The 52,023-nt window shown below is 32.8% G+C and overlaps 4 protein-coding genes and 1 long non-coding RNA gene across 6 annotated transcripts; 2 read left to right on the top strand and 3 right to left on the bottom strand.

Moving 5' to 3' along the window:
* Positions 1 to 3,045: 3,045 nt before the first annotated feature.
* On the bottom strand, positions 3,046 to 10,097 carry LOC110697308 (galactokinase-like). The gene is made up of 13 exons (XM_021874682.1): positions 9,859 to 10,097; positions 9,596 to 9,780; positions 8,792 to 8,838; positions 8,526 to 8,620; positions 8,305 to 8,387; positions 7,604 to 7,672; positions 6,756 to 6,941; positions 6,327 to 6,461; positions 5,873 to 6,007; positions 5,004 to 5,074; positions 4,661 to 4,738; positions 3,534 to 3,675; positions 3,046 to 3,433 (listed from the first exon to the last, which is right to left on the bottom strand). Exons 1-13 carry the CDS (start codon positions 10,019 to 10,021, stop codon positions 3,323 to 3,325), a joined length of 1,500 nt encoding a protein of 499 aa, XP_021730374.1. The 5' UTR covers positions 10,022 to 10,097; the 3' UTR covers positions 3,046 to 3,322.
* Positions 10,098 to 10,489: 392 nt separating this feature from the next.
* On the bottom strand, positions 10,490 to 14,020 carry LOC110697433. The gene is made up of 2 exons (XM_021874808.1): positions 13,901 to 14,020; positions 10,490 to 11,299 (listed from the first exon to the last, which is right to left on the bottom strand). Exon 2 carries the CDS (start codon positions 11,294 to 11,296, stop codon positions 10,985 to 10,987), a length of 312 nt encoding a protein of 103 aa, XP_021730500.1. The 5' UTR covers positions 11,297 to 11,299; positions 13,901 to 14,020; the 3' UTR covers positions 10,490 to 10,984.
* Positions 14,021 to 22,990: 8,970 nt separating this feature from the next.
* LOC110697306 (CSC1-like protein RXW8) lies at positions 22,991 to 37,231 on the top strand. 2 transcript variants are annotated; one of them, XM_021874680.1, is made up of 13 exons: positions 22,991 to 23,217; positions 25,599 to 26,002; positions 26,727 to 26,873; positions 27,463 to 27,526; positions 28,871 to 29,080; positions 30,194 to 30,364; positions 32,009 to 32,056; positions 32,375 to 32,673; positions 33,267 to 33,546; positions 34,942 to 35,220; positions 36,164 to 36,397; positions 36,500 to 36,674; positions 36,778 to 37,231. In XM_021874680.1, the coding sequence occupies exons 2-13, from the start codon at positions 25,722 to 25,724 to the stop codon at positions 36,873 to 36,875; spliced, it is 2,286 nt and encodes a 761-aa protein (XP_021730372.1). In that variant the 5' UTR covers positions 22,991 to 23,217; positions 25,599 to 25,721; the 3' UTR covers positions 36,876 to 37,231. The 2 variants fall into 2 exon arrangements, with proteins under 2 accessions (XP_021730372.1, XP_021730373.1); XM_021874681.1 differs by lacking the exon at positions 32,009 to 32,056.
* A 1,118-nt stretch (positions 37,232 to 38,349) lies between these two features.
* LOC110697398 lies at positions 38,350 to 39,009 on the top strand. The gene has a single exon (XM_021874776.1). It carries the CDS (start codon positions 38,350 to 38,352, stop codon positions 39,007 to 39,009), a length of 660 nt encoding a protein of 219 aa, XP_021730468.1.
* Positions 39,010 to 46,866: 7,857 nt separating this feature from the next.
* On the bottom strand, positions 46,867 to 47,860 carry LOC110697432. The gene is made up of 2 exons (XR_002506484.1): positions 47,558 to 47,860; positions 46,867 to 47,310 (listed from the first exon to the last, which is right to left on the bottom strand). It is a non-coding gene; the product is annotated as an uncharacterized LOC110697432 (long non-coding RNA).
* Positions 47,861 to 52,023: the final 4,163 nt, after the last annotated feature.

Genomic DNA, 52,023 nt, shown 5'->3' with positions numbered 1-52,023 from the left:
TAATATCAACCTTTATTATTGAGCACGAGCACATTAAGCCTCGTGCCACCACCACTCATCGTATATATCTTAATCCCTCAACAAACAGCAACTAGAATTAATAGAGTAGCTGAGTGGGGTATGGTGATGCTAAGAAACAAATTGACCCAAGATTGACGTTAATTTCACAAAATCATTAACTAAATTTGTATTTCAACTTGGACATTGCATTTAATTCATAACTCAGTATGACATGCATTATTAGAAAAAAATAAAAAAAAAAATCTTGCTTGTTTGATCCTTTGTCCATTTGTCCTATTGTGTATTGTCTTATAAAGTTGATAATCAAACGCTTTGATGAGTTTCGGGTCATCTACTCATATAGAGACAAAGTTGTTGTGGGTTCGGATATTTTCGAATTACTATGTACTCGTAATTTGGAATGCATCAAGTCAAAGTATTATGTATCGAGTTAAGTGAGGTTTAGCTTGTTTACATTATTAGAGTACTATATTAGAGTAAGATTATTATATATGGGTTTGAGTTAGTTTACTGTCTATATACTATGTTTGGATAAGATCATAAGATGATATACTAGTTATAATTTAGGATGTTATATGAATTATAAGTTTGGTTATATTCTAATTAATTAAATAGTTATACGAGTATTATATTAATTAAAAGCATTATATTAATTGGGAGATTTATGTCATACATATAAATTGAATTATATTAAAAAAAAATGAAAAAAAAATTGTATGTATTTCCTCATGTAACAACAAATTAAATTATTGATACCTATTTACTGTATTTGTTATCTTTTCGTCATACTAGGTGAGACCAAACCTATCTAGAAGCATATCTTTGACAGTTAGTATCGTTTCATTTTCTATTGTCTGTCATCTCTAGTCTCTATCTGTGTGCCAATTTGGTTAGAGCAAGATTATTGGAGAGGATATATGTCCTCTTGTGTGGGGTTTTTGCTGATTTGGAGTAGTCCTCTTTGATGTTGGGTAATGTAGAGGATCCTCAAGGGGAAGAGGATTCTCAACAATCCTCTTCTGGTGAAGGATTGAGCACCTTGTCCTTTGTGCCAAAAGGATGAAGTATCAACCTTTTATTTGTTTTTTTGTTACATAATTTTACTAACTCAAAAAAATTATAATGGTAACATATTTTTAAAAACTAATTTTACCAACGGTTGTATTTTTTTTTCTCTATAAAATGAACCTAATTTTGGCCATTTTTTATGCACTTCAATTTTACATCTTTTTCACTCCTTCCTCTCTTTCCTCTCTTTTTATAATTTTCTTTTGTAATAGATGAAAATAATCATAGTTATGGAAGAAATATGAATTTGGCAGAATATTTGTGGGCAAGATTTGAGCATACTAGTAATCGGTAAGGAAAAAAGAGGATAATTAGTTATTTGTCTTTAATTTCTTGTATTTGTTGTACTTTAGTGTATCAATTAGTGTTTTTATTCCTAATTTCATGTGTTATTGTATCAAAATATTGGTAAAGTATGGTAATTTTTATTAGACCTTATGATTAAAGAAATCAATAAAAAAATAATCTTTCACAAAGATAAAATTTGAAGGTGGGGCCATATTTATAGTATAAAATGTATCAAGAGGATACCCTTTAATGTGGGAAAAATAAATGGAAGATGATGGAAGAGAAGAAAGAGATAGTGGAAAATGAGGTGGATGAAAGAGGGTATGAGGTGTCAAAATAGGATAAGGAGAGAGAATGTTTGAGAGGACAAAACCATCCTCACCAATATTTATACTCTTAGAGAAAAACTCAATTTATATGTATGACATAAATCTCCCAATTTAAAAAAAAAAAAAAAAAAGAAAAAAAAAGACTCTGTAATATTCACACCGTGTTAGACCTATTACTTTTTAACTCGATTATTGGAGTATGTAACTACACACTTTTAGAGGAAGCTTTATTATTATTATTACTCGGAATACCGAAACAAAATGAGTATACCATCTCATACAATAAAAAGGATGTTGTGCATAATAAAAAAAATATTATAATCATATCTCCAACTAATGTGCTAAGTACATTCATGAAATCATAATTAATAGTATATAAAATTTGATTGAGAGAATCATAATGATCTTGTGTCCATTATACCAACTTGCCAAATACTACGTACATTATAGTTATATAAGTGATGTTCATAATCATAACCCTCTTAAAATTTTCACCCAACTCTTTGAAACACCTTTTTTTTTTCCATCCATTCTCAAAAAGCTCAAATAAATAATCATAACCGTTACAAACTCAACAATACTTGTATAGATATTACGGCGTGGTCCAATGCTCTAAACCCATGCTATATGTGGAGCCAAGCTCCTCGGCTAAAGGAAAAAAAAAAAAACATTTGGTGGTTATTGGAATTATCAAGAACAGGAGCAGGTGCAGCAGGGGTGAGGAGCCAATATCAGACAAAAAACAGAGGAATGAATCCCCAAATAATTTGCTCTCATTTATGCATGCCCATAACGCCAGACTTTTGCCAGCCAAAGCCAAAGGTCACAACGCTCTTCTTAATTTCTATATGCTCTTCATTTATGAGCTTTAATGTTCACAGAATCACAGGATACAGTATACATATTCTGCAACAATTCAAGCACAGACTAGCATTTACCTTCTCAGAAGGTTTTTCATGAATCTTACTAGTACAGTTTAAAGCTTCGTATCTATTTTTAGTACGAGGAGATTTTCTTTTCTTTTTTTTTTCTTTTTAGAAGGATTGTATAGAACTGAAACCTCTCACAAACCTTCATCCCCAAAAAGCACCTAGCGAGGTGTAATACCATAATCTTTAAGTCACGAAGCCAAACCTTTACCATTAAACCAAGTGTTACTTGATGGGGGATTATTATAGATAGACCTGCCTACCAATTCTTTGTCTATTTCAAACTAGTTCTTGTACAAAAAACTAGTTTAGAGGGGGTGGGTATGTACAATAATAAAGACCCTATCCATCTTCACTTAATTTTGTTCTGAATTAAAAGTATCATTTAGTCGAGGGTGAAATTTGTTTGATTGCATCGAGATGATCTTCTGAAGTTTATATATCTGAAGATGATACAAAAATCAGTTCATACGACATAAAGTTGCTCACGCCTTAATTTTTTTTTTTTTTTTTATTGTCATTAAATTATACATTTCCTGTAACAGAACAGGTGTGGAGGTTTGCTCCACAGATATAACTGGTTCATTTGCTTACATAAAAAAAAACAGGGACAGAAGAAGCAACAGTTACTGTGGTAGACGAAACTAAACTTGGCTGTGCAAAGATGAATAGGCAGCAATGGACAATCTAAAACTTAAAGATGGCCGCACCACTAGATGGCTTTGAGGCAAAAACATAGAGACCAAGGTCATTGTTACCGATCACCCCCTTGTCAATCCTTGATTGGTAGAAGTGCTCCTGATAGAGACACACACAAAATGGGTCAAATAATTCTTCTTATATTCGGGCTGCACACTTCAAAACTCTATTAAAACCTGGAGTGTTTAGTTGAACTTACTTTCAAATCAAGGATAAAATGTGGCACTGTACTTTCCTTTACCAAAGAAACTGTGCAGCCACCCCATCCGGCACCTGTTAGCCTTGAACCAAGAGCACCTTTATCACGAGCAACTTTCACAAGTTCTTCTAACTCAGGACAGCTATATTAAAAGTCACCCATTCACCACCAAGAAACAAAATCTTAATTAATCAAGAAGCACCAAAGAAAAAGCGATATAATAAAGTATGTTCCAATTTCTAACTTCTGCATTACATTTCCACCCTAAGCAAAGGATCCTACATACTGCTACGCTACAGAAAGAAACTGAAAAGTGAAGGGCATTTCTTCCACTCCTCCTGCAGCTAGAAATCAAAGGACCTATATATTGCTACAGGAAAAACTGAAGGCGAAATAAACACCCAAGCGCAAATCAAGTGGCAAGTAACAGCAAACAAATCCAACTGTAATCCAATTTCTAACTTCTGCATTACATTTCCACCCTGTCTGCAACCAGGGCTCCACTTTAAAGCACAATTGCTGTCAAAACATCAAAATGGCCAAGGGAAGTACTCATTCCCATCGCCTTAAGCAGTCAAAGTTGCAATTCAGGCTTGTGTATCTTGTTTGTAAAGCATAGAACGGTGGATAGCCCCCCATGTAAGATGGACCTATATGATAAGTATTCCTTATGCCCTACCACTCCCTTACTCTAAATCTTGTTTTGTACTACTTAGTAGTTTTTAGGTTTCGGCAACCTCAGTTTCTCAACTAGACTTAAACTGCCGGCAAACTCATACTTTCTCTTAGACCATTTAAAATTAATGGTACAGTTAATGTGTTCTATTGATCAACTTAACGGAAGATGTGAAGCAGGATTGCAGGAGACCAGGAGCAAGTGATATAACATTATGCTATAGTTAGTGACAATACAGGTTTTGCTACAATTCTCCTTCATTCCTCACAAATCTCATCATATTCAGGTCACTAACAAGTCTCGATAAATATTGCTAAAATTCATAAATAAAAGTTAAAGCACTCGGTCAACCTAAAACAGCCACACACATGTAGTTTAGTACAAAGGAAGACTTCATCGAATAATTAAATTGAACTCAAATTAGCATCACTAGTGGTTAATGCCTCGATACCTGCATTCATAGAGAACACTGCAGCTATAATGACTCTCATTCATAAGGTCACCAAGCTTCTTAAGCATATCCTCCTCACTGCAAAGACAAGTTGTAGAATGTAAGTATCCAAAAGACTATTTATACACATTACGTAAAATTCTAATCTTAGCTACTACAGATATTTGTTTCAAACTACTGGGTACAACAGCTATGGGACTCTTCATGTTTTTAGACAATAACTCACTGCATATAACAGTCTCCAGCAGAATGAAAGGATAGTAAGCTCCAGCATGATATTTAAAAGATACACGACAGGGGAAGAGGATCCAAATGCTCAGCCAAAAGCTAAAATTTAACTTACCTCAAATCTGAGGACACTGTATCCTTGAAAGCATGTACCCTCTTAGCTTCAGAATACACATGAGCAGCCCTCTGGAGAAAGGCGATTTGGCGTTAGGCATAATTTGGAAAGGGAAAATGACTAATTTACTACCACAGTGGTGACTGGTGTGCAAGCATACGACACAGCAGATGGATCAAAGAATCATAAAATAATCCATCAGTGAAACACTCTAGCCTAAACATCAATGTAAGGTTTATCTAAAACCATCCTAACAGGGAAAAAAAATGGTCGGAGCTAAAATAGCAAAAGAGAGATTCACAATTTAGAAATATTACCATGATGACTTGAAAAAGATCCAGGAAGGAAAAAAAAAGGTGGGGGGGGGGAGAAGGAAAGAAAAGAAAAGAGAAGAGAATGTTCCAAGAACTAATGAAAAAAAAAGCAGCAGGGACATAAAGACAAGAAATTCCACTCTTTCATCATAAATTGGCAGCTAGAGCAGATTGCACAATACAATTGAATTGTGGTGTATGTAGTGGATGAGATTAAAGTATCAAATTTCCAAAATGAGAAGACACCCTTGATGAAAATTGAAACATTTTGAAAAAAGAAAAGGAGAGTATACTAAATAATGACATTGTCAAACACCCATTCCTAGCATCTGATAACATGCAGCAACTACAGAGTTACATCTTATATGTTTGTGAGTAAATAACAACCAACTGCATACAAATAGGATCTACAATAACCAAAGATAAAATCAAACAGATGCCTGGTAACTAACAATCACGATTCATGAATGCAAACATAGTTGCAAGGGTCTAAATTAAATTAACAATCACCAAACAGTCAAGTACTGCAAATAAGATCCATCTGTAGTATTATACCTGATGCAGCTTATAGTGTCTGGCTGCCTTCAAAACATCCAAAGAAGTAGGGGAGTCGCTAAAGATTGATTGCAGACTCTCATTAGTGATCTTCTCAATATCGTCAGCAGTATATGGTTCCTCTTTAAGATTCTCCTGGAAAAACAGAGAAGGTTTGCATCGTCAAACTGGTGGTAAAAAAGGATTGATTATGCCTAGTCAAATTTCAGAATTAACTAAACAGTTGGTGATTCATAGTGCAGCACAATATGAGCACTCTGTTAAATAATACCATCATATAACGCGAGACCAACTTTGCACTATATGAAATTCTCTCTACACCCAACACATTCTAATTAAAGGTAATATAGCATAATCCATTACTCGGTTCCTAAAATAACAGCAAATAACTAAACCATGGGTAATGCTATAGGTACAAAGAGACAACTACTATTAAAAAGGTATGCATGGGTACCTGGACAGCTAGTACAGGATCAGTAGAGCCACGAGTGCCAGCGAAGGACATACAGAGGCCCTCAACATCAGAAAGTGTTTTGACATTGGATGCTGCCTCTTTTGGGTTCATTCCAAGCTTAATACCCAACACAATCTGCAGAAGTCAAACAAGCAAACTTTTATGCAAAACTCAAACATCAACAGTACTGCATCAAACACTCATATCAACCCTAAATTTTTAATCAAGAAGCTATTTAACACATTCCTTAATAATCTTCAGCTTAGTCGGCAGCAAAATAATCAGAAGAAAAACAATGTCATAAAATTTTGGTTTTCTTTTGTGTCATCATAACTGCCTAATAGAACTTAGAACTCATGTAGAATGAATAATTTTGTAACCATCAAAATTTTTATTCAGAGCGTTAAGTCAAGTTGAAAATAAACTCACTGCAGCAAGTCTGCATTCAACCACACGATTGTTGTAATTTGTGGCAGCAGTGACAGCTTTCTGAGACTCTGCCAATGAATGTGCTATTACAAATGATCCCCCAGCTGGAAGTTTTACGTCAGTTGCACGAATAGGATTGAAATCTATCAACTCCGCGAATCCAGTCTGGGCCATGACAGAAATTGCCTAACAAAAACACGCTTAAATCAATTGATACATAGAATACTCTCAACATTGATTGATATATTTACATTCAGAATTCCAAATGTATTGACATAGAGCTACATTTTATCTTCTCAACAGAAGTTAGGCAGGGTCTTTTCATATTATGCAGTAATATTTTTATAGGGAGCTCTTTATAGATCCAAAAATGAGCAATCAGATGTCAAATCAGGTCAAGAGCAAATTGCTCTAAAGCCTTGAATCAGTATGGAACTCTAATAGTTGAGTATCAAGAGAAGTTCAGGTAAACGCCTGGAACGATACTAGAGTTGAGAAGAAAACAGAGAATGTGAACTGTAGTATAGTTTAGACAGAGACATAAAAATCTATGAAAGCAATGAGAGGGTAAGATAATAATATATAATTTCCAACATGAAGAAAAAACGAAAGTATATTCGTAAGTCTTGAGCCTACAAAGTTCAACACTTGAATATTAGGAGTAGTTATTTAGCAAGAAGTGGTCTCAAAGATAACTCCACAGAAAAATAATTCAACAACATTGACAAACTGCATGTAGTTAGTGAATTTTTCAGTAAATATTCGTATAACTTCAGAACTTAATGTTCCCAGTACAGTCTTTCATTTTACTCAAATTCCTTTAAATATATAACAATATGCTGTCTAACCTGATCCATTCCACCAGACTGCGTCCCTATGTGCCGCTCACATTCACAAGTGAGTTGTGCAATTTCTTTCTGCAAAAAAGGGAATAAAATTTGAAAAAAGAAATTATATTACGGAGTAGAATTTAAAATCTAGATTGCAACCAAGACAAATATTGACAGTAAACTACATATGACAATAGAATATAAGCTGTTACTGTACAGTCTGTTACAGCCTTTTGTTCCATCCGATACAAATTGTGCAAGACCAGCCCAATATATATTGCTTTCCTCATGCAGAAGGAAGTTCAAGTAGCATAACAGAATTTTGAATTCAAAAAAATACTTTTTTTTATATATATAAAAAAAAAAGGTCCTATTGTTAAAAGCTTTTCCCAAATCAGTAACAATTAATAAAATAATAGCAGCGTTATAAGATAGGCCTAAATGTTATCTCAGAGAGCTCTAAGACATAGATACAGTCTGACTTGAGAAGAGGATATAGCCCTTAAAATCTCCACTCAACAGATCATCCATATGGAAAGATAAGCAATCAGTCCTCTTGGATCATTTCAAGCAAGTTTGTGATAAACTATTTTCCGAAGCTTAGAACACTAATAGAAAATGCAATTATTTTCTTCCAATTAATGACATGGATTGTGAAAAGCAACTGAGGTGAAAATCAGCGAGCAGTAGAATTAACTACTACAAAGAGTTATAAATACCTTAGGGAAGTTCACCCCAAAAGCAGCCATTATAGCGATTGTAGAAGAGCAAACAAAAGCTGCCGAACTTGACAATCCAGAACCTAAGTGAAAAAGAAATCGCAAATACAACTCAGAATGAGCACTGCCATAATCAGATCATTATTAAAATATTTGTTCTTTCCTATGCTAATCAGAACCATTGTGACAAGTTTAGTGAAAAAGAAAGAAAGAAAATATACCAGTTGGCACTGTTCCATCTACAATGATATCCAGGCCTACAGGTTCACCAACATTTACACCTTTTGATTTGGCATATTCATGGTAGCCTTTATATCTGCATATCATATATAAAATATTACAGAAAACTTTAATAAAAAAAATAAAAAATTATAGCAGCGTAAACTTTGGAAGACTAAAAATCCGTTCTGAGCTGATTGATTGATTAAAAAATAAATCAAAATGCATCAGCAGTTAACAATATAATCTAAAAAACTACGAATCTTACCCACAGATGAAATAATGACCCCATTTGAGATTCTTCAAGTCAAGTTCCTGCTTAAAATAATAGATTTAAATTAATTATAACATCTGCCACTTATAACCAAGAACAAGTCTTAATATATTCTGGTCATAGCAGTATACTATAGAAAAACAGGTTATAAGAGAAACAGAAACAATCAAACATCTCAGCTTAATATTGTGTCCTGAAATAACTTAATATTAGTATGCACAATTGCTAACTCATGTAGTCATGTGTCCATAATAGTCCTTCTGTTCGGGGATAAAAGACACATTGTCCCAACCCCGTATTATTGCACAACCACCATGAATTCACCGAAGTAACCTATCAATAATTATACCCCTTATTTTCTCTCCATTGCTCCATCTAAATAGAATTATGCTAAAATCTCATAATTTATCCCTTTTTCCAATACCAGACGAAGGGAGTACTCGTATTCCCTCATGCTATCCCTAAATTATCCAATTAAGCAAGCAAGTTTCTCAGACTTGATTCCGCCATGAATACTACCACAAAAACACAATGCCAATTTATCATGAGAGCACAGATCACAACACAACTCCCTAAAAAAAAAAAAAGTAGTATTGCTCTAAGTCAAACCCAATTCCTCTTCCACTCTTACTTCAACCAAATCGAACCCAACTCTCTTCAATTACATTTGAGTGAAGTGAACCAGCATTGACTTTTCAGCTTCCACATAAAGCAATAACTAATAAAAACACTATTCTTATACTCTATATAATCAGCAAAATCGACAAAAAAAAAATACGAGAGATGATTAAAATTAACCTGATTGGGATCAGCAGGATATGTACACATTGAATATTTATTATCATCGAGATTCGCAATTCTAAGCACTTTCTCTTCATCTTCGCCTCTCCTTCGAATCGCAACAATAGTATCTTGTCTAATCGCCATCGGTAACACCGAATACCCCTCATAATCTATATGCTCTCCGATCAAATTGACTCTCCCTAATCCACAAAAAAAAAACCATCAAATTAGCATAAATTGAGGAGAGAGAAAATTGAAAAAATAAAAAATTATAAAACCTGGAGATCGCGCGAAGATTTCAGGAGGATGAGAGAAGAATTGTTGGAATTTTGATTTGATTTTGTCGAAACGAAGTCTTGCTTCTTCGAGAAGCGAGCCATCGCCATAGACGGGTTCTAGAGAGGTGTAGATTGGTACTGGTTGATCTTCGTGTTTCGCCATTGTTTTTGAATTGATTGATGGAAAAGGGTAGGATAATAAAAAAAGGCCTGGGAAAAGGGAGGTTATTGATCAATCTGGTAAATAAGTCAGAGAAAATTAAGTGTAAATTAAAAAAAGCCGTTAAAGGACACTGTGATGTGACTCAGCTAATAATTTTATGGTTTATCCACTTTTAGTGTAACTCCGTATCGATTTATCCACTATTTATAGTCTATAAAAATAACTTAAATTAATATTTAATGGTATGTAAACTTTTCAAATTCTGTACAATATCAAATTATCATAGATTTATCTTATGCTATAATTTAAAATTTTCATTAACTTATCAACAATAAATTTTTTTTAGAAAAAACAATATCAATATGGAAATTATCTAATTCATATATTTTCCAATATTGATTACACTCTGATAGAATTAGAATTGACTCAATTCACATGACCACATTAGCCAAAATAATGGAGGGGTCATCCACTTTACATAAAAGTTCACCTCCCCTTTGCCAATAAATACAGGAGCCTTTTTAGTTTTAAATTTATTTTTTTACCGATGAGCAAGAACTAGTAGAAGGGAGGTTGAGGTGTACATCTAAAAAGACTTTAATACCATCCTTGCTTAAATACCATCGAAGTTTGCATCAAAATCTAATCATATCATAGAAACAACAGGCAGCCAGAAAGCTTAATGCAAACCATAAGCTTTAAACATTTAACTTCCCACCTCCATTGCTTTTAACAAACCAGAAGAGCCAATCCTAGTTACACTTGAGAGTTAAAACTGCATAATAACATCAATATCAACCATTGCTAGAAGTAGAACAAAGTATTTGGATCAACTACATTAGAGCATCAAATTCCTAAATTGATTTCTTTTCAGACGAGGAACCTAAAGAGTGCCATCAGTAAAGATACTTCTTGCCACCGCCACCATAGTTGCCCTTGCTACCTCCAGAGTTGCTGCCACTGTCAATAGTTCACCCTAGTCACCTTCTCCTGCTTGTAGTACTCAGTGTAACCTCCTTTGTCGCCAACCTTCACAGTTGAGCTAGTCTTGTACTCAGCCTTGTATCCAGTTTTCCCCCTGTTAGAGTAATCCCCACTTGAGTACGACTCCTTAGCAGTTTGACGTAAGTAGCTGCCACTCTGCTTGTCGTAGTTGTTGCTCCTGGTTGTCATCTCATAGTTTCCAGTACTAGCTCCGCTCTGTTTTGTGCTGACAGTGGTGTCGTTCGGCACAACCACAGCATAGCCACAGTAGTGAGTCTTCTGGTTCGACATTTCCTGCAAGAGCGCAACATGATTATTAGTGTTGAGTCCCTTAGGTTTTGATTGATAGTTTTGAATGATGACAAACAGCTAAGGGAAACAGGTCTTTGAAAGTGTTCAATACAGTTGGGGGAACCAACTAAAATAGAACACTGTTTTCCTAGATAAGTTATTGATTATATGAGTTATCTATTGAACTAACTTATCTATATACAGGAAACAGTTAGATGATAAATGTGCTATGTACTGGTGGGGAACCAGTATGAACCGTTTCCTTGACTGCTATGCGGAAAAGCAGTCACATACTCTTTATTGTGCATTAACCATGTTACATGTGCAGTAGTTGAGTTGATTCCAAGACTTGGAGCATAGAAGCCTTTCGAAGATATTTCGAAGAAAGATTGTTTGCTCATAATAGAAGTATTCAAGGAAGATTCAAGTCTTGAAGATTACATGAAGAAAAGACGATTTATGCTTTAATATGTTATCTAGGTTTTCATGTAATATGCTCCGTAGTATGCTTGCATGTTTGGGTTATATAAGTGCTTAAAAGTATATTGAAGTATGATATGAAATCTGGTACAAAGTTGGAACAGGTTTCATAACATGTTTCAATTCAGGGAACCAGGTCGGGGAACCAGGTTCACTGTACGAAATATTCGAGCTGCCGTTTTGGAAAAAGATTTTACAAAAAGATTTTTTCGAAAAGATTATTTTGAAAATATTTTGTGCAGCTGGAAATAAGATGAAATATTCTTGGTTACCTAAAAACTAGGAGTATTTATCTTAATTGATTCTATCTTTGTGATTAAATCAAATAAGATAAATACTTTCCTAAAATTACAATATATCTTATTCTCTAAGATTGTGTGATTTAAGGAAACTAGGTTTTAGGAATCTAAGCTTATATAAACTCATCTTATTTCACATATTTCGGGTGCCTCTCCAGAAATTAAAAAGAGCAATTATTTGAGAGCATATACTTAAGCACTAATCCCATTCATCAAGTCATATACAAGAGCATTCTAGTACAAAAACATTTTCTCTTAATTAGCTTCGTAGAAGTGAGATCAAAGGAGAGTTCTTGATTCTTGTATTGAGTCTTTAACAAAGGGGTTAAAGGCTGGGTGAGTGTTTGTGAGTTCAAACACATTGGGCTTACGAGTGTAAGTCGAGAGCACACTCGGAGTAGAGTGTGGGGTAGACTGGTTCCCGGAGTAGGGAAACAGTAGAGTGTTCTTTGTCTTTGTTTTTCGGAGTAGATTAATAAAGGACTTAGGATAGGAGGACGTAGGCCTGAGTTGGCTGAACCTCGTTAAATTTGTTGTGTTCTTTATTGCTTTGTTTTATTCCGCTGCATAAGGGAACCAGCACAACTGGTTCCTTACACATAATCCGAAAAGAAGCAAAAATCGCTAACGATTACTTAACACTCAATTCACCCCCCCCTCTTGAGTGCCCATTGAACCTTCAATTAGAATAAGTGAAATTTAAAATTCAAAGAAAGCATCACACGCTCTATGACTCTATGATATGAGTGCGGAATACGGAGTACTAAGATAAAAACCCTTGTGCCAAACATTCAACAAGAACTCGATCGAATGAACGATTAAACCACTAGCAAACAGGAAGATTTGTTAACAATGATCAAATTTGACAATTGCATGGTCTATGACTCTATGATCTGAGTACGTACTATTGGTCTATGGAAAGTATTTTAGGGCAACCGAACATAAAATATAAACACAATGAGTAAGAATTGGAGTATAACATGCTCTATGACTCTATGAGTGCCATGACTAACAATAATCGAACAAAAATAAGATCAATTCTATATGGAGTACTTCTATTATCAAATATTTACCAACATTGCTTCAAAAAATCAATGTGACAATTTATTCTGGTCGAGCCGAGACAACATCGAATTCGACTAGAAAGCACAAAATATGAACTATTCAGATCCTTAATTTCATTAACTGATTCACACATTTTAGAAACAAACAATTACCAGATGAAACAGCACTATTCACCCATATTTACATCAATACAACAAAATTTAAACGAGTAATGTAAAATTTAAACGAGTAATGTGACATCTATATAGATGCAAAGATCATTTATAAAAATAAACATCCAAAAATACGCTAAATAAATGGAGCATAAGTGACAAGTTAATTGCATTGCACCAGTAAATCGGATAAAATACCGTTATATTTAATTTTTCGGTTCATTAACATGCATTACAACATATAAAATTGAAGAAAAATCTCATAATAGCATCATTATACAAATCCTTAACCATATGAACCATCGATAAAGGTGATTACACAAATGCATCATAAACACACTTCAAAACAGACGAAAATGATTATTTATAATGGCGAAAAACATGTACAATAATCTCCAACACCCAGAAAAACATCAAAAACAATGGCATCATAAACATGCATCAAAACAGAAGAAATTGATTAAAAAAAAAATAAAAAATCGGCAATAACTTACAATAACATTTACGTAATCGTAGAAAAAAGACGCAAATTATTAATAAAACAGTATTTAACATAAAATCCATAAGCAAAATTCCTAAAAGATGGAGAGAGAGAAAATGAAGGAAACCTGATCGGCGAAGGTTGGAGAGAGAAGCTAGGCTTTGGAAACGAAATGGTGGAGCGAGGTTGAAGAAAAGAAGACTGAAAAGTTGCTTTTTATAGACGGTTATTTGACTATAGAGTGAGTAATTCAGTGTGAACGGTTTCACTTGCTTATGATAGACCGTAGTAAATTTATGGCCGTTGATTTTTTGTGAAGAAAGGTTAACGGTGAATGATGTGGGGAGAAATAATTGGAGCGAAATATTGTGTTAGTTGAAATTGGAAAAGATAAAGGAGATTGAGGCTTTTTGGTCTTATCTGCTCCGTACAGTCTACGTACTGGTGAATTGGTGATGGTCTGGTCTGCTGTAGACCTGTAGTCTGCACTCTGCAGTTGAGGAAGTTTTTGACATGTATTTGCAAATACATATCAAACCTTAAAATATTAAAAAGTATTGTAAGCACATGGGAGTGAGAGAAAGGAGGAGAGAGATTGGCAAGTGGGACCAATTTTTAAATGTACCACTAAAATCTTATATAATATCATTGATTATGTAGTGATATTATTTCTATACGTAGTTGGTACCACTAAATGAATATACATTACCATTGAATGAATATATAGTACCACTGAATGTTCAGTGATACTATTTGATCATCTAGTGATACTATTAATCACCCAGTGGTACATTTAAATCCAGCACGTGGGTGTGAGAGAAAAGGAGGAGAAAGATAGGTAAATTTCATGCGAAATGTCTCAAATGCCCCTTGATATGTATATACAAGTACCTATCAAACCTCCCTTTGGAAGGCCTCCTTATCTGCAGTGTGCACCAACACGCCCCTCCAACCTACCTCATCAACATTAATCAATTAATGTGGTTAACATCTTTTTTTTTTTTTACTCCGTAGTATAGAAACAAACAGACTTTTATTTTTTGTAATAATTATACAGGTTAGCCCGTTGGTATAATTTTGTGATTTCGCATTATAATTTGTCCGTGAAGAAAATTAGTACTCCTTAATCAATAATTGTTTCGTACACCCGGGTGTACCATGCGCATGGTACACCCGGAAGAATATCACCCTATGAATAAAAGAACATTACCTATAAATAAAAGAACATTATTTATAAATAAAAAAATCGTAGTTATAATAATTTATTATACATTACAAACTAACATAGAGTACATAACAAAAAACGTTACATATAAAATACAGAACATTACATACAATAAAAGAACAAAACTTAAAAATAAGATTATATTACACACATATATAAAAGAACATTATCTTTCTGAAAAAGAACGTCAAATATAAATAATGGAAAAATGCTACTACCCAAACCCTTGAAGAAGATGAACAACAATGATAGTGCCAAAAATTCAAACAATCAAGTAATTTCATGATAATAAAGTTTTATATGAACAATAAACATTATCACAAAATACAAAATATAGGTAAAAATAACAAGCAAAGAGAGAGTTCACTATTGAAGCACAACCTAGGGTTTCATATTCATGAAATAGAACAAAGATGAACAAAGAAAGAGAAGTCATACCTCAAATGAGTAGAAAACCCTTGTAAAGTGAATTAATAGTGGAAATCAAGCAAGTTGAACACTCAATTGCAAGTTTTTTAGCCAAAATAAAAAATACCCAAAATTCTCAAATCATGAAAAATCCGAAAATTTGGTTGTGAAATTCAGATTTTGGAGTGTAAAATCTAGTAAAAATGTGTTTGTGAGTGATGAATTAAACACATAAAAACTATAAAAATCAAGAAATAAAATGGAAGAAGTTAGAGGGAGTAGAGAGAGAGTATCGAAGAGAGAGAAAATGACTGGGTGAAATGAACATTACATATAAAACAAAGAACATTACATATAAATAAAAGAACATTAAATTTGTCCCAATATTATTTTATTTATATGTAATGTACTTCCGAGTGTACCATGCACATGGTACACCCCCTTTTACCATACTATTTTCACTCCTTAATATCTTATTCTGTATTAATTTGACTAATTTTATTTTGTTGCATACGAAATATTTCGACATATGTTGTATATAATTTTATCTGTGATAATAACTCGTGCAAGATCAATAGATATTTAAAAATTTGATGGTAACTTTTTATACAAAATCACAATACATTATGCAAAAAATTTAACTTGATCTGTTATTAGGGGTAGCACTGGTGGGTATGAGGCTATCGGTAAGAATATGGTTGATATTGAATTTTCGAATTGTAGGAGTGTCAAAATTCATACTATGACTAAAGACTTGAGGAAGCCCACTTTCTAACGTTGATAAGAAAATTTCGTTTTATCAAGGGGCAAAAGTGTAAGGTTTTGTGTAAAAGAGGGTAAAACAACACCAATAGCATGGACTATCTCCTTAAGATTTAAGGATGGGAAAAAATTGTATATCAAACCTAGACCCAGCATAAGAGAGATGCTTTGGTAAGTGCTATGTGCATAACCCAAAGTATAATCCGACACAAGAAGAAGTTAACCTTGGACACCGCAATCCCAAGGGAAAATATTCCTCTATCAAAAAGGATATTCCACTGCGATTACCAGCAGAGCGTCAAGATTATTAAGTAAATTCCTAACATCAAGCTAAGATCGTATTATACTAACAACATAGCAAGTCGTCGCGATATATATCTCCATTACAAGGATTTACAACTAGCATTGCGACCATCGCCACGATTGATGCCACTAGACGAGCCAAATGACGACAAAGAGTTGAGGAACAAAGCCACAGTTGATATTAGTGCTTTCTAGAAACAAGAAACCATTATAAATGGAACTGCGGAACAAAAACAATAAGAACAATGTTATCGGTTATAAGGCTAAGTCACGGACTATGTCGCTCTCTTTAGAATATTCATGGTACTGCCTCTAATTTGTGCAAGCAGATCGAACCACAACCGGATGTCCTCCAGGATAAAACAGTCTCTCAAAAGTATAATGTACCAATGGATTTGCACAGAAACACCGGGCAACTAAACACCAAAACTAAAGAAAAACTGCTAGATCGATTTTTATTTATTTTTAATACAAAAAAGAATAATATTTTCTATATATATAAAATCGGTGAGCAAAGTGTTATTTTATAGCTGAAAATTAAACGTTGCAATTAAGTCGTTTAATCCCTAATTAAAACGGTTACCGTAATAATGGACAGAAACAGTTACCATAAAATCAGTTAAAAATTAATTAACATAAGTAATGGGAATTAAAACGGTAGTGGGTTTGAAAAGGCATTAATTACATAACTAAACCTTGTTCAAAAAATTTAAATCTGTTTTGATCATCCAACCCGAGTCGACAACGCATGCGTGTGTGTTAGGTTGGCTCGGTAGGTAAGTCTTCCCGCTCCACAAAATGTGGGTTGCCCTTGAGCCACACCCAAGTATACCACACTCTACATTACAAAATTCACACCCAAAACACACTTTGTTTCAACAAAAACAATACTTAACAGCCCAAAATGAATTAAATAAAGCTGTTTATACAAATACACAGCTTAAATTAGTCCATATTCAGTAGAGGATCAAGTTAAAGAGTCAATCTCCACATCCTAAATTCAAGAAATTTCTGCATATCTTTCTTTAACCGATTATTACATACCATTCGAACTTACTCTCACAAGGGGAGACCAATAAATAGAGGGTTTAAAAAACAAAACACACACACACACGCATAATAGAATAGATTTAAACATAGGTAATATGATAATACCCTAAGAGGGTGTTTGTTTAGAGGATAAAAGGGGTGGGACAAGGATAAAAAATAGGGATAGAAAAAATGTAGTGTTTGTTTAGAGGGATGGGGATTAGAAGGGGGTTAGAGATAAAAATAAAAACACTCACCTATCCCTCCATTTCTATAACTAAGGGGGGTGGTATAAGGGGAAAGAATAAGAAATGGGTTTTATAAGACCAAACTAGTATTTAGCTCGTGTGATGCATGGGTTAATCTTGTTGGTTAAATAAAAAGTATATATTTTTCAATTAAAGAATTTTACTATTGTGTGTTTAAATTGTTCTTAGGTTTTTTTTTAAATCAAAACATATGTAAATATAAATTATATTGTATTTTGTTAGTAGCATAAAATACTACGTAAATGTAATGCGGTATATTCTAATCCAAAAAAAAATTAATTACATCATATCATATGTAAGAAATACAAATTGCATCAAGCAAAAAAACTATCTACTAATACATACATGTTTTACCCAAACCCAACGTACATGTGATGGAAAACATTAGCTAGCTTACCTACATATGGATGCATTAAATAATAAATTGATAAAAACAAAATAATTTATAATAAAATCATTAAACATTAATCAAACACTAATACTTCTGATTAAAAATTTTATTATTTATGTTATTTTAGTTAATGTCAAGAAACACTATTCTTTCAAAAAAAAAAAAAAAAAAACAGTATGAGAGTACAATGACAATAAAATTATTTGTACAAAACTAATCATATGAAATTCTTATTAAATGCTTCCAATTGTCTCTTCACAAAATTGATATATTGTAGTTTCCATCCAAATATATTATTCCTTTGTTGAATATTGAATTTTTCACCTACAAACACATAAAATCACCAAATAAATCAAATCAACATTACTTAAAAGAAATCGAAAACTGAAAATAGAAAAGAAAATCAAAATCGATTATTAAAGAGAAAATATATAGTAGAGCAGAATGTACAATTTAGAAAAAGATTTTACAAAAAAAAACAAAACTCAATATAGAGTCTAGCTTATGTGCAACTGGACATTTTGAACATTAAAAACAGGCACTCGTAATTTTATTATATAATGAAAGTACAATGTAGCATCAAGGAAAGAATACAAATAACTACTTTGCCACATGAAAAACATCATGTTAGCAATAAGTGAAAATAACAATTTAAAAACGTAATTAAAATTAGATCAAATAAATAATTTGTTTTGCAAATCTAGTTCAAATTTACAAAAATAGTACTAAAAACACAATAAACGAAAATCATAGACAAAAATGAAGTTAAAAATAAATAAATTTAAATTGAGATCTTAAAAAATGAAAAGGAAATATACAGCAAAATAAAAAATATTGAAAATAGAATTATAAAAACTCGATCTTTAGACATTGTAAAAGAAAATTAATTATGAAAATCTTTTTAAAAAATCCAAAAAAAATATTGATACACAATTCTTCTTAAAAAAATGATTAAACACCAATCACCCAAGAATTATTCAAAAACAAATTCAGAAAAAAAAAATTTGAAAAATATTAAAATCCTACAAAAACTTAATAAAAATCAAGATCTGAAAAAAAATGTGACACATGATAAAATTTAAAAAATATTAAAATTCATAAAAAAAAAAATTATCTTTGAACATTGAAAAAGGAAAAAAAAATAGAAAGTTTTATAAAAACCTAGACAAAACTCTAAAGCGCAATTTGTTAAAAAATGATTAAATACCAAAGCAACAAAAAAGTGAAAAGAAATTTTAAAAAAAAAAACGAATTATAAATAAAGTTGAGAAAACATACGTTTGATTGCTCCCTTAAATTCAATATCGCTATTATTTTTTGAAGTTTGTATACATCTTGACAATAATTTTTTTTAATTACTTAATATAAATATAGATTTAGGATGAAAGAGAGAAATGGTAGAGTTAGGGTAAATAGAGAAAGCGTAAAAAGTTAGAGAGGGGGAAGATAAACTATTATTAATATTTTAGTGTGATTGAATATTTATATATATAATGCAATTTAGTGAAACCCAAGTGACACAAATGAAAATTGATATCTTTTTTTTAGGGGACTGAATAATTTAGGAGTTTTTTTTTTTTATTATTATTATTATTATATTTTTTTTACACTTTAGTTGAAACCAAAAAAAAAAAACAAAAATCATAAATGCAAGATGAGGACAAGTGTCCTTTAAATTTCCTGTTTTAAAATATTAGTATAGATTATATTTTTTTTGGATTTAATAAATTATTTTCTTGAATAGGCATGATTAGGGGGTTGGGATGGAAGAGATGTAGAAGAATTGTTTGATGTGATTTTCTGTTTTAATAATTTTTTTTGGATGAAAAAAACTATTTTCTTAATTTTTTTGGATGAAAAAAACTATTTTTTTTTTAAAAAAAAATTATTTTTAAAACAGGAAGAGGACAAGTGTCCTTCCAACTTCCTGTTTTAAAATAATAGTATTGATTACCCTTAAATGAATTGAAATGGTAGAAGTTAGTAAGGGTATTTTTATATATAAAATTATTACTTATCTCTAATTTGTTTTCCATACTTATCAAACATGGGATAATAATTATATATCCTTGTCTCACCTATCAATTCCCTATCTTTATCCTCCCTTCTTATCCCTCTTATTTCCATCCCTCCAACCAAACGCCCCGTAATAGTTTTATATATGTGGTTGACCACACTGTGTGGTCGAGGTTACTTATTCAGGGATTACTCGGTCAGTCGGGGATTACTCGGTCGGTCAGGTGTTACTCACATGGAAAATGCGTTAACTGACTAAGTAACCCCAAAATAAGTAACCCTTGACCGACTGAGTAACCCCTGAATAAGTAACCCTTGAATAAGTAACCTCGGCAAAAACGCGCTAACCAACTGAATAACCGTACCCCAGAATAAGTAACTCTTGAGGCCTTAATCGACTAAGTAACCCCTGAATAAATAACCCTAACCATACTGTATGGCTAGCCACCCAGAAAAAACATTTTTGTAGCCTATAACCAATTATACTACTTTTATTTTTCATTATTATGTCCTCAACTATATTTAACAATTATGTAAAACAGAATTAAAACAATTTTAATCTCATTTTTCAAGCAATAACATACTTAGTATATAATGGCATAACTTGACCCAAGAAGATACTAATGCTTACTTGTATAAGGGTTGTAGTATCGTTGATGTGTGCTGCTTGAATTACCAATTCTAGTGGGGTCTACTGAGTCGTTTAGGGCTTAAGGCCGGTGTACGTCCCTAATCCACAATCTACAATGCTTAAGCCATTAACAAAGCATAGTTCAATGAAGGAAGTTACTAACTTTAAGTCTCCTTAAGTAATAATTAAGAGGGAAAGATTAAATCATTCAAATAATATTATGAAAATGTCATTAAGGTCCTGTTTGGCGGTAGTGTTTAAGGTAACGATTAGTGTTTAGACTTTAGACTTTAGACCATGTCAAAACACTAGTAGGAAAAAATAAGTGTGTTTGGTAAGGTAGCGTTTCATGTAGCGGTTAGTGGTAAATGTAGCGTTTGGTCCTATTTGGCAAAAGTAGCGGTAGCGGGTAGCTTTCAGTGGTCGAATAGCGGGTAGCTGTTAAGGTAGCGAGTAGTTGTCAATTAGTAACGTAGTGGGTAGAGGTTATTTGTCAAAGTAACGGTCGATAGTATGAGTGTTTGGCAAAAGTAGCGCTTGCAATACTAAAATATATCAAATTCATATAAATATTGCTTAAAAAGTGATAAAAATTTACCAAACGCTACTCACTACTTCTAAACGCTACTGTTTTTAACGTTTGAGAAAAGCTACCCAAACGCTATCTCTATTATTAACCGCTATTAGAACCACTACCTTGCCAAACACTCTCAATTTATTTCTAGTAGTATTTTGACTAGTTAAAACGCTAACCGCTACCTCAAACGCCACCACCAAACAGGGTGCTTTGTCAAATGTTAAAAATATTAGCATTTATTTGAAAGGTAGTGGGTAGCTTTTGACAAATTTTGTTTACATTTTAATATTATGCATGGATTATGGTTGTATTTTAACATTTTAACCGCTACTTTTACCAAAACACTCATACTATTAATCGCTATATTGACAGCTAACCTCTACCCACCACTAATTGACAGCTACTCGGAACTCTAACAGCTATCCGCTACTTAACCGCTAAAAATAACCCGCTACCGCTATTTTTGCCAAACAGGATCTACATGTGAAATAAAACTATACGAAGTAGATGAAAACTACTTCGTAATTCTTATTTTCAGCCAAACAAGTTTCTCATCAAAAATCCATTTATATTGGAATTCCACTGATCAATAGTATATAGAAAGTTAATATTTCTTTTGTTAATTTTTAGTTGACATGAACCATTTCGATTCAGATTAGTGGATAAAACACTTCTTTATAAATGGGGAGAAAAGTTAAAAGACTCACAACCCCCCAAAAAATATCATAGAAGAGATATACATGAGTGAGCTGAACAAGCACAACATGAAAATGACTCGATCTAGTACGAGCCTACGACAAGCTTGACCGACAAGAAGCTAAACATGAAAATGGGCAAGAGCAATGCATGTACATCATCATTTAGAATTTGGTTTGAGCATGACTGGTCGACTTGCGAATCGTCTCGCTTTTTATTTCTAATTTATCAAAAATATAGAATCAATAAGGGGTTCATGAGGCCGGTATATGGCCCAAATCATGCATGGGCTCTATTTTTTAATGATTGGCATGAGCTCGACATGATACTACTTTTTTTTTTAACCCTATTTCAAGCAGGATCCTATTATGCTGATATAACACGTGGGCCTCCAAGATCTACTCCGTATCTAGCTTTACCTCCCATCAAATATTCCCGACATGCTAAGCTTCGTTTGGTAACATAAACATCACCATCCCAAGCATTCAACGCAAGAATCTTAAACCGCGTAAAAAATCACACCCATAAAACAGAATTAAAATCGTACACTCCATTCCCACGTTTATCCCAAAATCACAGGGCACCAAATTTCCTAATGAAGAATATCAAAAACTTCAAATTCCTAAATAGTTTCCATTTCAAGGCCGTAAATCACCCACTATTACCCCACGTGACGTAATCATTCAATCAATAAAAATAAAAAAATGCTGCGCTGGAACACTTAATACCTTCCACGTTGACCTTTTGCGATATCATCTTTCCAACAGTCCAAAACGGTCTGACAACTACCCAATCACGCCGTCCCACGTGGCCAACCCCGTTACTTTCTCATTAATTTGTTTTATTCTTCCCTTTTAATTCACCACATAATTAATTAATTATACTCCGTAATTAATTTCAGATATTTTTTTTTTGCATTATTCCAAAATAATCTCCGCCATCGCTCCAAAAATCCAAATTTTGATTCGGTTTTTCGTCGTTTTTTTTTCGAAATTATCCCCTAATTCTGTTTATAATTGCTTCTAGGGTTTCATTGCTTTCTCTCTCCTGTTATTTGTGAAGTATAAGCAAAGCATTTCAGTCTATTTTTTTTTTGTTGCAATTTGGTTCGAATTCTTCAATTTCGCCGGAATTCAGGTATTTTTCTTTGCATTTTTACAATTTTAATTTTGGATGTTTATTTTGTAATTCTTGAATTTGATATTGAGTAATTGTTTTAAAATTAAATTATTAATTTAAGATTAGTGAAAAATGTATAATTGCAGTATTATAGCTACATAGCTATTAGTTTAAAGTAATTTATGTGGTTTTTTGTTATTATAAAATGTTAAAGTGTTTATAAAGTGATACAGAAAGTTTTATTTCTTTGCCGTAAAGAATTTCTGTTCAGAATTTTGCAGATTTTAGTATTGTGAAATTTAGTCTTTTGTTTGTCAATTTTGTTGGCAAGAGTGATTTTCAAAATTCTGATAGGTGTAATGCAATATAGATGTTCAATAAGTTAGTGTTACGAAATTTGAGCAGTTAATTTTGATGAAGTATGTTGTAGGTGACGGTTTAGGGGGCAGAGGTTGGCTGGTTATTTTGTGTTGGTGATTTGATGAATGAAATTTTAGCAAAATACTTGTTTTGTAGTCAATCGTTAACGAATCACCTTAACACCTTAACGGAGCGTTGGTCGAAAGTACTTGTACTATTCATACATCAGGTTCCATTGTTGGATTAATGATTGGGAAAAAAATGACGAGGTTGCTGGTTCTTGTATTGGCATTCGTCTGTCTGAAAAGTCTAGAAAAAGTTGAGAATATGTTTCATGGAGAATTAAATCCCTATAAACTGTGATGCAGCGTCCACAATGATCAATATATTATCTACAGCCTTGAATTTTTGTCACTTGATAGATTCAGTTGAATTAGTGAGAGGATAACTGGATAAGTTTGACAGATTGCAATCTGCAATCTTTGTGCATAGGGGAGCTGTTTAGCAGACCAAGTTGTTCGAGTTCTAATCAATGTCTTCTAAATTATTGGCTCCAGCCAAAGTGAATTGTATGAAGGATCTAATTGTAGAGATATCGCCATTCATTTCCTTTGGCGAACATAAGAAGCAAAGATAAGGTGTGAATGTTGGGTTGCTCACTTACTGTGAGAAAAGTAAAGTCTGGATTTTAAAATAAACGCTTTATACAATTAGACAGGTACCTCATTCCTATTGCCAATATGAAAAGGAACATTGGATCCCCTTGTCTTCTCCATTCCTGAGCTTGAAATGGTACTGTAGGCTCCATGAGTAAGAATAAGATGCAAGACAACACTAGCCATCCCTAGAAAGACCATTCAGTGGAGTGAAGAGATTTTTTGAGATATTTTTTTCAACACACTAAGGTAACATATGGGTTTAGACCCTAGAGTCTATAGTACCCTTACATTAATTCAGTGGCAGCATAACATTCTGAAATTCATTAGACTCCTCCCCCATTACTGTGGAAGTAACAGTTTACTGAGATTAACTTATTACCATGGGGTAACACGCTATTGGATGAAGTTCTTCTACAATTTTCTGAGAGATTGCTAATTTTAGGAATTAAAGTTATGGGTTTCAATATACTTGATTGAGAAGAGTAGAGGAATGAACTATTTTACAACTACATTTTGATATTATCCCAAACTCTTGAATAAAAGAGAATTGAAGCCATCTATACCTGGGGAATCTGCATTTCATTTATTATTATACGCAAAGTCTGATTGATAATCCCTCTGCTCTAGACAGGAGTTATGCTCTAGACAGGCCCTTTTGATTAGTAGAAAAATCAACATAGGAAGAGAAGATGTTTTAGATAGTAAAAGCTTCTTATAAAGTCCGATAATGTCTTCTGGAAATCTTTGCGATCTTCTAATCACTCCCCTTAATCAGTATATAAAAAGAAGCAATCCTGTTCCTGCAGCCCAGCTTAAGCCATTGCACTGTTGGTTTGAATTCCCCAGCAGCCCAGCTTAAGCCATTGCACTGTGGGTTTTTGCTGCCTGTACTCTCTTCCCCATAAAGCTTCTAACATTCCAACTGCAGATATTCACTAAGTAAAGGATTAGTCTCTTTATGAAATACATGCACCAGTGTTTTTTTTTTTTTTTTTTTTTTTTTTTTTTTTTTTTTTGTTTTGTTTTGTTTTATTAATATATATATATTTTTAAAATATGAGATTTGGGGTTTGATTCTCATAGACAGGTAGATTATAATAGTTCTAACTTGACATAAATACTATAGGAGATTAGGAGGAAATCATTAATAAATTTTTGTAATACTCAATTTCTATATAGTGCTTATACCTCAATGTTCCTACCATTGGTTGATGTGTTTTTATTGGAAAATAGCTCTAATAGAGTATGACTTTTGATAAATAGAATTGATTTGAATCCACTTAGCTGTTCATATACTAGTAATGTACTTTTTGGATAATGTGCTAATTAGCTCTCCTGTTATTATCTCCTGATGCAATTCTTATACATTTTTTTTGGCAGCACCTGCAAATTGTAAGCTTTTGAATTCTGCACAGAACGGTCTTTCACAATGGCTCTATGATGTAAAAATATTTCTGATTTTCTCATTACCATGGTAAAATCTTCCTGATTAAGTGGTTTAAAATGGAGATATCTGCTCTGTTGACCTCGGCCGGGATCAATATAGGCATTTGTTGTGTGCTTTTTTCATTATATTCCATATTGAGAAAACAGCCAAGCAATAGAAATGTGTACTTTGGACGTAAATTGGCACAGATGCGATCAAAGCGAAGTGATCCTCATTGGTTTGAGAGATTTGTGCCTTCTCCTAGTTGGATTGTAAAGGCCTGGGAGACATCTGAAGATGTAATATTGGCTGCTGGGGGATTGGATGCTGTTGTATTTATGAGAATGCTTGTATTCAGGTGATTAATCTTGACTTTCATACTGATTTAAAGTTTTATAATATGTATATCAGACTGTCAGTATATGCTTCGTCTTTATTTGATCTACATTTTAACCATAGTTTTTTTTTTTTTAAAAAAAACTTTGTAGATTATATTAGGTGATTTCTATTGTACAATCGGTTGTAATTGTGCATGGTCCAACCAGGCTTTTTTTTTTTTTTTTGCATTGTATGCTAGTGATGGTTGAGCTGTAATATGAGCTGATAATTGGAGGGAGCATGAAAGACAAATTTGGAAAGAAGCTTTAGTTGAATTGTAAAATGTGGCCATGTTTATCAGCTATTAATAACTTCTTGATTGTTTGGTCCAACTTCGAAATGTGAAGTATGAAAAAATAGAGCAAATATGTAAATATGTAATGTAGTCTATTTTCTTGCCATTTTAGATAGATTACTGTTGTTTTCTCAAATGCCACAGGCTCTTTTTGATATGGTTTAGTATAACCTTTGAAACTAGACAAGTAAGGCATTCCAAGGGGAATTAGTGTTTTAATAATCACGCAGTTGCTGTAGTAGTGCTGTACTATATGTAACACGTCATTATTTTTGGTCTTGTACTTTTGTTCCCTGTTTATGCTCTCTGTTTTTACCCTTGTGTTTGAATCCTTCCCTTTTCTGATAAATGCTCCTATATATATAACCTATCTCTTCAATCTGATGCTGTTTAATTATTTATTGTGCAGTATTAGAATTTTCTCAATTGCAGCTATTGTGTGCACTGCTATTGTGCTTCCCTTAAATTATTATGGTCAAGAAATGCAGCACAAGTTCATCCCTTCTGAGTCGCTGGAAGTGTTTACCACTCAGAATGTTAAAGAAGGTTCTAGATGGTATGGTTGCATCTTCCTATCTAGTGTAGTTGCATCTCTTTTTTGCCTTTTTCTGGGTATGCAAAACAAGATTTATGATTCCTTTAATCTAACGTTTATAAAAGTTTTATAAAAAAACATCTATATAGTGTTTTTTCCCGGTTTTTGATACAAGCACATACACGCATATGCATCAAATGGTATTAGTTAAAAATTTTATGACAAAATGACGCATTGGTCAATTTTCTTAATGCTTAGTTGGTGCGTAATGTTTCTACTTTTAACTTCTTATACTCGATCCTTTGGGATACATTAATCATTTTCCATATATTTTTTCTGTTGAGGCCCTTGGGGATTTAGGGGTTTCTTTTTAACTTTACTTTTGGGGTCGGGGGTTATTGTTGATGTTGATAATTTGGGATGAGGTGGTGTTGAGATCCTCTCTTACCCACTTTTGTGAGTAGATAATTCATTTTCACATATTATTTTTGGTTGAATAATGGCAAAAAAAGTTTTATATTTAGGCTGATTTTTCCAACAAAAAAAGATTATAGTATTTATCTTATATGCTGCTATTTAGTGTAACTGTTACTATTGTTTTCTTTTTCAGGCTTTGGGCTCATTGTCTTGCACTTTATATCATTTCGTGCTCTGCGTGCATTCTTCTCTACTTTGTAAGTATAAATAATCTTGGGTATTTCAAAATTATAGGCCACTTGCCCTTAATTCTTAATTATATTCTCTTAAAATATTAAAACATTAATTATATTCTTCTCTACCTTATGATTCATCCCAGTGTATTTTGCAACTTTAGTTTATACAAATTTGAGGAGTTCTTGTTCAAACTTGCTATTTTAACGCATCATATGAAGACATGATGCATCACATAAAGATGTTGATCCTTTAGACTGCAAAAAGATGACTACAAATGGCTTACAACAATAACAAAACCATTGCCCAAAAAATAATGAGGTTGGCTGCATGAATTATGACCTATCTCCTATGGTCATCCACATGGATCCATTTTTCCATTCACATGATTTATGAATCTATCTAGTGCTCCATGCTTTTGCAAACCCTTTATTGGTATTTTAAGCTTTTTAATTCCCACTATTCAAGGTTTTTTTTAATTTTTTTCTTTTATCTTTGTTTCTTTTAAAATCTTTATTATCCCAATCCTCCATCTTCAATACCAGTGCATCCTGATTGATGTTTTACATTCTCATACCAATGTAGATTTTCTCTTTATCTTATTTTCAATGTCCGCAACTTGAATTTTTTTGTTGAATATCTACATTCCAAACTTTATCTGTCAAGGTGTTCTCACACACCCATCTTAACATACAACACCTCTGCTACACTCATCCTCTTACTATGCTCCTTAAATGCCTAACACTTTAACTTGTATAATAATGTGGTCTAATTGCTTTGCAGTCTTATGTAAATTTTCTTTTAACATAAAAGACATGCTACAATTGCTCAATAACCCCATTGTTGTTCTCTATTTGGGCCACCTAGTCTACGAGTTACATCTTGATCGATATCTCCACTTCTGTGTGAAATTGATTCGAAGCTTTTAAAACATTCAATAATGGGTAACTTTTTTGTCATCAAATGTCACACCACACTTTTATTTGGTTATACTTCAACTTAGCGCAAATTTGTTTTTTTCTTTTTCTCTAGCTTTTGTCTAAGTACTTAAAGCATATCTTTGTTGTAATTAATTTGTAATAAGGTAATCCTCTGTTACTCCTCCACAAGATATTTGTTTTACTTGTATACACATACCCTTAACCAGGTCAATATAAAGTTAAAAAACTTAGTAGAAAATTCTTTTAGTAAAACATATTAATTATTGGGCTATAGTTTGGATTGTACAATATAACAATTGTGGCCTACTATTATGATATAGAGTTTGTACCAAAAATTCATTGGCTACTCTCTAAATCTGAATGTTTATTTGTGTATGTACAATTTTGAAAGGGTTTTTCTCACTAGTAGCTGCTAATTTCCTTCAGGAGAATAAAAGTATTATTAAGAGGCGCCTTGCATACATTAAGGGATCTTCTCAAGATTTAAGTCAATTTGCTGTACTTGTTCGCGGGATACCTTGGTCTGCAGAAGAGTCATATAGTGCTTCATTGAAGAATTATTTTACGAAGCATTATCCATCTTCTTATCTTTCACACCAGATGGTATATCATTGTGGAAAAATTGAGAAGCTGATGGTATGTTGACTTATAAGTAATACTGTAAATAGTATCTGGCTATACAAATCCTTTTTCATTCTTTACAAGTTTTAAATGCGTGATCTTGATAAAAAGCGTGATCTTGATGCTTGCATGCCGTTAAGTAGCCTTTTATGTACATATAAATGTTTTTTCTTGCAAGTGATTTCTATACAACCCTTCCTCCTTTATCTTAGTAGCTATCATTTCTTTTCCTTTTGTCTTAATTTTCTTATTTGATCTTCTTTTTTGGAATACCTTGTGTTTGTTGGAGGTGTGCATGTGATTATGATGGCATATTTTGGGGACTTGTTCTTAGAGAAGTTGTATATCCTGAAGATTTTACCTGGTGGGGTACATGGCTACACATTTGGAGGGTGTAAGAGATAGATAAGATGATTTTAACGGAATTTAGGGAGAACATAGGCATTTGGTACTTTGATGGAAATGAAGTTCCTGATCATAATTGGTTTCCAGTACAGCCGACCCAAGATTCATCAAAATGTCTTTAATTGTGCCCAATTATACTAATACCATCAACTTCAGTACTTGGACCATCCTTATTATATTTGAGGATGACTATGCAAGCTATTTTCCTTTTTTAGACTTCAGTGATTGCACAGCACACTTATTAGGACATAGTAGGAAAATTGCTTTAAAATTGGTAATGGTGTGCGGGGGTTGGACACTTGGACTGTAATTGAAAAAATTATTATGACTGTCAAATTTTAATTTTCCTGTATATGACCAATTTTTTCCATCCTTGATGTGTTTGATACTTTGATATAGTTAATGTAACAGATCCTACGGAGAAAAGTGCAATCATAGAATAGATAATTATCCACTTTATAGCGTATTCTGGATCTGCTGTCCTTATCAGTTGACTGTTGTATCATACTATGTGAATTTGGTTTCTTCTCGACAAAATTATGAAGTCTTTAAGGGTTCAGATAGGTTCTGGTCTTATTGTGCAACTTTTGAAGCATTTCATTTTCTTGAAAGTGTTTATGTTAGTTTGCTTTATTTTTTTTATCTTTATCATTTGCTGGCTGTCCTTGCAGTTTCCTACCAAAATGTAACCTATTTGACTGGTATTTAACATATTTGATGCAGAAAAATGTCAGGGAGATGTACGATGTTCTCTATCATGATAGCATTCCTTCCTGTCACTCATGTGGTCTTCCAGGTGGAGGGCGTCCTAATGTATTCAACATTCTTGTTAATGAACCAGAAGTCATTGAAAAAGGGAAGCTTGATTTGCAAGACTTGCGTGATAGAGGAAAGGTTAGAAATGATAATGTCACCTGTTATGCTACTTTAGTACAGCTGTGAATGTGTTTGATTTCTACTTTCATCCTGCTCACTTTCTATTTAGCAATAATTATTGCTGAAACAGTTTTTCTTAATTATATTCTTGGTCCTATGCTTATTGATGCCTAACTTTATATTGGTAGAAGACGACTTGTTCTCTCTTGAGATTGGTGGTGGGGTGGGAGGTGTGTTTCTTGACCTGTAGCAGAGTATCCTGAATTGATGAAAAGGAAGGCTTTATGCTCTATATTTTTTTTGATAAACACTAAGATAGTTGATTAAAATTTGGTAGATGTACCATTGGTTAAATGAACATTTGAGTTAGGGCGTGATAAATGTCCTTGGGGGTTGGGTACACCATGTTCACTTCATCACATGTCGACTTGAGATAAAGGTAAAATTAGTTTGACATTACCTGTATAGTAGGTAAGATAGGATCCAAATTTCTATCAGCTGTTGATATGGTGGGTTATAGGGTATAACCTTAATCCTGCCCCATCAGGCTGGGCCAATTGGTCTCTCTCCTAGTATAACAAGTCTTTTCTGTCTCCTATCTCTCCATCACTATGTTGTACGTAAGCTATCAAATAGTTGCGAATGTAATCCATTTGATGGAGCAAAGTAAATGTCATAATATCACAATATCAAGTATTATTCTTGGTAGAAAATTATGGTGATATTAGATGGGTATAGGGTCATTTTTGTCAAAACTAATGAAGTAATGTATATTGTTTGATATTGTATCAGGCAATCGTAACAGCTGTCATTATTATCACCATAGCAAGAAGGTTGCTTTACCCTCATAGTAAGGACAATTGATTGTAAAGATATACTCTTATTTGGATGGGAAATTCTAGCTCTTGATGGCTTCATCATTCCTCAATGAGTATGGACTTAGACTCAGCCATTTTCCTGCCAAAGTAATGACCATATCACTAGAAAATAAACAAAAATCCACTTGGAGTTTGGGATTTTTAAAAGATTTTGAGCTGTAGTGATAATACAAATGCGAAAACGAATGTCATTGTCTGGTTGTAAGAAGCTTTATGTGAAGCCTACTCATTCCAATGCAGGATTTTTTACATAATCTATGCTTGTCCAACTTTCATAAAACTAATGTTTTTAACTTTTTATAGATGAAGGAAGAACTCAGTCTTTTTATAGGTCTTATAAGAATTTATGCTGTAATAGGATTCTTTTGACCCCAAACCTTTTGAATTCTTAGCTATCTCTTTAAGTAATTAATTAGCTTTTTTTTTTTTTTTTTTTTTTTTTTTTTTTTTCCTTTCTGAATTTAGCAATTTTTTCTAGTGGCCTGCAAAGCATAGCAAGTAGCAACCTACTTAACAATGTGTTGTTCTTATTATTTAGGATTTCTCTTTTTGTTTATTCATGACTTCTGCTTAATTGTTGTGTAATTGTGGGTTTGGGGAAAAGAATAGTTTAATTTTATTGGAGTTTTAGAAAAAATTTCTGGTGATATTATGGACTGGACCAGTGAAAGAAAAGTCAGCAGCCACTGCAGTTAGTCAATGAAGGGCTGTATTTATTAGTTGATATCTGATGCTAGTGTTAAATGTTAAAAGGTTTATTAAAATTCCCTTGCTTGAATTCCAGCCAATGCTGGACTATGAAGAGCTATTTTCACTGGGAATTTTGTCCAAGGTAACCCTGAGGTGTTTTATATGCTTCCTTTTATTATTATAATAATTATTAGTCACAGAATTTCCATCTAATGACTATTATCTGCTGTTTGTCAGTCTTACCACCCCTCGCATCCACACAAATAAAAAACAGCATTTTTAAAAAAAAAAAATTATTGTGTTATCAGGAAATTCTGGGTGAAGAACATCATTGATTATATTTGATGCAATTCTTGGATTAAGTATTTTGTTGAATTTCCTTCATTTTTAGATAATCATGTGGTACTTTTTGAAGTAGTTATCACTTCTTTTTACAGTTTATCTGCTTCTATTGTTCCAGGAGTGTCCATCTGCTTTTGTATTCTTTAAAACCCGCTATGCAGCTGCTTGTGCTGCACAGGCTCTTCAGTCATCGAATCCTATGTTGTGGGTCACGAATCTGGCCCCAGAGCCACGTGATGTATATTGGCCAAACCTAGCTATTCCATATAGGCAATTCTGGTTGCGAAGGACAGCAACTCTTCTGGCTACTGCGGCTTTTCTGGTCTTTTTTATCGCTCCAGTTACTCTTGTACAAAGTTTGGCTAATTTAACGCAGCTCCAGCAGGCGTTTCCCTTTTTGAAAGGACTGCTAAAGAAGTAAGTGACATGATTTTATAAAAAGATGTTTTTAAGTTCAGGTTGAATGTTAAATTGAATAATGTAATTCATTGATGATAAAACAAAACAGTAGACGAAGAGATTTAGCATCACTATGTTTTGTCAGGCAATGCTTAATTTAGGGGCTTGCGCTAAATTGGCCCTGCGTATGTGCAACGCTGCTAATAGTTTGAATAGTGAAAATTCTTTAGTATGCTCGTTGGACAACAGTGGAAGATTTCTCTTCTCCAGCATTCTGTGTTTGTATGGAGATGAACTCTGAAAGCTGAATTTTGTCTTCTTATTTTTGAAGGCCAGAAAGGCATAACATTTTTTAAGTGTTAATTCCTGTGATCTCCATAAAAAATGCTACACATGACATAATAGAATATGGCATCATTTGAAGTAATATATGTTTTTGGCTTGTAGCTGTTTGCAGTTGTGGATCTGGCACCCATTTGTCACCCTTTTGTCCATCAAAAGGGCTGCTGAAGGCTGCATTGCTTGATCAAATAATTTTTGGTAGTGAATCATTGATAATTTGATAGTACATCATTTAGTACTTATTTTTTCTTTTTGTTTCCTTTCCTCAGGCCGTATGTAAGCCAGCTGGTTACAGGGTACCTACCCAGTGTCATACTGGTGTTGTTTTTTTACACCGTCCCACCATTGATGATACTCTTTTCAACAATTGAGGGGTCAATTTCTCGTAGTGGGAGGAAAAGGGGTGCATGCTGCAAAGTCTTGTTTTTCACCATCTGGAATGTTTTCTTTGTTAACATTGCATCTGGAACTGTGCTCAACAAATTGAATGTCTTTTCCCAACCAAAAGACATTCCTCTACAACTAGCAGCTGGAGCAGTGCCTGCAGCGGTAAGTATGTGTTGTTTTCGTTTTATAGTTCTTTTTAGTTGCAGATCCCTCCTTGCTATCACTTTTTTCTATTATCATTGTATTCTTCTAAGTATCTCCTGTGTCTCATATTGTAGCATATCTCAGTATAGCTAACAAGCTTTACACAGCCTTAAAAAGTTTTTTTTTTTTTTTTTTAAATATATACTTGTATATTTTTAATTTTTTCTGAGAATCTAAGTACCGATGTTTGGTCTGAGTTTGTGTCATTGGTTGTGCATTTAAAGAGTAATAGCTCTGTTACATGGACTCAGGTACTCTTGCGTGACTTGGCCTTTTTATAAAATTTTCATGATTTTGGCTGGAGATGAAGTGTCAAAATGTTCTACCATACCAGAGTTTCAAGAATGTAACACTAGTACTTGAGTCCAAGTAACATAGATAGAAACAACCATTTTGGGTAGGGGTGAGGGATGGACCTGAGTTTCATTATTCTGACCAGAAATGATCAAAGATTAGTTTCTAAAGTTTATTTAGGATGAAAATTGAATAAGGATTTGAGAGTTTCGAATCTGGTATTAATCATGAGGGCTGTTTATTAAGAAAACATTTCCTCATATGACATTTGATATCTCCTTAGAATCTAGGTTACTTATGTGAAGGGACTGAAGGGTGTGTTCTTGTCATCTAATTGCTCTTCTTTCCTCTGTTAAATTTCTTATCTTACAAGAAAATAATCTTAAATTGAGGCGTATGACATGAGTTTGAGGGAAATATGCAAGGCACAGGGTGAGATTTGCTAATACAAGTATATGGTTGCTCATTGAGTTTTGGAGGTTTCAGGCTCAACTTGTGGAATTATGCTGCACATTTGTTGTTTGATTTCCTGGACTTGCTTTGGCAAAACCCTCTTGTGCAGGGTTACTATGAGTTGGCTATCACAGGCATACATTTTTATATGTTTTTTTTAAAGCCCCTTAGCAATCTGCATGGCTGCTCAGCTTGTGTAACTGTTCATATTTTGTTTCATAGGAAAAAAGGTTTCATTTAGATGACACTGTACAGATTTAGTTATCGGTTTTAGGCTGCTCATTTGGAATTTAGGGTGCTCATTTGGAAGCTGTTGGTTCGACATTTGTAAATAGGCTGCATATACCTTGCATGCCTTTCTTGACTGGCATTGGTTGGACCCTCCTGCATAGGGTTCTATATTTATAACTCTTTATTATTTACTCTATCAAATGCTATGAATTGCATATGTTTAGCATACTAGTTTATTAAATGCCTTAAATATAAGTCCTGTCAGCATGCATGCTCTACAAATTTTACTGATTTTTTTCTCTCACGTTGTTCTAAAGTTTATTAAAGATGATGTAGCAAGGGTTTGTCTTATTTTTACTCACTAAAACTATGCAGGTCAAGTTCTTTATGACTTATGTCTTGACATCAGGTTGGACCAGTTTGGCATGCGAAGTTGTGCAACTCTGGCCTCTTCTCTGTAACTTCATCTATAAGTTCATCCTCAGAAAGGATCATGGCCCATTTGATGGAGAGTACACCTTTCCGTATCATTCTGAAGTACCTAGAGTCCTTTTATTTGGACTTCTTGGTTTAAATTTTGCAATCTTGGCTCCTTTGATGCTGCCATTATTGCTGATTTATTTCTGTCTTGCTTACCTCGTGTACAAAAATCAGGTATGCTTTCTTTTTCCTTTTTTTTCCCTCTAAAGTCACATTTATTTTTCCTTTTTTTTAGTAATTAGTTCATGGAGTTTTTCCTCATGATGCAAAATGCTTCCCTATTGTTATTGGTGTAAATCCTTTTTCTTTCATCTGCATTCAGAACTGATTTAAAAGTTTATAGGAAGCAAATGATAAAGAATTAAAGATAAACCTCTAGGAAAATTGTTCTCTCGCATTAATTATTGTATGCAAGATATTGGAAGAATGAAAGTATAGAAATAAGGAAGAAGAGAATTCAGAGAAAAATGGATAATTGATTGTAACTTGGTGCAATTAAATCATCAAATGATGTTTACAAGCCCAGGTCTTAGAGTTGCTGGACAGTCCCAATATCCCAACTACAAGCTAAGCTAAATTAAAAACACTTCACAATTTTTTTGATTCATTTGGTCCCTCATCGATCTCCTTCTTATATAGATATTCATTCTGCTTTATTCTCCCTCTACTCTGGTAATTTGAATCAATTAACTCATCTAGATATCACATGGGATCTTGCTGTATTCGTGTTGATCTGTATTATCGAAATATCAATTTTATTTATTTTTTATTAATATGTAATCAATGATAATAATAGCCAAAGATTTTCATTAAAGACCATGTAAAAGGCATATGAGTAGGACTTAGGAAAACAGAGGGAGTGCCTCTCAGCTTATTCCCCAAGCTGCCACATAATAGAATTCTGTTGTGCTTCCCTTATTATCCTTCCCCTTTGGACAAGTTCATTACATATCATGTTATTTCTTTTCTGCTGGTTTCTTTTGGGTTGGAATATGTGGTTTGTCTTATGAATTGGCATTTGAACATGATCATATATGCTGATATGCATCATAATTCATAACAACTTGCTTTAATTTGAACTGATGTATCCTTTTGCACATTAATTTTTTTTTTTCAGATTCTCAATGTTTATATCACGGATTATGACAGTGGTGGTAAATATTGGCCAATTGTCCAGACCTCAACAATATTCTCTTTGGTGATGGCACAAATCATAGCTATGGGAGTCTTTGTGTTGAAGAAGTCGACAGTATGCTTAGGATTCACTATTCCATTGGCTATATGTACACTCTTATTCAATGAATATTGTAGGCGGAGATTTCTCCCTGTGTTCAAAAACATTGCTTCTGAGGTAACATATTTGATGTTTGTGGTGCTTATCTGTACCCCTTTATTATTGTAATCACAAGGTGTAAACAAGAAAATATGAATTTGATGGATTGCATAATTGCAGGTTCTTATTGATTTGGATCAGCAAGATGAGGAAAATGGGAGGATGGAGGCTATATATCAACGGCTTCAATCTGCCTATTGTCAATTGGAATGGCTTGCATATGGTGGTTCCAGACCAAAAACAAAGTACTTGTGTAACGATGAAGACATTAGGCACACTCAAGAACTTAAGCCAGGTCTGTCCTGTTATTCCTTTTTTTTTGGCATTGAGAATTTTATTGTACTTGTATCGATTCTTTAGCAACTAATGCATGAATCTGACATGTTTTGTTATTGCAGAAATTGAATTTAGTCGAGAAATTACATCAGATGAATCTGTAGATAGACCAAGGCCTACAAATCACAAGACGGAAGTCGAATCCAGTCCAATTAGATAGTACATCATTAGGCTATATTGATTATTTGATTGCTTTTATATTCTTCTTCCATTTTTGATCTTCTGGAAGTGTATAGTGGTATAGACGTATAGTGGTCATATCTGCTTGAATCAAGGCTTGTAAGAGCAAGTTGATTCACAATATATTTGTATAGACTTTGTATAGGATTTGAGGCAATACTTTTGTTCTCTGCTTCTTTTGTTCAATTATACAAACAAAACTGTGCATTCCTCCACATTACTAGGTTGCAATTTTCTTTTCTGGTTTATAGAGATCCTTATATGTTATATACAAAGAAAAAAGGAAAACAGAAAAAGAGTTTACAGATTATAATTTACTTTTGCAATTTGGTGGCTCTTCGGCTTTTGTTTTTTTTATGCGGTGCTAGTGTTGTATTTTTCAATTTTTTTAGTGTGATTTGCTGCTTATTGTCTTTTATTATATGTGATACATCAGCATGGACATTGCTTTACTGCTTCATTAGTAAAATTTCCTATGTGAATTAAACACAATAAAGCTTAACCCAATACAGTATAAGTAGTTTTTAACACAACCAAACAATACTTGGTCAACTCTAAAATAAGTAGTACTTGATTTAAAGGTAAGAAAATGTATCTTACAACCATAAGATAGGATTAATATCCACTAGGGATAACATGGAGAGTCACATCCAAAGAGCTTTTAAGACAAATTTGTTTCTCGTTGAAAATGAGATATTGTGCTAATAAATATATGTAGTATATACATCCAAAGAGCTTATAAGACAAATGTGTTTCTATATACATCCAACATATTACCTTCCTCGAATCTATTTAGTTGCCTCAATTTGATTTGCCATTGTGTACACTCTTTCAACCATCTTTATAATTTATGCATAGAAATTGTACTTATTTCTTAGGTTCATTTCAATTCTCAGATATAATATAAAAATATCAACTTCTTCTATTAAAAAGGAAGAAAAAAAAAACCTTTCTTGTGCAATTTATAACTATAAGTATTACAGAGTAATAGTTAATTAACACATGTAAGTAACGTGTCAACTAAAATTCAGATCACCTGCATTATTAAGAAAACAAGCACAATATTTTAGTAATCACACACATTTCTTTTTATGAGAATTTATTATATTATTACAATGTATAACAATCTAACATCAAAACACAAACGACCCTTAAAAAAAAAAAAATACAAACGACCCCATCTAATGACTTGACGTGACGATCTTCCGTGCATGGCGTCGTGATCATCCGTCTTCGTCTTGGTCGTCAGTCGTCAACAAATAATCCTCATTTATTAACCAATTTCTCCTTTTTTTTTTTTTTTTTTTTTTTTAAAAAAAATCCAAAAACCCACAAATAAATTAATTTCACCTATAAATACCCTAAACCTTTCACCACTCGTCAGTTCTCACCCCACAACCCCATTTCAGAGGAGAGAGAAACTTGACAAAAAAAAAACCTCCATTCTCCCAACAATGGCGGTTACCATCCATGAAAACCCACCTCCATCCCACAAAGTCCGGCACTACACCATCACCATCTCCTCCGCCCACACCATCTCCACCACCGTCACCTCCCACCCCGGCGCCGCGCGCGACTGGATCCACCGCACTCTTTACCACCACCGCCGTAACCGGCACCGTCTCATCATCGGCCTCGGCGTCCAATGGACTCCAAACACAATCTCCCTCATCAACAGCCCCGCTTCCACCATCCAGCTCTGCATCGGCTCTCGCTGCCTCATCTTCCAGCTCCACCACTCTCTCTCCTCCCCCCGCATCCTTCGCCGCATCCTCTTCGACCCTCGTAACACCTTCGTTGGTTTATGGAGTCACTCCGATGCTGCGAAGCTTCTGGAGTGTGATCATAAGCTTGAGATGATGAAGGGTATGCCGATTGATCTCAGGAATCATGTGTTTGACCAACACGGAAGGTCGCTTCAAGGTGGTTCGATTGTTGAAATTGCTGCTCAAGTTCTGAAAGTTGAGATTGAATGGGATCGTGAAACTTCTATGAGTGATTGGGAGGTTCATCAGCTTAGTCGCTGTCAAGTTCGCCAAGCTACTGTGGATGCTTTTGTTGCTTTCGCCATTGGTATGGATGTTCAAGCTTGGAAACTTAACGATTATATCTGATTTTTAAATGTCATATATAACCCCACTTTTTTTTGTTTTTTTGTTTGGTAATTAAGTAGTAATTAATTATTAATTAATGTGTTGGATGTTTTTATGTTATCCTAATTTTTAGCCTTCTAGGGTTTGTTTGGATGACGGGGTTTTTTATCTTGGTTTGATGTAATTTTTGGTTTAGGTGAAAACTGCCATTTTGATGGAATTGTGCGTAGCACCAAAATCCGACATGTTAATTTGTAATTACGAATCTAACTTTTATCCATCCGTTTTCCTCGTACAGTAATTGATTAATTGTAGCTTAGATATTTCATGTGGGATTTTTTTTTTTTTTTTTTTTTTTTAAAATGTAATGTTTCTAAAATCAAAATGTAAGAACAAGTGAAATAAATAAGCGTTGTGATTATTTAAGGATAATCTTGTGGAATTGTGTTGAATATAGTACAATTTGTGTAAACCCTTAAAAAATTTAAAGGGATGAATGGACTAATAGTTAAAAGCATGATTCAAAAGTCTTCAATAAACAAAAAATAAAAGGAGTAAAAAATATTTCTTATAAAAAAATCCTTTCATTATCTTGGTTTGATTCCTCCCAACATGAATTACTCCCATGATCCGTCTAGTTTCCAAATCAGGCTCAAATTGTCCAGTGTCCACAGCCAATTTTGGTATACTGGACAAAGTTATGCATCCTTCAAAGTCTACTCAATATATGGCCTTAGACTGTCATTCAACAAATCAAATAGTAGATCCTTTTATTCACTTTTGGCCAAAATGTTCCCAACATCTGTTGTGGAAAACATGAGAATTGTCCTAAAGTTCTACTTGTATATATGTTGATCTCATCCATTAATGCCGAATATCTCACCATATCAGCTTTTGAACCTATAAAACCAATTTATTATGTTTATGTGCTTACAAGTTTATTACAAGAATTGAAATATTCATACATGATTACACACTTACAATATACACAATGTGTGTGTGTATGAAAAAAATGCATTTTTGCCTCCTTAGTAAACCAAGTTAGAGTTCATCATTTAAGATTGTTTATAGCTTATGATAGAACATACTAGTTTTAGGCTCTATTCTTATAAGGGCGCTGGATATCCAAGCTCAAGTTACAACAAAGAGTGCATTATGTTCACTTATTAAAAATTATCTTAAGTTTTTGAATTTAATAGAACTTATTTCAAATTAAATTGAATATAGTTAGCCGCCCTTATTAACTTGAATTTCAATTATCTGAATTTATCTATTTGAACTGGTTTTAGTCATAAATTTAACTTAGTTATCCCTCACTAACCTTTGTAGAGGTGTAGGTATTATCGAAGCTTTTTAAAAAAAAATATATATATTATGGTGAGTTCTACTCATCTACTTTTCACTTTTAAATCTATCTTATCTTAAACTATACACAAGGGCCTAATCCACAAACTTCAATTAATTTTATAAAAATGAAAATTAGGAAATCACCCTAATTAAATGAATACTCAACTCCACTCCACTCCACTCTTTTCTCCCTTCCTTCTGTTTCTCTTTGCGTACTTGACAAGCTTTTATTTTACATTATTTAACCAACCATTTTCTCTTTAAAAAAAAAGAAAAATGAGTCACCATTACAAACCGTTCTCTCTCTCTAAAACCTAACCCACAACACAAACAATGAACCCAGACTCCATAACCATAAACCCCAACCGCCAAGCTTACACCGTCCAATTCTTTTCCACACCGTCGTCACCTCCACCCCCACTGTCGCACGGCAGTAATGGGTCTACACAACCACCGCCGTGCACTCTACACTTCTTCCCTCACCATCGGCCTCGGCGTTTAATGTTAAGTTCTGGCTGCAACATACAACTTACAACCATATTAGATTTATGCTCCGTACAACACTACATATCTATCAGTTAAATATTGTTGACATATTGCTATCTAAATTTGCGGAGACTTAACAATTTCCCAACTATATAATGATGTTGATTTCCTTGATTGAGTATTAAAACTAAACTTAATGTCATATCTTAAATTGCCTACATATAACCAAAATAATGCTATACAACATTGTATAAGTCCAATACTATTTAATGGACCTACAAAAATACTACACAAAACCTAAAACAAGTCTAACAAACAACAAAGAGGTAAGGTCGGATGGAGATATGTATATTACCACACATAACATATTGGAGTAGAAAGTATTACACAAGTAATTTTGTAGATTTCCTTAATTATAAAATTATAATGGATAAAATGAAAATAAAAATCAAAAGAAATTTGTCATATCTTTTTTTTTTTTTTTTTTTTTTGGTCAAAACATCCATACAAAAATAATATCTTTCATTCACTTTTATGATTAGTAGAATTGATAACCTTGTTTATAAGGTATTAATATTAGATAAAAATTTCCATACCGTGTTAATAATCACTTCTTTTTTAAAAAATAAAAAAATAAAAAAATTTCTCGCGCATTAACACAAGCTTATACTAGTTTATTTATTTATTTAAAAGATACTCGTAACTTGGTAAGTAACATTTGGAATAGGTTTCCAGTATTCTCCTTAACATCCACATTGATGACAACAGGCCTTTCCAGTCGGCCAACATGATCCGATACCACAGCAATAACATGTGCCCAGACCTGGGCAGCCCTTTGGTTGCGGATTACATTCTTGTACAACTATTAATTTTCTGCTCATCATCTTCAATCCCTCTCCATTTTCAGCATCACTAATTATTCTATTCCTTTCGCCGTCATTAACATCACCTACATACATTCACAAGAAAATTATTCAATTATTTAGACAGTTTTATAAGTGTATAAGAAGTTAAATTAACTTAAATTACAAAAAGTATATACACGTATGTGACAAATAAACCCTTTTCTTTTAGTTCTTTGAAAAAGATTAGATTTTAATACTTCATGTAAAGTAGGAATTGAAGAACACCTTTATAGTGCGCCATGATTAGGAGAGAAAAAAAGATGAAAAAAGCCAAAAGGGTGATTCTTGATCTGCTTCCATTGCTCTTAAGGAGTATTATTAACGAATTAATTAAACAATCTGATTTAAGGATGAATGATTTAAGTGAGTACAATACATTGTGTGCTAAGCCAGTTTTCAATTTATAGCCTGAGTACTTTGTACTTTTGAAATGTCAAGATTTTCCTAGCTATGAAATTAAAGAAACTATAAAAAAAAAAAAAAAAATAATGAAAAGAGATATATAGGAAACAACATTATACTAGTAAATAAGGAGGGATTCTCAAAATAATATTGATATTGATTTTGAAAAGGCCGGAGTCGTACTAGGAAGGAAGATCACTAAGATTAACATATATATTTAATAATGTATCATAGAATATCAACTAGTATAGCACCCGTTAAACATCAAATGCACATAAAATATAAAGTATAACCAATTTAATATAGTAACAAACTAACAATGGATACCTTTTACGTTAACATAGTTCTTATTAATATGAAATAATATTTATTGTCAAAATAGTCAAATTGAATATCAACCCATCTAATGATGTTATATCAATCAATCAATAATCAATAACTATATACTAAAAGACACATCATCAATGACACATGTCATCTTCTGGTGTGTCCTTTGTATTTTCTTCCAAAAAATTGATAGTGAATATACGCAATATATTTTCTTCCAAAATTTAGGAAAAAAATCGTACAAAAATATATTTACCAATTTAGATATCTTATCATATATTTATATAAATTCCTATATAAGTAATTACTTTTTAATGTATAATGATTATTTATAGTAAAAAAATCATGAATATATATCTTTCAACCTAACATAATTAGTGAATGAAAAATTATCAAATGTGAAAAAAAAAAAATACCGTCAAGGTTCAAAATAGAAGAAAGCTTGCAATAATAAATATATATTTTAAGTTGCTTGATTTGGGATAAAACAAGAAATAGATTTTGGACCAAATAAATTATTTTATATATTTAAATACAGTTTTAAATTAATACTCTGTAACAAAGAGTGAAAAACCGTGCATAACCGTGAAATACCTAGTTACATATATTATCTAGTAGTGGATAAAATGAAAAGTAAAAAGGGAGATTTAATTGGAATAAGATTTCACCCCCTTTATATTTTGTTTGTTACATCCTTTTGCAATTCACATTCATTGGTTCTACTTTTCTATTCTATACATATATTTTTTTAAAGAAGACCAAAATAAAGAGATAATATAAGTTATTAACTTTTCCCCCGTTAAATAGTGTAAATTAAAAATTAAGCAATAATATAACTTTTCCCCCATTAAATACTAATAGAGGTTAAATTGTGTAAATTAAAATATATGCAAACTAATGATAAATAGTGAAAATTATCGTGCATGAACGATTTGTCAATGTGGTGTTGAAAAATAAAGAAATTACTAGAATAGTGTTCACCTAAAAATATTTCTCAATTTAGTGTCCATGTAGGTTTGGAAATTACGAACCTAGGTTATAAATTAAAAATTATTGAAGAGAAATTTTTTTTAATAAAATCCTAATAAATTTGTATACCATCAAATTTATTTATTTATATTTTTTTTTCTTTTTTTTTATTTTTAACACGAAGAGGGTTCCTTTTATTAATTACTCAAACCTTAATCAAGGAGAACATGAGGTTACAGTTGGTGGGATTTCTTCAGGCCAAACTTTCATTTATGCATAAGATATATCTTTATCAAGTCAAACATCATCTTTATCTTAAATAATGCTTACGATGTCTTAATTTTTTTTTTTTAGCATTGAGCCTCATCAATTCATCATTAATGCTTTTGTATATTATTAATAGTAAAAATGGATATAAGCACTATGGAATATATGAATATGATGTACTAATATAAATGTTTAAATAATTTCTTGCATTTTTTTTTATAGCAAGTAACCAAGAATATTAGAGCAACTCCAATGGTTGTAAACTTGTAGCTAGGGACTTGCTTGCAATATTAAATAATCCCTAGCTAGTACATTGGAGCTAGAAAATGCAATTAGCTTGGTTAAGCAAATTAGCTTTGGAGAAAAACTTACCTATTTATATATGTGTGTGTGTGTGTGTGTGTAAGGAATCAATAAAATGAAATATAAAGAGTTAATTAAGGAGGTGGGATTCATTTAAATTGTAAGCTAATTGCTAGCCATCGGAGCTCAAAGTAACTACAATGACAATTAACTTAAAAGTTTATGTGGCATGCCAAGCTACACGTCAAATTAATTTCATGTCAAATTAGCTTGTCATTGGAGTTACTCTTATTAAGCTAAGCTAGAAATATCTAGCAAAATAGCAAAGCTAATACAAGAAGGATACTCTTCCACCCAAACTCTCAAATCCTCATAGTTTCTACTATTTTGAGCAAGTTTGTGGGCAGCCACATTCCCACATCTTCTGAGTTGCGAGTAATCAATAAAGGAGCACAAAGCAAGTAGCTTAAGGATGTCCCTAACAATGATACGGCCAAAGCTAGACATTTCCTGCTTCCCCTGTTTCAAATTAGTGAATAGATTGCTGCAGTCCGTTTCTAGTATATTTGTTATGGACATAAGTTGTCAAAAAAATATATAACATGAAACATCAACGTTTGGAACAATGGTGAATTAAAACCCTTAGAGAATAGTTTTGAGACTCCAATGATTTTTTTATTGAGACTTTAGATACGAAGCAATAAAAATTAGGTTTAGAGTTTTTCAATCCTAAGTGAACACCACTTTGAGAAATATTTTAAAGTAAACACTATATTAATAATTTCTTTATTTTTAAATACCAATATAGCAAATCATTCTGTCGTGCATGGCACGGAACCTAATATTGATTTCAATATAAAATCCAAGTATTACCAATTTACCAAGCATACTCAGCTCGTTTCAATCACTATTGACCACAATTCCCGCAGTCATCTAATATCCACTCAAAGATTCACCTTGCTTAGCATTTTTTACATTTGAATTAAAATAGCTAATTAAGTGTACGTATTAACTCACTTTTGAACATACTAAAATAAAATTAAAAAAGAATAATTTAGAATAGAGAGCAAGTAGTATGCTAGTGCTCATTAGCGGATCCAGAAAAAATATTTTTCAGGGGTCAAAACACATTTGATAATGGGTCATTTGATAAAAATATAAGTAATTTTTAAAGAGAAAATAATTATTTAATTTTATAGGAATTTTTTTTCATGTTTAAGTGGGCTGAAGGGACCCCACTTTATTAGATGTGCATCAGCCACAGCTAATACTTGTTTATTCATCTTACTCAAGTAATGATGTTTAAGTTAGTATTAGTTCTTATATGAAGTAGAAATATCATTATAATAAAATAATTTTAACCAAGAAATGCACTCCATACTCCATAGACAAATAAATATGAAAACATTTATATATTAATTAAATAATATGTAATTTACTACGAAGTATATTATTTGGCAAGAAATAAAGAGCGACAAAATAATGAATGATATGTTTTATAATCGAATTAAAGTTCGTAAGATAATGATTAAAATTAAAGATTGTCGACAATATATATAGGATTCATATATTTTTTCCTATATACAGAGTATGAAAAAGATACACAAAATATAAATTAACAATAATAATTCATTCTTATGTACACTAAATAAAATAAAAATATTAAAGAATCAATGGAGAACTATTTTACCAAAAGTAATATTATAAAAGATATTCTTAACTTATACAATACATATAAGATAAGCAAATTATAGAGGGACATGTGTCGGCCTCACATTGATTTGCTTGTTTTTTAGTATAATATATTGACGGTTGATGATGATATTATTATTTAGAGATAGGATTAATGGAAATTAAAGGGACCATAAAGTAAGGATATAAAAATTTGAGCCAGCATATTCAACATTCAATCAGAGAGTGAGGGATATCTCAAGTGGTTAGAACTCCCCTCCTGATTTCAGGTGATTCTGGGATCGATTTTCATTAGTCGCCCTTGTGGCTCTCTAAATACCAAAAATATTCAACATTCAATCAAAAGTAGTGAGAAAAAAGGACAAAAATGTTGACTCGAATAAATGGAAAATTATGTTGTTTGTAAACATAAAGGATGATTCTTGATCCACCACTTGCTTCCATTGCTCTTAATTAAGAAGTATTATTTAATTAATTAAACTATTTGATTTGATTGTATGTTCAATTAGCTTTCAATTTATAGCCTGATTAATCTTCTTAATTTAGAAATGTCAAGATATTTCTAGTTGTGTAACCGAAATAAAATCATAGGTTGATATTATTTTCATGAAAAGAGATATAGCAAATCTCAAAAAGAACTCTATACATAAGAGTTTGCTAATTATAGTTTATCAATTAATAAATCTATCCATCTATACTTTACCAATCCTATAACTTGTTTGAAATATTAGAAACTCACAACTAAACATATTTTACCAATTCAAAGCCTAATAAATTCAATAATCTGTTTCAAAGCATTAAGGAAAAAGGTCCAAGTAACTCAAATGTTTCAAAGCAACAAGGGAAGAACTCACTTTACCTTGCAAACAATGATTTTCTCTACAAGAAATCAACAGCCTGCTATAGCTAACCCCACAAAGGTCTAAGCTAGCTTGATTACATGGTTAGTTTGATTGCTACAACAGATGTCACGCACTCACGCCATTGACAATAGTTTTTTGTTATTTCCTTCGTTTTATAATGATTTTCAATTTTGACTGTGCATGTATGCATTAATGTATTACGAAGCATTTGTTATGTTACTACTATGCTTTATATATCGAGAGTAATTTAGACAATTCTCTTATTTTGTGTATAGTGCAAAGATTTCAAGTTAGGCTAGTTTGCTCTGCTATACATATTATAAAGAATCCAAAATTTATAATGACTTCATGTACGAAATATATTGAGATTGTTTGTCACTTTGAACATGGAATTGTTTAGAATGGACTCATTGCACCTTCATTCCATATGTTCCTACTATTGTTCAATTAATTCCCATGCTCGAATTTGACAGGATATTGGGAGTAAAGCTAAGTAACTTTTACTATCGTAGTTAGCTTATGGGTAGCTCTACGCATTTTTTTTTTTTTTTTTTTTGACATAAACTAGTATCACACACATCATAAAACGAGTAATCACGCGTAAAATAATACTTCGTAGTTCCTTTTCTCTTTTGTCATCGGTTACTTCTAATGGCAATATCCAATTCCTGGGAAAACCCACTTGCAGTAACCAGAACAACACTCATTATTTAAAACGCAGCCGCTTACATCAGAAGCCCCACACGCTTGACTGGGTACTGCTGCAGTATATGATCAAATTAGAATATTAGATACGGAGTAGTAATTAATTTAAAACAACAGTTATCAACTTATATGTTGTCAATTTTTTTTATTAATTGCATAAACTTTTGTAACATCTTATTTGAGTAATCCCAACTAATAGATTAATTAATAGAATAACTACCTAACACCTTACTAATCTTAGCTTGTTTAGATTATACGGAGTATTGTAAATAAAAGCTTTATTAAGGAGTACTTTATAATTACCTCACATAATCAGCACCAGAAATACTAAGAGCAAAGCCAACTTAGAGATTACAGAAATTGAATGATTCTCCATAGATTTATTTTATTTTTATTATTTTTATTGACGGGGTGAGAGATTGGAACGCTCAATGTCCTTATTTATACTACTTCCTTTGCCCTCAATACCCTTTTAGGAGTGTACCAATTTACTTGTACCATCTTTTAAGAATTTTGAAAAAAAAAATGGTTAGTAAGAAAAAACGGTCATATTGGTTCAGAACCTTTAATAGATCAACCTAGTCCGAGTTAACGAGCTCCATTTTGAAAGTGGGGGTAGGATAAGGGGATCATTAATCTCAAAGTGCCCCTAGTACGAATCAAACTCCCAAACTTAAGGTTAGAAGGTTTCTTCCTTACCACTAGGTCAACACTTTATTGGTTTTTAGGGCTAAAAATTACTAGTATGGTTTAGATTTTACATGTTCTTGTAGCTTATTGAGCCCATGCATCTACTTTAGATTGTACATTTCTACACCGATTGAAATTCCGTTCTTAGGCGGCCAGCCTACATAATGTTGGCTTATAGACTCATAGTACATCACATGCCTCGTATACTAAGTATACACTCTTACAAAGTCATAAAAGTCAACGAGTCAAAGTCATATCACATGCCATGTAATTGCCCGTTGTTGAGTGGGGATGTGAATCAATGAGTTTGGGAGGTAAGTTAGGTTTGTGATTTGGGAATTTCCGTGGACAACGAATATGAAATGTTTTTGTGGCGAGTTGGTGCAATAATTGAAATGGGTTTTCTCTTAGCCCTTGTTTGGCATGATGATTATGTAGTATAAAAAGATATTTATATTCAGGATTGGTTTATGTACCATGTTAGAGAGCAATCCAACCAAAATTTTAATCTAATGGTAGAAGTCATGACTAGTTTTTCTATCAAAAATAACATCAAAAAATTACCCAATGCGTTTTGCTCTGTATCTGAAAAGACAAGTTGTAACAGACTTATGCACTATTCATATACAACAAAAGTTCCAAAAGTACCGAGTAACAAATCACTAGAGACTAGTTACAATAAGACTCCTCTGTTCCACAATGTTGGTTACATGCATTTGCTATCTTTAGTGTTTTCGTTATGGTTTAATTATTGCCTAAATTAAATAATTTTTTCTTACATATTTGCCCTCATATATCTATACATTCCAATGCAAATATACCCATTTATCAAAATAAATACTTGCAAAAATATTTCCATGTTACCTATACTAAAGCATTTCCTTGACAAAGGTGTAAACACGGCAAACTTAACTAACATTGTAGAACAGAGGGTGTATAAATTAGGAAAATAAGATAAGAATTTAGGAAAAGATAGACTTGTATTTGATTAATATTATTTGAAAGAATTACGGGGTGTATGGAAAATAAATGAAGTAACCACAAACTCAATAATCTTTCAAGTTTTTAGCAACATAGATTCGTATATGTGGCTGGCCACACCGTGTGGTTAGTCATTATAGAGGTTACTTCATCATTGGTCAGTGTTATAGGGTTACTCGGTCAGTGTTACAGGGGTTACTCGGTCAGTATTACAGGGGTTATTTGTTGAGTGTTATAAGGGTTACTTTATTCTTTATAATAAGAGATGTCTCACACCATCCGTATAATCTGCAAGGAGGTCGTGGCAGAAGGGTAAGTGCCATAACCCAACTGCAGATAGACACTGCTGTCTCCAATACGAGTAGAAGAATAAAAATGGTGTGATAAAGAAAATTCATTGTATCAATCATATATAGGACTGCTTATTTGAGACCTAAAAATAAATCCTCACTAATTTATACGGAGCATATTAAAAAGACTAGTAAAAACAGAATATTATAGAGTAATCCTAGTACTACCTTAAAATATACCCCGTATTACCTTAATTTCATAAGAAATTCACCAGTAAGCGTCGTAACTATTAAGAGCAGCAAGTTCATCCTCTGAAGGATGAAAAGCATCATACCAAAAATAATCACTAACATCTCCATCACCATGACCAAAACCTTCATTAAATTTAGTACCACCATCATCATCATCACTATACCAAGTAAAAACCGGCCTAGCATTAACTACAACAGCACCATAATCGTCGTCACTAAACCAAGTAATATTAGGTCTAGCCTCAACAACAACGGCACCATCATTGTCATCACTATACCACGTAAACTCGGGTTTATTATCAGAATTAATACCATTGCTCCGAGCTCCATCATTATCGTCATTGTTGTTGTTACGTTTGGGATAACCCCAAAAGCTTCAGTAGCAAGTGCAAAAGAGATAAAAGCATCAACACAAGCATATTGAACTTGATCATTAGTTAACCAAAATTGTTCACAATCACTCAACCCTGACTTTTTAGGTTTGACAACATCAACAGCACCCATAAAATAAGAAGCCATCTTTTCCATAGACCAATATTTTCTATCCATCCCTTGTTACGCAGGGTGGCGGGTGGCGAGGCGGGGTAACATAGCTGGAAGATGAGGCAGTTGTAGGCTATGCAGAGTTGGAGGGTGGCTGCTGAAGCGGAGGTGCCCTTGGTGCGGGGATGGTTCCATTGGACACCGAGGCCGACAACGAGGAGATGGAGCGTTTGTAGTCGCGGCGGATGTTGTAAATCCATTGGGGGTGGAGGTGACGATGGTGTGGATTGGAGATCTAAAGAAGCTACGGCGTCGAGAGACGTAGTTTTGATGATTCATGTTTCACTAGTTTGTGCGATGCTTTGTGACTTTGCGTGCTTTTCTTTGGGGTTTTTAGGGCTAGGGCTTAGGAAAACTACGTACTCATTCGGCTGTGTGAGAGAGACTTATTTTTGGTTATTTCAAAATTAATTAATAAATGATACATCTTAGTATGATGGCTAGCATAGGTTGAAGCTTTTTTTTTGACAGGATAATAATTAAATTAGTTAACAATGTTTTTAAATTCTCTAACCTAGAGGTCATATGTTAGGGTCATGTCGAGTTTAAGATACGAGCAGAGCTTGTCAGCTTGACTTAATTTTATTATTAACTTATTAAACTAGGTAGTAAGGACTAAGGAGTATATATGTTAAACTCAAAACCGAAATTTTTAAGAATAAAATCCAACACACTTACAGTTTTAGTAAAACAATGTTTCAATGAATATACTCATTTTAATATTTATAGTATTGTTTTTATCTTAATTTCAAAGGTAAAAATATAGTTTAATTAATTCCACCTTTATCAAGTGTTAACCATACTTGTTAAATCTTGTGTATTCGTTTTTATTTTATTTTATTCACTTGTTATTGGGAAAATACATCACTTCATACAATTATTCAATTAGTACTTCATTCATCTCTTAAATTTTCTTTTATTTTAAACCTTTTTTTCAAAGACAATCACCTTCCAAATATTTTTTACTCCATGTCATTTTTGACACACAGGCATTTTACCATTTGACCTTTATATTTAATTTAACCATTTTTTCACACTATCTCTTACACTATCTACTTGCTCTTTCTTAATTCTCACATTTTTTGTACACCAACCTTACATGCTACCAAAAAAAAAATATAAAGCATATATACGACTTTAATTTATTGCAAGTTGACGAGAAAAAAGTGACAAAAAGTGGATGAATCTTAATATAATAAACAAAATATGCACTAAGGGTGCATTCTATTCACCATTTTTTTTAATTTTATTTATATGACCTTGTTTGGTCTAATCTAAATTTATTTGAGCTTATCAAAACTTGTTAGACCTTATTAGAATTTTTTTAATTGTAAATTGAACTTAATTAGCTGTATCATAATTTATTTATAAGGTAAACAAAACATGCCCTTAACTGAGAATTGTCCATAATCTATAAAGGGTATACAATGCATTTTTAAGGCATCTCGTAAATTCTTTAAAATCAACAAGGGTATACAATAAAAGAGCCCTTTTCCTAAATAATGTTGTCTTTTTTTTTATCTAATTCCCAAAATACAGTCATTCTTTTATAATTTCCCACAATACTGTCCACGTCATTGGTTTAGTATAGTTTTTTTTTTTTTTTTTTTTAGGTTTTATTGCAAAACCGCTACTTGAAGTAGCGGTTTATCATTTAATAAGCCGCTACTTGAAATATCGGTTTGAACTGATAAATAAAAAAAAGTGTTTCTCTCTTCTCTCTCTTAATCTTGATCCACAGAGAACAAACTTCAAGATTTTCGAAGAGAACACCTCAACACCTGCCATTGCTAGGAGATGCGTCCGCCGCTGACGAACCTCCACCGCCACAGTATTATGCCTAATTACTTTATCTATTTCAATTCAATTATTAAATTTGTCAAATAATAATTTTGGTGATTGTAAGTTTAATGGATGAAATTGAAAGTGGGTGTTTTTCAATGATTACTTAGGGTTGAAATGTTGGATCGATTTCAGATTTTCATTGGATTTATTTGGAAGATTTACTTTGGA

The sequence above is a fragment of the Chenopodium quinoa genome, unplaced genomic scaffold (assembly GCF_001683475.1).
Source record: "Chenopodium quinoa cultivar QQ74 unplaced genomic scaffold, ASM168347v1, whole genome shotgun sequence".
NCBI classification, from domain to species: Eukaryota; Viridiplantae; Streptophyta; class Magnoliopsida; order Caryophyllales; family Amaranthaceae; genus Chenopodium; species Chenopodium quinoa.
Note: the sequence above shows the minus strand (reverse complement) of the source record. Positions and strands in the feature narration are given on the sequence as shown.

Bases quoted from the DNA above. Each gene is read 5' to 3' on its own strand.
- LOC110697308 (XM_021874682.1), bottom strand. From the start codon at position 10,021: ATGGCGAAACACGAAGATCAACCAGTACCAATCTACACCTCTCTAGAA. The intron at 8,388-8,525 runs GTATATTTTCTT...TTTTTCACTTAG, and splicing joins AGATGGAACAGTGCCAACTG to GTTCTGGATTGTCAAGTTCG. The intron at 6,942-7,603 runs GTTAGACAGCAT...TGTTTTTGTTAG, and splicing joins AGTCTGGTGGAATGGATCAG to GCAATTTCTGTCATGGCCCA.
- LOC110697398 (XM_021874776.1), top strand. From the start codon at position 38,350: ATGGCGGTTACCATCCATGAAAACCCACCTCCATCCCACAAAGTCCGG.
- LOC110697433 (XM_021874808.1), bottom strand. From the start codon at position 11,296: ATGTCGAACCAGAAGACTCACTACTGTGGCTATGCTGTGGTTGTGCCG.
- LOC110697306 (XM_021874680.1), top strand. From the start codon at position 25,722: ATGGAGATATCTGCTCTGTTGACCTCGGCCGGGATCAATATAGGCATT. The intron at 27,527-28,870 runs GTAAGTATAAAT...AATTTCCTTCAG, and splicing joins CGTGCATTCTTCTCTACTTT to GAGAATAAAAGTATTATTAA. The intron at 33,547-34,941 runs GTAAGTATGTGT...AAAACTATGCAG, and splicing joins CTGGAGCAGTGCCTGCAGCG to GTCAAGTTCTTTATGACTTA.